Source organism: Narcine bancroftii, chromosome 7 (genome assembly GCF_036971445.1).
Source record: "Narcine bancroftii isolate sNarBan1 chromosome 7, sNarBan1.hap1, whole genome shotgun sequence".
In the NCBI taxonomy this organism is placed as follows: domain Eukaryota; kingdom Metazoa; phylum Chordata; class Chondrichthyes; order Torpediniformes; family Narcinidae; genus Narcine; species Narcine bancroftii.
In genome coordinates, this window is record NC_091475.1 from 213047883 (window position 1) to 213106240 (window position 58358).

Sequence of the window (58358 nt, forward strand, 5' to 3'; positions counted from 1 at the left end):
TAGATAGAGGGAGGGTGGAGATAGAGGGAGGGAGGAACAGAGGGAGGGGTGGAGATAGAGGTAGGAGGAACAGAGGGAGGGGTGGAGATAGAGGGAGGGAGGAACAGAGGGAGGGGTGGAGATAGAGGGAGGGTGGAGATAGAGGGAGGGAGGAACAGAGGGAGGGGTGGAGATAGAGGGAGGGTGGAGATAGAGGGAGGGAGGAACAGAGGGAGGGGTGGAGATAGAGGGAGGGTGGAGATAGAGGGAGGGAGGAACAGAGGGAGGGGTGGAGATAGAGGGAGGGTGGAGATAGAGGGAGGGAGGAACAGAGGGAGGGGTGGAGATAGAGGGAGGGTGGAGATAGAGGGAGGGAGGAACAGAGGGAGGGGTGGAGATAGAGGGAGGGTGGAGATAGAGGGAGGGGTGGAGATAGAGGGAGGGTGGAGATAGAGGGAGGGTGGAACAGAGGGAGGGGTGGAGATAGAGGGAGGGTGGAGATAGAGGGAGGGAGGAACAGAGGGAGGGGTGGAGATAGAGGGAGGGTGGAGATAGAGGGAGGAACAGAGGGAGGGGTGGAGATAGAGGGAGGGTGGAGATAGAGGGAGGGAGGAACAGAGGGAGGGGTGGAGATAGAGGGAGGGTGGAGATAGAGGGAGGGAGGAACAGAGGGAGGGGTGGAGATAGAGGGAGGGTGGAGATAGAGGGAGGAACAGAGGGAGGGGTGGAGATAGAGGGAGGGTGGAGATAGAGGGAGGGAGGAACAGAGGGAGGGGTGGAGATAGAGGGAGGGTGGAGATAGAGGGAGGGAGGAACAGAGGGAGGGGTGGAGATAGAGGGAGGGTGGAGATAGAGGGAGGGAGGAACAGAGGGAGGGGTGGAGATAGAGGTAGGGAGGAACAGAGGGAGGGAGGAACAGAGGGAGGGGTGGAGATAGAGGGAGGGTGGAGATAGAGGGAGGGAGGAACAGAGGGAGGGGTGGAGATAGAGGGAGGGTGGAGATAGAGGGAGGGAGGAACAGAGGGAGGGGTGGAGATAGAGGGAGGGTGGAGATAGAGGGAGGGAGGAACAGAGGGAGGGGTGGAGATAGAGGGAGGGAGGAACAGAGGGAGGGTGGAGATAGAGGGAGGGAGGAACAGAGGGAGGGGTGGAGATAGAGGGAGGGTGGAACAGAGGGAGGGGTGGAGATAGAGGGAGGGTGGAGATAGAGGGAGGGAGGAACAGAGGGAGGGGTGGAGATAGAGGGAGGGAGGAACAGAGGGAGGGAGGAACAGAGGGAGGGGTGGAGATAGAGGGAGGGTGGAGATAGAGGGAGGGAGGAACAGAGGGAGGGGTGGAGATAGAGGGAGGGTGGAGATAGAGGGAGGGAGGAACAGAGGGAGGGGTGGAGATAGAGGGAGGGTGGAGATAGAGGGAGGGAGGAACAGAGGGAGGGGTGGAGATAGAGGGTGGAGATAGAGGGAGGGAGGAACAGAGGGAGGGGTGGAGATAGAGGGAGGGTGGAGATAGAGGGAGGGAGGAACAGAGGGAGGGGTGGAGATAGAGGGAGGGAGGAACAGAGGGAGGGGTGGAGATAGAGGGAGGGGTGGAGATAGAGGGAGGGTGGAGATAGAGGGAGGGAGGAACAGAGGGAGGGGTGGAGATAGAGGGAGGGTGGAGATAGAGGGAGGGAGGAACAGAGGGAGGGGTGGAGATAGAGGGAGGGTGGAGATAGAGGGAGGGTGGAGATAGAGGGAGGGAGGAACAGAGGGAGGGGTGGAGATAGAGGGAGGGTGGAGATAGAGGGAGGGAGGAACAGAGGGAGGGGTGGAGATAGAGGGAGGGTGGAGATAGAGGGAGGGAGGAACAGAGGGAGGGGTGGAGATAGAGGGAGGGTAGAGATAGAGGGAGGGAGGAACAGAGGGAGGGGTGGAGATAGAGGGAGGGAGGAACAGAGGGAGGGGTGGAGATAGAGGGAGGGAGGAACAGAGGGAGGGAGGAACAGAGGGAGGGGTGGAGATAGAGGGAGGGTGGAGATAGAGGGAGGGAGGAACAGAGGGAGGGGTGGAGATAGAGGGAGGGTGGAGATAGAGGGAGGGAGGAACAGAGGGAGGGGTGGAGATAGAGGGAGGGAGGAACAGAGGGAGGGGTGGAGATAGAGGGAGGGTGGAGATAGAGGGAGGGAGGAACAGAGGGAGGGGTGGAGATAGAGGGAGGGTGGAGATAGAGGGAGGGAGGAACAGAGGGAGGGGTGGAGATAGAGGGAGGGTGGAACAGAGGGAGGGGTGGAGATAGAGGGAGGGTGGAGATAGAGGGAGGGAGGAACATAGGGAGGGGTGGAGATAGAGGGAGGGAGGAAAAGAGGGAGGGGTGGAGATAGAGGGAGGGTGGAGATAGAGGGAGGAACAGAGGGAGGGGTGGAGATAGAGGGAGGGTGGAGATAGAGGGAGGGAGGAACAGAGGGAGGGAGGAACAGAGGGAGGGGTGGAGATAGAGGGAGGGTGGAGATAGAGGGAGGGAGGAACAGAGGGAGGGGTGGAGATAGAGGGAGGGTGGAGATAGAGGGAGGAACAGAGGGAGGGGTGGAGATAGAGGGAGGGTGGAGATAGAGGGAGGGAGGAACAGAGGGAGGGGTGGAGATAGAGGGAGGGTGGAGATAGAGGGAGGGAGGAACAGAGGGAGGGGTGGAGATAGAGGGAGGGAGGAACAGAGGGAGGGAGGAACAGAGGGAGGGGTGTAGATAGAGGGAGGGTGGAGATAGAGGGAGGGAGGAACAGAGGGAGGGGTGGAGATAGAGGGAGGGTGGAGATAGAGGGAGGGAGGAACAGAGGGAGGGGTGGAGATAGAGGGAGGGTGGAGATAGAGGGAGGGAGGAACAGAGGGAGGGGTGGAGATAGAGGTAGGGAGGAACAGAGGGAGGGATGAACAGAGGGAGGGGTGGAGATAGAGGGAGGGTGGAGATAGGGGGAGGGAGGAACAGAGGGAGGGGTGGAGATAGAGGTAGGGAGGAACAGAGGGAGGGAGGAACAGAGGGAGGGGTGGAGATAGAGGGAGGGTGGAGATAGAGGGAGGGAGGAACAGAGGGAGGGGTGGAGATAGAGGGAGGGTGGAGATAGAGGGAGGGAGGAACAGAGGGAGGGGTGGAGATAGAGGGAGGGTGGAGATAGAGGGAGGGAGGAACAGAGGGAGGGGTGGAGATAGAGGGAGGGAGGAACAGAGGGAGGGGTGGAGATAGAGGGAGGGAGGAACAGAGGGAAGGGTGGAGATAGAGGGAGGGTGGAACAGAGGGAGGGGTGGAGATAGAGGGAGGGTGGAGATAGAGGGAGGGAGGAACAGAGGGAGGGGTGGAGATAGAGGGAGGGAGGAACAGAGGGAGGGAGGAACAGAGGGAGGGGTGGAGATAGAGGGAGGGTGGAGATAGAGGGAGGGAGGAACAGAGGGAGGGGTGGAGATAGAGGGAGGGTGGAGATAGAGGGAGGGAGGAACAGAGGGAGGGGTGGAGATAGAGGGAGGGTGGAGATAGAGGGAGGGAGGAACAGAGGGAGGGGTGGAGATAGAGGGAGGGTGGAGATAGAGGGAGGGAGGAACAGAGGGAGGGGTGGAGATAGAGGGAGGGTGGAGATAGAGGGAGGGAGGAACAGAGGGAGGGGTGGAGATAGAGGGAGGGAGGAACAGAGGGAGGGGTGGAGATAGAGGGAGGGGTGGAGATAGAGGGAGGGTGGAGATAGAGGGAGGGAGGAACAGAGGGAGGGGTGGAGATAGAGGGAGGGTGGAGATAGAGGGAGGGAGGAACAGAGGGAGGGGTGGAGATAGAGGGAGGGTGGAGATAGAGGGAGGGTGGAGATAGAGGGATGGAGGAACAGAGGGAGGGGTGGAGATAGAGGGAGGGTGGAGATAGAGGGAGGGAGGAACAGAGGGAGGGGTGGAGATAGAGGGAGGGTGGAGATAGAGGGAGGGAGGAACAGAGGGAGGGGTGGAGATAGAGGGAGGGAGGAACAGAGGGAGGGGTGGAGATAGAGGGAGGGGAGAACAGAGGGAGGGAGGAACAGAGGGAGGGGTGGAGATAGAGGGAGGGTGGAGATATAGGGAGGGAGGAACAGAGGGAGGGGTGGAGATAGAGGGAGGGTGGAGATAGAGGGAGGGAGGAACAGAGGGAGGGGTGGAGATAGAGGGAGGGAGGAACAGAGGGAGGGGTGGAGATAGAGGGAGGGTGGAGATAGAGGGAGGGAGGAACAGAGGGAGGGGTGGAGATAGAGGGAGGGTGGAGATAGAGGGAGGGAGGAACAGAGGGAGGGGTGGAGATAGAGGGAGGGTGGAACAGAGGGAGGGGTGGAGATAGAGGGAGGGTGGAGATAGAGGGAGGGAGGAACAGAGGGAGGGGTGGAGCATAGAGGGAGGGAGGAACAGAGGGAGGGGTGGAGATAGAGGGAGGGTGGAGATAGAGGGAGGGAGGAACAGAGGGAGGGGTGGAGATAGAGGGAGGGAGGAACAGAGGGAGGGGTGGAGATAGAGGGAGGGTGGAGATAGAGGGAGGGAGGAACAGAGGGAGGGGTGGAGATAGAGGGAGGGAGGAACAGAGGGAGTGGTGGAGATAGAGGGAGGGAGGGTGGAGATAGAGGGAAGGGTGGATAGAGGGAGGGAGGGTGGAGATAGAGGGAGGGTGGAGATAGAGGGAGGGAGGAACAGAGGGAGGGGAGGAACAGAGGGAGGGAGGAACAGAGGGAGGGAGGAACAGAGGGAGGGAGGAACAGAGGGAGGGGTGGAGATAGAGGGAGGGAGGAACAGAGGGAGGGGTGGAGATAGAGGGAGGGAGGAACAGAGGGAGGGGTGGAGATAGAGGGAGGGAGGAACAGAGGGAGGGGTGGAGATAGAGGGAGGGAGGAACAGAGGGAGGGGTGGAGATAGAGGGAGGGAGGAACAGAGGGAGGGAGGAACAGAGGGAGGGAGGAACAGAGGGAGGGGTGGAGATAGAGGGAGGGAGGAACAGAGGGAGGGGTGGAGATAGAGGGAGGGTGGAGATAGAGGGAGGGAGGAACAGAGGGAGGGGTGGAGATAGAGGGAGGGTGGAGATAGAGGGAGGGAGGAACAGAGGGAGGGGTGGAGATAGAGGGAGGGTGGAGATAGAGGGAGGGAGGAACAGAGGGAGGGGTGGAGATAGAGGGAGGGTGGAGATAGAGGGGAGGGAGGAACAGAGGGAGGGGTGGAGATAGAGGGAGGGTGGAGATAGGGAGGGAGGAACAGAGGGAGGGGTGGAGATAGAGGGAGGGTGGAGATAGAGGGAGGGAGGAACAGAGGGAGGGGTGGAGATAGAGGGAGGGAGGAACAGAGGGAGGGGTGGAGATAGAGGGAGGGAGGAACAGAGGGAGGGAGGAACAGAGGGAGGGGTGGAGATAGAGGGAGGGAGGAACAGAGGGAGGGAGGAACAGAGGGAGGGGTGGAGATAGAGGGAGGGTGGAGATAGAGGGAGGGAGGAACAGAGGGAGGGGTGGAGATAGAGGTAGGGAGGAACAGAGGGAGGGGTGGAGATAGAGGGAGGGAGGAACAGAGGGAGGGGTGGAGATAGAGGGAGGGTGGAGATAGAGGGAGGGAGGAACAGAGGGAGGGGTGGAGATAGAGGGAGGGTGGAGATAGAGGGAGGGAGGAACAGAGGGAGGGGTGGAGATAGAGGGAGGGAGGAACAGAGAGAGGGGTGGAGATAGAGGGAGGGAGGAACAGAGGGAGGGGTGGAGATAGAGGGAGGGGAGGAACAGAGGAGGGAGGAACAGAGGGAGGGTGGAGATAGAGGGAGGGTGGAGATAGAGGGAGGGAGGAACAGAGGGAGGGGTGGAGATAGAGGGAGGAGGAACAGAGGGAGGGGTGGAGATAGAGGGAGGGAGGAACAGAGGGAGGGGTGGAGATAGAGGGAGGGAGGAACAGAGGGAGGGGTGGAGATAGAGGGAGGAACAGAGGGAGGGGTGGAGATAGAGGGAGGGAGGAACAGAGGGAGGGAGGAACAGAGGGAGGGGTGGAGATAGAGGGAGGGAGGAACAGAGGGAGGGAGGAACAGAGGGAGGGGTGGAGATAGAGGGAGGGTGGAGATAGAGGGAGGGAAGAACAGAGGGAGGGGTGGAGATAGAGGGAGGGAGGAACAGAGGGAGGGGTGGAGATAGAGGGAGGGAGGAACAGAGGGAGGGAGGAACAGAGGGAGGGGTGGAGATAGAGGAAGGAACAGAGGGAGGGAGGAACAGAGGGAGGGGTGGAGATAGAGGGAGGGTGGAGATAGAGGGAGGGAGGAACAGAGGGAGGGGTGGAGATAGAGGGAGGGAGGAACAGAGGGAGGGGTGGAGATAGAGGGAGGGAGGAACAGAGGGAGGGGTGGAGATAGAGGGAGGGAGGAACAGAGGGAGGGGTGGAGATAGAGGGAGGGAGGAACAGAGGGAGGGGTGGAGATAGAGGGAGGGAGGAACAGAGGGAGGGAGGAACAGAGGGAGGGGTGGAGATAGAGGGAGGGAGGAACAGAGGGAGGGGAGGAACAGAGGGAGGGGTGGAGATAGAGGGAGGGAGGAACAGAGGGAGGGAGGAACAGAGGGAGGGGTGGAGATAGAGGGAGGGTGGAGATAGAGGGAGGGAGGAACAGAGGGAGGGGTGGAGATAGAGGGAGGGAGGAACAGAGGGAGGGGTGGAGATAGAGGGAGGGTGGAGATAGAGGGAGGGAGGAACAGAGGGAGGGGTGGAGATAGAGGGAGGGAGGAACAGAGGGAGGGGTGGAGATAGAGGGAGGGTGGAGATAGAGGGAGGGAGGAACAGAGGGAGGGGTGGAGATAGAGGGAGGGAGGAACAGAGGGAGGGGTGGAGATAGAGGGAGGGAGGAACAGAGGGAGGGGTGGAGATAGAGGGAGGGAGGAACAGAGGGAGGGAGGAACAGAGGGAGGGGTGGAGATAGAGGGAGGGAGGAACAGAGGGAGGGGTGGAGATAGAGGGAGGAACAGAGGGAGGGGTGGAGATAGAGGGAGGGAGGAACAGAGGGAGGGAGGAACAGAGGGAGGGGTGGAGATAGAGGGAGGAGGAACAGAGGGAGGGAGGAACAGAGGGAGGGGTGGAGATAGAGGGAGGGTGGAGATAGAGGGAGGGAGGAACAGAGGGAGGGGTGGAGATAGAGGGAGGGAGGAACAGAGGGAGGGGTGGAGATAGAGGGAGGGTGGAGATAGAGGGAGGGAGGAACAGAGGGAGGGGTGGAGATAGAGGGAGGGAGGAACAGAGGGAGGGGTGGAGATAGAGGGAGGGAGGAACAGAGGGAGGGGTGGAGATAGAGGGAGGGAGGAACAGAGGGAGGGGTGGAGATAGAGGGAGGGAGGAACAGAGGGAGGGGTGGAGATAGAGGGAGGGAGGAACAGAGGGAGGGAGGAACAGAGGGAGGGGTGGAGATAGAGGGAGGGAGGAACAGAGGGAGGGGAGGAACAGAGGGAGGGGTGGAGATAGAGGGAGGGTGGAGATAGAGGGAGGGAGGAACAGAGGGAGGGGTGGAGATAGAGGGAGGGAGGAACAGAGGGAGGGGTGGAGATAGAGGGAGGGAGGAACAGAGGGAGGGGTGGAGATAGAGGGAGGGAGGAACAGAGGGAGGGGTGGAGATAGAGGGAGGGAGGAACAGAGGGAGGGGTGGAGATAGAGGGAGGGAGGAACAGAGGGAGGGGTGGAGATAGAGGGAGGTAGGAACAGAGGGAGGGGAGGAACAGAGGGAGGGGTGGAGATAGAGGGAGGGAGGAACAGAGGGAGGGGTGGAGATAGAGGGAGGAACAGAGGGAGGGGTGGAGATAGAGGGAGGGAGGAACAGAGGGAGGGAGGAACAGAGGGAGGGGTGGAGATAGAGGGAGGGAGGAACAGAGGGAGGGAGGAACAGAGGGAGGGGTGGAGATAGAGGGAGGGTGGAGATAGAGGGAGGGAGGAACAGAGGGAGGGGTGGAGATAGAGGGAGGGAGGAACAGAGGGAGGGGTGGAGATAGAGGGAGGGTGGAGATAGAGGGAGGGAGGAACAGAGGGAGGGGTGGAGATAGAGGGAGGGAGGAACAGAGGGAGGGGTGGAGATAGAGGGAGGGAGGAACAGAGGGAGGGGTGGAGATAGAGGGAGGGAGGAACAGAGGGAGGGGTGGAGATAGAGGGAGGGAGGAACAGAGGGAGGGAGGAACAGAGGGAGGGGTGGAGATAGAGGGAGGGAGGAACAGAGGGAGGGGAGGAACAGAGGGAGGGGTGGAGATAGAGGGAGGGAGGAACAGAGGGAGGGAGGAACAGAGGGAGGGGTGGAGATAGAGGGAGGGTGGAGATAGAGGGAGGGAGGAACAGAGGGAGGGGTGGAGATAGAGGGAGGGAGGAACAGAGGGAGGGGTGGAGATAGAGGGAGGGTGGAGATAGAGGGAGGGAGGAACAGAGGGAGGGGTGGAGATAGAGGGAGGGAGGAACAGAGGGAGGGGTGGAGATAGAGGGAGGGTGGAGATAGAGGGAGGGAGGAACAGAGGGAGGGGTGGAGATAGAGGGAGGGAGGAACAGAGGGAGGGGTGGAGATAGAGGGAGGGAGGAACAGAGGGAGGGGTGGAGATAGAGGGAGGGAGGAACAGAGGGAGGGGTGGAGATAGAGGGAGGGAGGAACAGAGGGAGGGGTGGAGATAGAGGGAGGGAGGAACAGAGGGAGGGAGGAACAGAGGGAGGGGTGGAGATAGAGGGAGGGAGGAACAGAGGGAGGGGTGGAGATAGAGGGAGGAACAGAGGGAGGGGTGGAGATAGAGGGAGGGAGGAACAGAGGGAGGGAGGAACAGAGGGAGGGGTGGAGATAGAGGGAGGGAGGAACAGAGGGAGGGAGGAACAGAGGGAGGGGTGGAGATAGAGGGAGGGTGGAGATAGAGGGAGGGAGGAACAGAGGGAGGGGTGGAGATAGAGGGAGGGAGGAACAGAGGGAGGGGTGGAGATAGAGGGAGGGTGGAGATAGAGGGAGGGAGGAACAGAGGGAGGGGTGGAGATAGAGGGAGGGAGGAACAGAGGGAGGGGTGGAGATAGAGGGAGGGAGGAACAGAGGGAGGGGTGGAGATAGAGGGAGGGAGGAACAGAGGGAGGGGTGGAGATAGAGGGAGGGAGGAACAGAGGGAGGGGTGGAGATAGAGGGAGGGAGGAACAGAGGGAGGGAGGAACAGAGGGAGGGGTGGAGATAGAGGGAGGGAGGAACAGAGGGAGGGAGGAACAGAGGGAGGGGTGGAGATAGAGGGAGGGTGGAGATAGAGGGAGGGAGGAACAGAGGGAGGGGTGGAGATAGAGGGAGGGAGGAACAGAGGGAGGGGTGGAGATAGAGGGAGGGAGGAACAGAGGGAGGGGTGGAGATAGAGGGAGGGAGGAACAGAGGGAGGGGTGGAGATAGAGGGAGGGAGGAACAGAGGGAGGGGTGGAGATAGAGGGAGGGAGGAACAGAGGGAGGGGTGGAGATAGAGGGAGGTAGGAACAGAGGGAGGGAGGAACAGAGGGAGGGGTGGAGATAGAGGGAGGGAGGAACAGAGGGAGGGGTGGAGATAGAGGGAGGAACAGAGGGAGGGGTGGAGATAGAGGGAGGGAGGAACAGAGGGAGGGAGGAACAGAGGGAGGGGTGGAGATAGAGGGAGGGAGGAACAGAGGGAGGGAGGAACAGAGGGAGGGGTGGAGATAGAGGGAGGGTGGAGATAGAGGGAGGGAGGAACAGAGGGAGGGGTGGAGATAGAGGGAGGGAGGAACAGAGGGAGGGGTGGAGATAGAGGGAGGGTGGAGATAGAGGGAGGGAGGAACAGAGGGAGGGGTGGAGATAGAGGGAGGGAGGAACAGAGGGAGGGGTGGAGATAGAGGGAGGGAGGAACAGAGGGAGGGGTGGAGATAGAGGGAGGGAGGAACAGAGGGAGGGGTGGAGATAGAGGGAGGGAGGAACAGATGGAGGGAGGAACAGAGGGAGGGGTGGAGATAGAGGGAGGGAGGAACAGAGGGAGGGAGGAACAGAGGGAGGGGTGGAGATAGAGGGAGGGAGGAACAGAGGGAGGGAGGAACAGAGGGAGGGGTGGAGATAGAGGGAGGGTGGAGATAGAGGGAGGGAGGAACAGAGGGAGGGGTGGAGATAGAGGGAGGGAGGAACAGAGGGAGGGGTGGAGATAGAGGGAGGGTGGAGATAGAGGGAGGGAGGAACAGAGGGAGGGGTGGAGATAGAGGGAGGGAGGAACAGAGGGAGGGGTGGAGATAGAGGGAGGGTGGAGATAGAGGGAGGGAGGAACAGAGGGAGGGGTGGAGATAGAGGGAGGGAGGAACAGAGGGAGGGGTGGAGATAGAGGGAGGGAGGAACAGAGGGAGGGGTGGAGATAGAGGGAGGGAGGAACAGAGGGAGGGAGGAACAGAGGGAGGGGTGGAGATAGAGGGAGGGAGGAACAGAGGGAGGGAGGAACAGAGGGAGGGGTGGAGATAGAGGGAGGGAGGAACAGAGGGAGGGGTGGAGATAGAGGGAGGGTGGAGATAGAGGGAGGGAGGAACAGAGGGAGGGGTGGAGATAGAGGGAGGGAGGAACAGAGGGAGGGGTGGAGATAGAGGGAGGGAGGAACAGAGGGAGGGGTGGAGATAGAGGGAGGGAGGAACAGAGGGAGGGGTGGAGATAGAGGGAGGGAAGAACAGAGGGAGGGGTGGAGATAGAGGGAGGGAGGAACAGAGGGAGGGAGGAACAGAGGGAGGGGTGGAGATAGAGGGAGGGAGGAACAGAGGGAGGGAGGAACAGAGGGAGGGGTGGAGATAGAGGGAGGGAGGAACAGAGGGAGGGAGGAACAGAGGAGGGGTGGAGATAGAGGGAGGGTGGAGATAGAGGGAGGGAGGAACAGAGGGAGGGGTGGAGATAGAGGGAGGGAGGAACAGAGGGAGGGGTGGAGATAGAGGGAGGGTGGAGATAGAGGGAGGGAGGAACAGAGGGAGGGGTGGAGATAGAGGGAGGGAGGAACAGAGGGAGGGGTGGAGATAGAGGGAGGGAGGAACAGAGGGAGGGGTGGAGATAGAGGGAGGGTGGAACAGAGGGAGTGGTGGAGATAGAGGGAGGGTGGAGATAGAGGGAGGGAGGAACAGAGGGAGGGGTGGAGATAGAGGGAGGGAGGAACAGAGGGAGGGGTGGAGATAGAGGGAGGGTGGAGATAGAGGGAGGGAGGAACAGAGGGAGGGGTGGAGATAGAGGGAGGGAGGAACAGAGGGAGGGGTGGAGATAGAGGGAGGGTGGAGATAGAGGGAGGGAGGAACAGAGGGAGGGGTGGAGATAGAGGGAGGGAGGAACAGAGGGAGTGGTGGAGATAGAGGGAGGGTTGAGATAGAGGGAGGGAGGAACAGAGGGAGGGGTGGAGATAGAGGGAGGGAGGGGTGGAGATAGAGGGAAGGGTGGATAGAGGGAGGGAGGGGTGGAGATAGAGGGAGGGTGGAGATAGAGGGAGGGAGGAACAGAGGGAGGGAGGAACAGAGGGAGGGAGGAACAGAGGGAGGGAGGAACAGAGGGAGGGAGGAACAGAGGGAGGGGTGGAGATAGAGGGAGGGAGGAACAGAGGGAGGGGTGGAGATAGAGGGAGGGAGGAACAGAGGGAGGGGTGGAGATAGAGGGAGGGAGGAACAGAGGGAGGGGTGGAGATAGAGGGAGGGAGGAACAGAGGGAGGGGTGGAGATAGAGGGAGGGAGGAACAGAGGGAGGGAGGAACAGAGGGAGGGAGGAACAGAGGGAGGGGTGGAGATAGAGGGAGGGAGGAACAGAGGGAGGGGTGGAGATAGAGGGAGGGAGGAACAGAGGGAGGGGTGGAGATAGAGGGAGGGAGGGGTGGAGATAGAGGGAAGGGTGGATAGAGGGAGGGAGGGGTGGAGATAGAGGGAGGGTGGAGATAGGAACAGAGGGAGGGAGGAACAGAGGGAGGGGTGGAGATAGAGGGAGGGAGGAACAGAGGGAGGGGTGGAGATAGAGGGAGGGAGGAACAGAGGGAGGGGTGGAGATAGAGGGAGGGAGGTGTGGAGATAGAGGGAGGGTGGAGATAGAGGGAGGGAGGGGTGGAGATAGAGGGAGGGTGGAGATAGAGGGAGGGGAGGAACAGAGGGAGGGGTGGAGATAGAGGGAGGGTGGAGATAGAGGGAGGGAGGAACAGAGGGAGGGGTGGAGATAGAGGGAGGGAGGAACAGAGGGAGGGGTGGAGATAGAGGGAGTGAGGAACAGAGGGAGGGGTGGAGATAGAGGGAGGGAAGGGTGGAGATAGAGGGAGGGAGGGGTGGAGATAGCGGGAGGGTGGAGATAGAGGGAGGGAAAAACAGAGGGAGGGGTGGAGATAGAGGGAGGGTGGAGATAGAGGGAGGGAGGAACAGAGGGAGGGGTGGAGATAGAGGGAGGGAGGAACAGAGGGAGGGGTGGAGATAGAGGGAGGGAGGAACAGAGGGAGGGGTGGAGATAGAGGGAGGGAGGGGTGGAGATAGAGGGAGGGTGGAGATAGAGGGAGGGAGGGGTGGAGATAGAGGGAGGGTGGAGATAGAGGGAGGGAGGAACAGAGGGAGGGGTGGAGATAGAGGGAGGGTGGAGATAGAGGGAGGGAGGAACAGAGGGAGGGGTGGAGATAGAGGGTGGGAGGAACAGAGGGAGGGGTGGAGATAGAGGGAGGGAGGAACAGAGGGAGGGAGGAACAGAGGGAGGGGTGGAGATAGAGGGAGGGAGGAACAGAGGGAGGGGTGGAGATAGAGGGAGGGAGGAACAGAGGGAGGGGTGGAGATAGAGGGAGGGGTGGAGATAGAGGGAGGGAAGAACAGAGGGAGGGGGTGGAGATAGAGGGAGGGAGGAACAGAGGGAGTGGTGGAGATAGAGGGAGGGAGGAACAGAGGGAGGGGTGGAGATAGAGGGAGGGAGGAACAGAGGGAGGGGTGGAGATAGAGGGAGGGAGGAACAGAGGGAGGGGTGGAGATAGAGGGAGGGAGGAACAGAGGGAGGGGTGGAGATAGAGGGAGGGAGGAACAGAGGGAGGGGTGGAGATAGAGGGAGGGAGGAACAGAGGGAGGGGTGGAGATAGAGGGAGGGAGGAACAGAGGGAGGGGTGGAGATAGAGGGAGGGGTGGAGATAGAGGGAGGGAGGAACAGAGGGAGCGGTGGAGATAGAGGGAGGGAGGAACAGAGGGAGGGGTGGGGATAGAGGGTGGGGTGGAGATAGAGGGAGGGGAGGAACAGGGAGGGGTGGAGATAGAGGGAGGGAGGAATAGAGGGAGGGGTGGAGATAGAGGGAGGGGTGGAGATAGAGGGAGAGAGGGGAGGGAGATAGAGGGAGGGTGGGGATAGAAAGAGGGTTGGATTTGGAGGGAGGAATAGAGGGAGGGGTTGGGTTAGAAAGAGGGTTGGAGATAGAGGGAAGGAGATTAATGAGGGAGGGATGGAGATAGAGGGAGTGTTAGAGAGAGGGAGGGGTAGAGATAGGGGGAAGAAGGGATAGAGGGAGGGGAGGAGATAGGGGGAAGGGTAGAGGGAGGAGATAGAGGGAGGAAGTGTTGGAGGGAGGGAGGGGAGGAGATAATGGTGATCATTTGGCACATTGACCTTCTTAAATCAAAATATTGAGTACAGGAGTTGGGATGTTATGGTAAAGTTGTATGAGACATTGGTGAGGCCAAATTTGGTGGATTGTGTACAGTTTTCATTACCGAACTACAGGAAATATATCAGTAAGATGTATAGAGTGCAGAGAAGATTTACTAGGATGTTGCCCGGACTTCAGGAACTGAGTTACAGGGAAAGGTTCAACAGGTTAGGACTTTATTCCCTGGGGCGTAGAAGAATGAGGGGAGATTTGATCGAGGTGTTTAAAATTATGAGGGGGACAGACAGTAAATATAGGTCGGCTTTTTCCTCTGAGGGGAGGTGAGATACAAACCAGAGGCCATGGGTTAAGGGTGAAAGGGGAAAAGTTTCGAAGGAACGTGAGGGAGAACGTCTTCACACAGAGAGTGGTGAGGGTGTGGAAGGAGCTGCCAGCTGAAGTGGTGAATATAGGCTCAATTTTAACATTTAAGAAGAATTTGGACAGGTTCATGGATGGGAGCGGTATGGAGGGCTTTAGACAGGGTGCAGGTCTGTGGGACGAGGCAGAAAAATGGATTGGCACAGACTAGAAAGGCTGAAATGCTGTAATGATCTATGGTTCTATGTATAGAGGGAGTGTGGGATAGAGGGAACAAATAAAGGAGGGAGAGGTGAGATATGTAAGGGTTTAGGAAGTGGAGGAACTGGGAGGAGAGGGGAAGGTGGTGAGAGGAGGGAGGGTGAGGAAGAAGAGAAAGGTTGGAGGAGGAGGGGAGATGGAGTGGTGAGGTGCATGTGGAAGACGAGCAGCCAGAGAGGACAGAGGGAGGGAGGGAGGAGCGATTGCAGGGATGGCGGAGGAGATGGAAGTCACATCAGTGGATACCCGAGGGATGGTCTCAGGCTTCACTCCACACCCTGGATCTGAGGATGGGCTGAGATTCCCCTGGCTCAGGTAATGGTCTGCGATAATCATTCATCAACTGCACTTATGGACAGGGATGTGGGAAGGATGTGCCCCAAGTGGCACCAGCCCAGCCCGGCATGGAAGAATGGGCCATTGGCCTGACACATGCAGTGGGACTAATGGTCCAGGTAAAATATCAGGCAGGTTAAAAAAATAATATATTGAGAAGAATACTGTTGAAGTAAATGTTAACACAGTGGCACAGATCCAGAGACCCGGGTTTGATCCTCATCTCCACTGTTGTCTGTGTGGAGTTTACATTTTCTCCCTCTGACTGTGTGGGTTTCCCCGGGGGCTTCAGCTACCAGACATGTGGGTGGGAATCAGTGTGAACGGGTGGTTCACGACCAGCACTGACTGACTCAGAGGGTCGAGGGGTCTGTTTCCGTTCTGTCTGATGGCAGGATTTGATTGCAAGGTGAGGAGGGATGGAGGCCGAGGAATGCGTGACAAATGAGCGACGGGGAAGCTGGGGGGGGGGGGGTGGGGTTTGATGGAACTAGCTGCCAGAGGAAGGGCCAATTGTAACGTTCAACGGGCATTTAGATGGGTCCATGGGGAGGAAAGGTTTGGAGGGATATTGGATGAACACAGGGGAATGGGACTAGGTCGGAATGTTGGGTTGAAGGGCCTGTTTTGTGCTGTATAATCTCTAAATCTGAGTCAGTTAGATCACGGGTAAGGTAGTGGAAGTGGTGCATAGACTTTTATTTCCGTTAAGAGGAGGAAAGATTAAAACAAGAGGACATGAGTTAAGAATTAAGGGGCAGAGGTTTAGAGGTAACATGAGGGGGAACTTCTTTACTCAGAGAGTGGTAGCCGTGTGGAATGAGCTTCCGGGAGAAATAGTGGCGGCGGAGTCAATTGTATTATTTAAGAAAAGGTTGGACAGGTATATGGATGAGAAGAAGATGGAGGGTTATGGGCATTGTGCAGGGAGGTGGGACTAGAAAGGGGTGTTTGGTTTGGTGTGGACTAGAAGGGCCTAATGGCCTGTTTCCGTGCTGTAATTGTTATGTTATGTTTTGTTATGAGTCCTGACAGCAGGAAAGTCTAAATCAAAAAACATCAGGGGTTAGTAAGAAGGTTTGAAGGTTTATGTAAATCATTCATATGAATCAGGCAAGGAAGGAGCTTGAGGGTGAGCACCAGCTTTTATTTTAATTTTCTTTAGTGAATGAAGTTAACGAGCTCATCGCTGGGTGCAGGAGGCAGCCCTGGTGTAGTCATCAATGTAGCGGAGGAAGAGTTGAGTTTATTTTTATCGAGGGTGACCTGATAGGCTGTACATCATGAGCTATAGAAGCAGAAGTAGGCCACTCGGCCCACTTGGAAAAGAAAAAAGCCGGCAGCTGGTGTGAACCCAGGGAGAGCAGGGAGTCGGGACACAGCACTCCCCAGCAGGGTCCTACCACCCAATCCAACTGCAGACAGCTCAGTACAGGCTTTAAAAGGTCTGTTAAAGGAGCTGATGGTAATTTATTTTTAAATCCTCCGACCATTGGGGTCTGGGTCCAAGATGGTGGTGTCTGTTGTTTAGCAGTGGCCTGGAGGGGTTGCAGACTCCGGGGAAGCAGAGGACCAAGTGCAGGGTGCCAGTGATGAGGAGAACACCCCTTGTTTAAAGAGAAGCACAGGAGACGACCCACAAGATGGCGACCACGGCGGCAGACCAGCGAGGGGCTTTGCAGTTGAAGGGCACACACAGGCTGTTTGTTGGCGACGAGGTGAAGAACCCACACAGGCCGCAGGCTGAAGGTGACTGCAGTTAAGGCTGTGGATTAAGGAGACTGGCTGAAGGGGAAGCAGGTATCGGAACCAGGATGCGAGAGGGTGCCAAGGGTGGAAGGGGCTCCCAAGGGGCCTCAGGGGCTGAAGGCTACCTGATCGTGTCGGAGGTATTGATTTGGAGCTCGGGTTGCCAGTGGTTTGAACAGAAGTCTGTGCAGCTGTGGAGTGTGGGAATCTCTGAAGGGACTCTCTTTTGCTTTTCTTTCTTTGATTAAGGGGCACTTCAGGATGCTGAATGGCTAATGGCAAATGTTGGTCTGTCTTATGGCAGACTAAAGTCAATTTTATGTAATATTACACTTTTAGGTCATGACAATAAGAGGCTGCACGGTTGGCTGAGCAGAACACTGTTACAGCACCAGTGATCGGGACCGGGGTTCGAATCCCGCGCTGTCTGTAAGGAGTTTATACGTTATCCCCAAGTCTATATGGGTTTCTCCAGGGCCTCAGGTTTCCTTCCACCCTTCAAAACATTTAGCAGGGGTGTAGGTCAATTGGGTGTAATTGGGTGGCACGAGCTCATGGGCCGAAAAGGGCCTGTTAACGTGCTGTATGTCTACATGAAATGAAGTTCTTTTGAGTGACGTTGAGAAACCAGCAAGAGAGCAGGTTATTTTAGATCTGGAGCCATGTCATGTGACAGGATTAATTAATGATCTCACAGTAAAGGATCCCCATAGGAAAGAGTGACCATGGGCTGGTAGAATTTCACGTTCAGTTTGAGAAACTAGTGTCCTGACCTGAAATACAAGCAATGAGAGTGATGTCACAGAGTTGGCAGGAGGACTGGGTACTTCGATTCAAGGTCACCGATGACAGGACTTAGTGGTACGGACGGTGAGAAAGGGGTCCGATAATTAGCCCCTTCCTGACAAACCCAGTGAAGGATAGTGTTGAGTTGAAAAGGAGGTAGTGTTATTGTGAAGTTTAGAACGTTGGGAATTGTTTGTAAATCAGCAAAATGCGATTTTAAAAATTGTAGGGATTAGAGGATGATAATATACTAGCAGTTGGGCACCTCGGCTCTGTCCGCCGCAATAATGTGTATCGGCCAGTGGGCACCCATTTCAATTCTCCATCCCATTCCCTTGCTGACGTGTCTGTCCGTGGTCCCATGCACTGCCACCCACAAATTAGAGGAACACCACCCCATCTTCTGACTGGGCACCCTCCAACCAGTTAGCAGTAATATTGACTTCTCTGGCTCCACCACCTCATTTCTTATCTGTCGCCTTTCCCCAGCTCTGTCTCTCTCCCTTTTATCTCTGTCTCATTTCACCAGGCAAAATCAATTCTCACTTTTCCCCTTTTCATATCCTGCTTATTCCTTGAAGAAGGGCTCAGGCCTGAAACATCAGCAATATATCTTTGTCTCCTGTGGACGCAGTGAGACTGGCTGAGTTCCTCCGGCATTTTTGTCTGTTTTTACTTTAGCCACAGTGTCTGCAGACTTTCGTGTTTCATTCCAAATACACAATATACATCCTCAATACTTCCACTGGTTTCCCAGATATTGGGACTTAGATTGAACAGTATGTGAAATAAATGGGCAGACTCTTTAAATGAGGAGAAAATTGAAAATACCCGGATGCAAAGGGCCCTAGGAGCCCTCGTGTAGGACGGCCTGAAGGTGAACTTGCAGGTTGAGTCGGTGGCGAAGAAAGCAAATGCGATGTTGGCGTTTGTTTCAAGAGGAATAGAATCCAAGAGCAGGAATGCGATGTTGAGGCTTTATAAGGCGCTGGGGAGGCCTCACGTGGAAGATTGTGAGCAGTTTTGGGCTCCTCGTTTAAGAAAAGATGTGTTGACACTGGAGAGGATTCAGAGGAGGTTCACAAAGAAAATTCCAGGAATGAAAAAGTTAACAAATGAGGAATGTTTGACAGTTCTTGGTCTGGACTCGTTGGAATTTGGGAGCATGAGGGGGATCTCACTGAAACATTTCAAATGTTGAAAGGCGTGGACAGAGTAGATGTAGAAAGGTTGATTCTCATAGTGTGAGAGTCTAGGACAAGAGGGCACAACTTCAGCACTGAAGGGCGTCCACTTGAATATAGATGGATTTGTTGTCCCGGGCGGTTGTGGAGGCCGGGTCATTGGATGTATTTAAGGCAGAGATTGATAGGTTCTTGATTAGCCAGGTGAGACGGCCGGGCAGTGGGGCTGAGGGGTAAAATGGATCAGCTCATGATTAAATGGCGGGGCAGATTCGATGGGCTGAATAAAAACAATGCTGGAGAAACTCAGCAGGTCACAGTGTACTTTAGATAACAAAAATATATAACCAACGTTTCGGTTTGGGCACCTGTCTACATTTTGTTCACACCTCAAGCCTGAAATGTTAGTTATGTATCTTTAAATCTTTATCTTTGCTATATAAAGGATACTGTTTGATCTGTTGGGTTTCTCTATTGTGATGTCTGCAGATTTTTACTCAATGGGCTGAATGGCCTATTTCTGTTTCAATGTCTTATAGTCTTATGTTCAATATAGACATATGGTCCGAAGGTCCTGTTCCCGAACTGTATGGTTCGATGTTCTATCTCAGCTATTTCAGGAACAACACCTTGCAGATCTTTAAGAATGTCTCCAAGGTCCCTCTGTCCAACCCCCCCCCCACCCCCCCACATCACTCAGTATCCTGCCATTTACTGTATATTCCTTTGTCCAGAGATTAGATTCCAATGACCATGTTCTCCCCGACTTACCACACCGTCTGGTGATAAAAGCTGCTCCTCGGGGCCAACCACTCCACCAAGTTATCTGCAAATTTAATTTAATTTATCTCTTCATTGTTCCTCCATATTAAAATCTAAATCATTCACATTTCAAAAGGCAAAGGACTGAGTTTGGAGCCCTGTGGGATTAACTGATTACAGCCTTCCACTTACAAAAACATCCATCAGATGGCACGAAGGTGGAGATGTTGCAGAGAATGTAGAAGGTTGTCACTGGTCACAACAGGATATAGACAGGATGCAGAGTTGGGTGGAGAAGTGGCAGATGGAGCTCAATCTGGATAAGTGTGGTGATGAATTTTGGAAGGTCGAACTCGAAGGCAGAGTATATGGTCAATGGTCGGAAACTTAAGAGTGTGGAGGAACAGAGGGACCTTGGGATCCAAATCCATACATCCTTCAAGGTCGCCACACAGGTTGGTAGGATAGTTAAGAAGACCTATGGGATGCTGGGATTCATTAGTTGGGGGAATTGAGTTCAAGGGTTGTGAGGTAATGTTGCAGCTCTATAAATCTCTGGTGAGACCACACTTGGAATGTTGTGTTCAGTTCAGGTCACCTCATTACAGGAAGAATGTGGAAGCTGTGGAGATTTACCAAGATGATCTGACACACTCTTCTCTTAACACACTGTTGCTCACTTGTCCTTGACTGCACTGGAGCTTTCCAAATGGAAGTTTATACTGTATCTCAGGATTTATTCTAACAATTCCCTCACTACTGAACTAATCGACTTCGTTTGGCGCAGTCAATGGGACACCTTTTAAGAAAGGAGGGAGAGAAACCAGAGAATTGTAGACCAGTTCGTCTGATGTCAGTGGTGGGGAATATGCTGGAGTCGATGATTAAAGATGCCCTTGCAGTGCATTTGGGGAGGAGTGACAGAATCAGTTCTGGATTTAAAATCCTTGACAAATCTTCTATAATTGTTTGAGGATGTAACTTAGAACATCAGGAATATGTTTTATATACAGAGAGTTGTGGAGGCCTGGAATCCATTGCCAGGGATGGTGATGGAACAATAGGAGCATTTAAGAGATTCTTAGGTAGGCATATGGATGGAAGAAAAATAGATGCTTATGGGGTAGGGAGGGTTTCGTAATCTTTTTCTTGTTTTTGGTAGGAATATATAGGTTGACATTGAGGGCTGAAGGGCCTGAACTGTGCTGTAATATTTGATGTTCTATGTAACCAGTGGGGTAGATAATGTGAACCAGTTGATTTGAGGAATTTGGAAAATCAAGAGTTTTGATAAGAACTGGTGGACAAAATTAGACCACATGGTACAGGAGGTGATGTGTCACAGACAGAAAAGTGATTGGCAGGCAGGAAGCAAAGAGTGAGGATAAATCCTTGAGAGTGGCAGGCAGTTACTGGTGGTTACCACAAGGTTCAGTGCTAGGCAGACCTAGCTAGTTACAATCTATTTGATGATCGAGTTGAAGGAATTGAATTTAAACCTCTATGTTTGCAGAAGACACTAGGCTGTGTGGGAGTGTGAGTAGTGAGGAAGTTTCCAAAAGGCTGCAGGGTGACTTGAGCAGAGTAGGGGAGTGAGCAAGAGCATGGCGGATGAAGCAGAATGTAGTTAAATGTGTGGTTCTCCACTTTGGTGGCAGTAACAGGCAGGCAGCTGACCATCTGAATGGTGACAAATTAGGAAAAGGGGTGGTGCAACGAGACCTGGAGATCACGGGGCATCAGTCAGTGACAGGTGGGAAAGACCTGGGGGTCTCGGGGCATCGGTCAGTGACAAGTGGGTTGCAGGTACAGCAGGTGGGGAAGACCTGGGGGTCACGGGGCATCAGTCAGTGATGAGTGGGTCGCAGGAACAGCAGGTCGAGAAGAAAGCAAATTGGCACATTGGCCTTTATAGTGAAAGATTTTGAATATGGAAGCAGGGAGGTCAGTCTGCAGTGGTCTAGTAATAAATAATGTAATGAGAGTTTATTGTCATATACATATGTACAACCTGAGGAAGGAGATTCTTGTCATTGAGAGGGTGCAGTGAAAGTTCACCAGACTGATCCCTGGGATAGCAGGACTAACGGATGAAGAGAAACTGGACATACTAGGATATATTAGCTGGAATTTAGAATGAGTATAAAATTCTGACAGGACTGGACTGGTTAGATTCAGGAAGAATGATCCTGATGTTGGGAAAGTCCAGAACATAGGGATCCCAGAATAAGAGGAAAGCCATTTAGGACTGAGATGAGGAGAAACGTACCCCCCTCAGAGGGTTGTGAACTTGTGCAACTGCCTGCATAGAAATTGGCTGTGACTGGTTCATTAGGATATATTCAGAAGGGAGTTGGATGTGGCGAAAGGGATTGAGTGTGGAAAACAGGAATAAGAGACTAAGGTCATACAATTAACCATCATGGTATTGAATTGAAAGAGTACTGCCCAATTATACCCAATTAACCTAGACCTTTGATACGTTTTGAACAGTGGGAGGAAACTGAAGTCCCCAGGGAAAACCCATGCTGATACGGGGAGAACTTACAAACTCCTCACAGACAGTACAGGATTCGAACCCCAGTCCCAATTGCTGTCGCCGTAAAGGCGTTGCACTAACCGAGCTGCCGTGTCCCTCTGGAGAAGATCTGAGAAATAAATAGGTTGTATTTTTGAAAATTTGGCACTCATATTTAAGAATTGAGGGAATTACCTTTACCTTAAGCCTCAAACTTCGTTAACCTCCTTGAAATATTATATTATAAATGATTAATTCGGTGGGGTGAGGGGGAACTTACAGCAACCGGGTTTCTACTCTAGTTTTCAACTTTTTTCATTTCTCTTTTTTTCTCTCTTTCGGGGTTAGTTTAATGGGGGGAGAGGGCTGGGGTTTATAACATCATGTAATAGATTGGACATTAATATCATTGCTATATTGTGTACTTGGATATTATTACAGGTATGGTAAACTTTTAAATAACATTTTTTAAAAACTAACTGAGCCACCCAATAAAGATGTTTATAAGGATGTTGCATAGACTTGAAAGGTTGAAACAGTTTAGGGCTTTATTCCCTGGAGCGTAGAAGAATTAGGGCAGATTTAATAAAAGTATACAAAATTATGAGGGATTTAGATATAGTAAATGCAAACAGGCTTTTTACACTGAGGTTAGGTGAGACAAGAAAGAGAGGATATGGGTTACGGGTGAAAGGGAAAATGAGGGGGAGCTTCACGCAGAGACTGGTGGAAGTGAAATGAGCTGCCAGGAATATGTTTTTTTTATATACAGAGAGTTGTGTGGACCTGGAATGCATTGCCAGGGGATGGTGGTGCAGGCCAATACAATAGGGACATAGAAGACTCTTAGACAGACACATGGATGCAAGAATAATAAGTTACGAGTTTGAGGTAGGGAAGGTTTAGTTTGTTGAGTAGGTTTATATAATAGGTTAGCACAACATCGTGGGCCAATGGGCTTGTACTGTAATGTTCTAATGCTATTGGGACTGAAGGGCTTGAGTTACAAGAGGCTGGATCGGCCGGGACAGTTAGGTTGGGCCATAAGTGGCTGAGGCATGAACTTGTAGAGGTTAATAAAGTCATGAGGGATATAAAATCGAGCCGCAGTCTTTTTTCCCAGGGTAGGAGTGTCTAAAATGAGGGGATATAGGTGTGAGGTGAGAGTGAGAAGATTTAGAAGGGATTTAAGGAGGTTTTTCACACAGAGAATAGTGAGTGTGTGTGTGTGTGTGTGTGTGTGTGTGTGTGTGTGGAATGAGCTGCCGGAGGAAGTGGTGGAGGTGGGACACAATGACAATGTTTCAAGGACAATTACAGGAGCAAATGAGAGAAAAGGTTAGCAGTGGTTCTCAACCTTTTTCTTTGCACTCACATCCCACTTAAAGTATTCCCTAGGCCATCAGTGCTCTGAAATTAGTAAGGGATTGCTTAAGGTGGGATGTGGGTGGAAAAAAAGGTTGCAAACCGTTGGGGGGGGATTTTTAGAGGGATATGGGCCTAATACAGACAAACAGGATTGGCTGAGGACATGGTTGAGTTGGGCCTCTTTCCGTGCTTTAGAACTCTCTAATAGCAGCACAGACAAAGGCCAGAGTGGCCCACTCCTAAACTGTGAGTTGGTATGCATTGGGAAGCTTAGGGTCTCCATTCTGGACTGAACACAGGACCTTTGCCAAGTGGAACAATGGAGGATGCCACAGGGTGAACAGTGAATGTTGGACATGATGTTGGGAGAAGTGCCTTCACCCAGAGAGGCTTCTTGGGTCAACCTTTGCTCACCGACTGGTATGTGAGGACCTGGCGTCCTCTGCTCTGCTGGATCAGTGCCAGGGGAGGGAGTCACTGAGTGAGTGAGCAGGACAGATTCAGTGACGTGCTATGCGATTTCTTGCGGGTTGTGAATTCTCACATAATGGAGCTGGGGTACAAACTGTGTTGTTAATGAGTTTCGACAAGAACACACCAGGTGATAAAATGTTTATTATTAAATGTGGCAAAACTTGCTCCTTTGGGAAACATAGCTCAGTGTCCTCAGCTCTACGAGACCACGGCACAGTGTGGAAGACGACTGCAACCAGAGGCGGGGGGTTGACTCCCAATGATCACATCACCTCCCTATCCCTCCTGGAAAGGACCAGGATAGGTGTCAAAATCCTCAGGATCAAGACTTCAGCAAAATAACAGCAACCCAGCTGTGGTAAGCATCTGTCCAGATGGGGGAGATCCCATTATCTGCAGATCATTCTCCCCAGTATCCTTGAATGAACACTTGGACATCCCCACAGAACCTGATCATAACTGCCTATGAGGTCATGGTGTCCACTCATTTTGTTCAGCCAACAAGGGCTCCACACACCTTCCTTTCTCATCCCTTCCTCTACTTATCACCTGACCTCTGTTATCTCCACCCTTCCCCTCCCATCTCCATGTGTCCATCAACCAACCCATCCTCAGTGGAATCCACCAATTATTGGCCGGCTCTTGTCCCTCCCCCGCCCACCTTCCCCTCACTTTTTTACATTGGCCATCTCCCCTCTGCTCCTTCAGTCCAGATGAAGGGCCTCAGCCCATAACAATGCCGTTCACAGATGGCCCTCTGAGTTCTTCCAGCATGTTAGTTTCTACGGCAGATTCCAGAATCCGCAGTGTCCCTTGTCTATCTTTTGGATCCCATAAGCCCAACCTTCTAAACTAGTTTGTTGTTTAGGCTTTTAAATCGTTTTCTTGATTGCTATATAAACCCCATCTACCACCTCCTCAAAAAGCTCAATCAGATTTGCAAGAAGAATGAGGGGAGATTCGATCGAGGTATTTAAAATGATGATGAGGGGGTGGACAGAGTAAATGGAGGTCGGCTTTTTTTCCACTGAGGGGAGGTGAGATACAAACCAGAGGACAGGGGTTAAGGGTGAAAGGGGAAAGGTTTAGGGGAAACGTGAGGGGGAATTTCCTCACACAGAGAGTGGTGGGATTTTTCAGGTGGTTGGTCTATGGAATGAGTTGCAAGAGGAAGAGGTATAGATGGGGACAATTTTAATGTTTGAACAGGTACAAAAGGGTTAGGGATATGGGTCGAAAGCAGGCAAAAGGGACTAGCTCAGATAAACAATGGCTGGCATGGACATGGGCTGAAGGGTCTGTTTCCATGTTGTAGAGTGGCGCAGCCGGTGGGAACTATGGCCAGCTCCCGCTCAGACTTCCTGTCTGTTTTATAATCCCTCTGCCCCCTGTCACTTTCCCATGGACCAACTGATGGCTGCGGGTGACTGCGGAAAAGGGATTCACACCAGGCTGTGTACTGCTGGAGTCTGACTCCGGACCAACTGAAAGTGTACCAGGTACCGGGAGAGGGCACTGAAGGGTTCTTGACCGTGACAGAGGTTCGGAGCTGGAGCTCGGGCTGCTGGTGGTTTGGACTAGTCACTGTGCGGCTGAGGGAGTGCTGGGGGTGAATCCAAGGACACATGAGACTTTCTTTTGCTTCTCTTTCTCTGACTGTCAGGGGCATTCCAGGCAATTTCTGCCGATGGCAAATCTGTCTGCCTTATGGCAGGCAAAGACAAATTCCGTGTAACATTGCACTGTCTTTGTTAACATGTCAATAAGTTGCATCTTGAATCATCCCTTAACTGGAATCCCTTCCCCAACCTCTTCTAGGTGATCTCTCCCTCCCCCCACCCCCCACCCCCATATCCCCAATTCCATTGGGCTAATTCTTCATTCTTTTTGTCAACTTTGTTCTGTGTTCACAGTGGGTTCAACCCCAGCAGTTGGTCAAAATACAAAGTTTGACCATCTACTCTGTGGAGTCCAACTCCAACGCAAGTCCAATTCAAGGTTGATAAATTTCTGGTTTAGATTGGTTCTGTGAAAGACACTATTTGAATGAAATTGTGGACATAACGTTAACCTGAGAAGCTGCGTTGACTTGAGAGTGGGAGAGTAGGTTCAGTAGCAAAGAATGTCACCAGGAAACTCTTGCTCAGGAACATTGACAGTTCGCCCGTGTCCCCCTCTGTTCCTCCAGGATCTTGGTGCGTTTTTACTACAATCTCAGTGCCTGCAGACCTCCGTGTCCCCCTCTGTTCCTCCAGGATCTTGGTGCGTTTTTACTACAATCTCGGTGCCTGCAGACTTCCGTGTCCCCCTCTGTTCCTCCAGGATCTTGGTGCGTTTTTACTACAATTTCGGTGCCTGCAGACTTCCGTGTCCCCCTCTGTTCCTCCAGGATCTTGGTGCGTTTTTACTACAATTTCGGTGCCTGCAGACTTCCGTGTCCCCCTCTGTTCCTCCAGGATCTTGGTGCGTTTTTACTACAATCTCGGTGCCTGCAGACTTCCGTGTCCCCCTCTGTTCCTCCAGGATCTTGGTGCGTTTTTACTACAATTTCGGTGCCTGCAGACTTCCGTGTCCCCCTCTGTTCCTCCAGGATCTTGGTGCGTTTTTACTACAATTTCGGTGCCTGCAGACTTCCGTGTCCCCCTCTGTTCCTCCAGGATCTTGGTGCGTTTTTACTACAATTTCGGTGCCTGCAGACTTCCGTGTCCCCCTCTGTTCCTCCAGGATCTTGGTGCGTTTTTACTACAATTTCGGTGCCTGCAGACTTCCGTGTCCCCCTCTGTTCCTCCAGGATCTTGGTGCGTTTTTACTACAATTTCGGTGCCTGCAGACTTCCGTGTCCCCCTCTGTTCCTCCAGGATCTTGGTGCGTTTTTACTACAATTTCGGTGCCTGCAGACTTCCGTGTCCCCCTCTGTTCCTCCAGGATCTTGGTGCGTTTTTACTACAATCTCAGTGCCTGCAGACTTCCGTGTTCCCCTCTGTTCCTCCAGGATCTTGGTGCGTTTTTACTACAATTTCGGTGCCTGCAGACTTCCGTGTTCCCCTCTGTTCCTCCAGGATCTTGGTGCGTTTTTACTACAATTTCGGTGCCTGCAGACTTCCGTGTTCCCCTCTGTTCCTCCAGGATCTTGGTGCGTTTTTACTACAATCTCGGTGCCTGCAGACTTCCGTGTTCCCCTCTGTTCCTCCAGGATCTTGGTGCGTTTTTACTACAATTTCGGTGCCTGCAGACTTCTGTGTCCCCCTCTGTTCCTCCAGGATCTTGGTGCGTTTTTACTACAATCTCAGTGCCTGCAGACCTCCGTGTCCCCCTCTGTTCCTCCAGCAGGCTCACTCTTTGTTCGAGATTCCCACACCTGCAGTTCTCATGTTTCTCAGTCATCAACATCTGCCTGATGTTGTGCCATTTAGTGGGTTAAATTTTATACAGAGAGTGGTGGGTGACTTAAAAGCCCAGCCAGGGGAGGTAGTGGAGGCAGATACGATAGTGGCACTTAGAGGCTTTTAGACAGGGACACAAAGAGACAGGGAATGGATATGGGCCATGTTTAGGCAGATGGGATTTGTTTGAATAGGCATACATGGGCCGAAGGCCTGTTCCTGTGCCACAAAAGAACATAAAAACAGGAGCAGGAGTCGGCCATCCAGCTTGTTGAGCCTACTCCGCCATTCAATGTGATCATGGCTCATCTCTGCCTACCTGCCTTTCCCCAAATCCCTTCATTCTCCCACCATGTAAATATCTATCCAACCTTGTTTTAAATAGATTTACTGAGGTCGCCTCCACAGCTTCAATGGGCAGCAAGTTCCACAGATTCACCACCCTCTGGAAAAAGCAGTCCTTATATTTTTTTTAATTTAGGCATATAGCACGGTAACAGGCCCATTCAGCCCACGAGCCCGTGTCACCCAATTACACCCAATTGACCTATATCCCGCAGTACGTCGTTTGAAGGGTGGGAGGAAACCAGAGCCCCTGGGGAAAACCCTCACGGACACAGGGAGAACGTACAAACTCCTTACAGACAGCGTGGGATTCGTATCCTGGTCCTGACCACTGGCGATGTAACAGCATTATGCTAACCACTACCCCAACCGTGTCACCTTCCTCAGCTCTGCCTAAATCTACTACCCTGGATCTTGAGGCTATGTCCCCTAGTTCTGGTCTCCCCTACCAATGGGAACAACTTAACTACTTCTATCTTATCTATGCCTTTTATAATTTGATATCTTTCTATAAGATCCCCTCTCATTCTTCTAATTTCCAATGAGTAGTCCCAAACTGGACAGTTCTATGTCCTATTTCCAGCAGTTTCTAGTTGGCTAGAAGCAGAGCCAACCACCAATCCAGCTTGACAGACAACCAATGACAGGAGGCAGGAGCTCAGCCAACATCTCTCTTGGAGAGAGAGCAAAGGCTTGATGAGCCAGTTGGCCTCACTCTTGTGACACCCGCAAACAATTGGAACAGGTGCTAGAAGTAGTAAGCAGGTCAGGGTGCCTCCATGTAGGGGGAAATGCTCTAGGTCTGTGAAAAAAAATCCCAGAAAGTCCGGAGACACGCTGAAAGTTGGGCAGCCTGTGGGGATGGAGAACCAGTCTACCACACTCTTTCTCAGATTGACATACTGTTATCACAGGAGAACCAAGTAGAGATGGAAGCAGTTTCAAACAAGTCCAGGAGGAAAGGTGTGTGACGTAAAAGCGACAGGGTGGTGAAGGAGGTGTTTGGCCTGCCGGCCTTCATCAGTCAGGGCATTGAGTATAGGAGCAGGGAGATATTTCAGCCTTAAAGACCTTGGTGAAACCTAAATTCCACACAGTTCCAGTCACCCAGCTTTAGAAATGTTGTCATTAAGGTGGAAAGGAAAAGATTCACCAGGATGTTATGGGGACTGGTGGGCTTGAGGTAAAAGGAGAAATCAGTGGTTTTCAACCTTTCCTTTCCACTCACATACCACCTTAAGTAATCCCTTACTGACCAGAGCATCTATGGCATCCTATGCCATAAGTACTCTGTGATTAGTAAGGGATTACTCAAGGTGAGATGTGAGTGGGGAATAAATGTTTGAGAACCACTGGGATAAATAGGCTGGGACTTTTCTCAAGTGTAGGAGACTGAGGGGGGACCTTATGGAGGTTTATAACATAATGAGGGGAATAGATAAGCTGAATGGCCAGTCTTTTTCTCTGGTTAGGTGAGTCTTAAACTAGAGGGCAAAGCTGTAGGTCAGTGATTCTCAACCTTCACCCCACCCCGCCCCCCTCCCCACTCACATGGCACACAAGTAATTCCTTACTAACCACAGAGCATCTGTAACATCCTATGCCATGGGTGCTCTGTGGTTAATAAGGGATTACTTGAGGTAGTATGAGAACGGGGAAAAAAATGGTTGGGAACCACTGCCAGAGGAGGCAAGGGAAAGATTTCAGGGGGATCTGAGGGACACCTTTTCACTCAAATGATGGTGAGTATGTGGAACAACCTGCCAGAGGAAATGGAGAGGTGGGGTCAATTACAATTGAAAGACTGGTCCATGGGCAAGAAAGGGTTAGGGGGATGTTGGCCAAACACAGGCAAATTGGAAGGGGAGAGTATATGGCTGGGTGGATGAGTTGGGGTGAAGTTGCAGGGCATCAAAGGTTGGCCAGTGGGGCTGAGTGGGAGAAAGGATCAGCTCATAATTCAATGGTGGGCCAGACTCCATGGGCTGAATGGCCAATTTCTGTTTCTGTGTCTTATGGTAATGCTTTGAATATACAAAGGATACTTGTACCTTGTTGAAGGGGTCAAGCCCAAAACGTCAGTTATGTATTTTTATCTTTGCAATATAAAGAACACTGTTTAACCTGCTGAGCTTCTCCAGATTTTACAGCAAGTGGTCAGTTAGGTTTGAACAGGGACAGCAAACCCATTCTCTGAACCTCTGGTGAAAGGTCACAGATCTGAATCCTTCAGCCCTGTTCTTCTCTCCACAGACGCTGCCCGATCTGCTGGGTGTTCCCAGTGCCTGAAGTCCGGAATTCCAGCGCCGGTGGTGATTCAAATTCTGTGCGGAGCGTCGGTTGCCCAGGAGTGGCCAGGGTGCTGGACCTTGCTGCCACTCCGCTGGCAGGGCTGGGGAATGCAGAGAGAGAGTGATGGGGACAGGAGATGGGGTGTCGGGGATGGGAGAGGGAGTGACAGGACCGCAGGGGGGGCAATGGGGATGGGAGAGGGGGTGACGAAGAATGGGGGTGATGGGGGCTGGAGAGAGGGTGTGACAGGGGTCAGGAGAGGGGTTGATGGGGATGGGAGAGGGGAATGACGGGGACAGGAGGGTGGCGATGGGGGGCTAAAGAGAGGGAAAGGGGGTGATGGGGAACAGGAGAGGGGGTGATGGGGCTGCAGAGAAGGGGTGACGGAGACCGGAGAGGGAGTGACACGGATGGGAGAGGGAGTGACGGGGGCCGCAGGGGAGGCGATGGGAGAGGGGCAATGGGGATGATGGCGATGGGAGAGGGGGCTGCAGGGAGGTGGTGACGGGGATGGGGAGAGGGGGTGACGGGAGAGGGAGCAATGGGGTGGAGTCTGGAGGAGGGACTAGGGTGTATGGCCCCCCAACTCGGCCTTCCCATCTGCGACATCCATCACAGGAGCGCGTGCCGCCTTTTCCTCCCTCGTGGTGTGTCAGTCAAAGGGCAGGAGGCGGGACCAGGCACACGACGTGACCTATTACATCCGCAGCGCAGGTTTTGGAGGGCTCGGCGCTGCTTTTTTTTCCTCCCCTTCCATGCGGCATGTCATTTAAGGGTCAGGAGGCAAAGCTGGGTCTGGTGACATTCCCGTTACGTCAGCACGCAGGTCCTGGCGGGCTCGGCATGGCCCGCACGCAGCGCAGCCCTCGCCGCCTCCTCGAAGACGTGGCCAACGCCATCGCGCAGTAGGGCCGAGCATTCCACGTAGGCGGCGGCCTGCATGCGGCGCGCCAGGCCAGCGCCCTGCTGGTAGGTGACGGGGGCAGCCTGGAGCTGCGTGGGGGCCATGCTGTGCCGCAGGTCATGCTTGGTGCCCACCAGCAGCACGGGCGCGGTAGGCCGCAGGCGTCGCACTTCCATGTACCAGTCAGCCCACAGGCACTCGAAGGAAGCAGGGTCGCCGATGGAGAAGCAGAACACGAAGACATCGGCCAGTGGGTAGTAGAAGCGGCGCACAGACAGCCGATGCTCATCCCGGGGCGCCGTGTCCCACACGGTGAGCAGCACGGGCCGCCCGTCCACCCGCACCTGGCCGCGAAACGAGTCGAACACAGTGGGCAGGCTGTCCCGGGGGAAGGCTTGGGTGGTCAGGCACACGGCCAGTGACGTCTTCCCCACCAGCTCGGGGCCCAGCAGCAGCACCCTGATGGTTAGCATGTCCCCGGCTGCGGAAACAAGCACAGGGCAGAGGCATGGAGCAGGACAGCGTGGAAACAGGCCCTTGAGCCCCTCTAGTCTGTCCCAAATCAAACTAAAGCACAACATAGAACACTACAGCATAGAAGCAGGCCATTCAGCCCCTCTAATCTCTGCTGGACTATTATTCTGTCCGGTCCCACTGACTAGCTACCAATGCATACCCCTCCCATTCATGTACCTGTCCAAATTCTTCATAAATGTTAAAATTAAGCTTGTATTTTGCTCAGACCTTGACAAAGGGCTCAACCCCAACACGTTGGTTCTGTATCTTTATCTTACCTCACTGACAAAAGGCAAAGGAGGAAAAACCCAACACCCAACCCCAACCCACCAATTTTCCCCTGCAACCGCTGCAACCGTGTCTTCCTGTCCCGCATCGGACTTGTCAGCCACAAACGAGCCTGCAGCTGACGTGGACTTTTTACCCCCTCCATAAATCTTCGTCCGCGAAGCCAAGCCAAAGAAATAAAGGGCTCTGTGTTGACCTGCTGAGTTTCCCCAGCTTTGTGTTTTTACTTCAGTCATGGTGTATGGAGACTTTTGTGTTTTACTACTTGACCATAGAACATTACAGCACAGAAACAGGCCCTTCAGCCCTTCTTGTCTGTGCTGAACTATTATTCTGCCATCACTGATCTATCAGTCCATCACCCTCCACACCTTCACACCTCTCCAAACCATGTACCTGTCCAAACTCCTCTTAAATGTTAAAATTGAGCCCACATTCACTACTTCAGCTGGCAGCTCATTCCACACCCCCACCACTCTCTGTGTGAAGAAGTTCCCCCTCATGTTCTCCCTAAACTTTTCCCCTTTCACCCTTAACCCACGTCCTCTGGTTTGTATCTCACTTACCCTCAGTGGAAAACACCTAACTACATTTACTCTGTCTACTCCCTCATAATTTTAAATACCTCTATCAAATCTCCCCTCATTCTTCTTTGCTCCAGGAAATAAAGTCCTAACCTGTTTAACCTTTCCCTGTATCTCAGTCCCTGAAGTCCAGGGAACATCCTATTAAATCTCTGTACTCTTTCTATCTTATTGATAACTTTCCTGTGGTTCGGTGACCAAAACTGCACACAATCCTCCAAATCTGGCCTCACTAATGCCTGAAACAATTTTAACATAACATCTCAACACCTATACTCAAACTTTGATTTATGAAGGCCAATATGCCAAAAGCTCTCTTTGCAACCCTATCCAGCTGTGATGACACTTTCAGGGAGGGAATTATGGATCTGTATTCCCAGATCCCATTGTTTTACTACCCTCTTCTACCATTTATCATGTTATGTGCTGCCTTGGTTTACCCTTCCAAAATGAAACAGCTCACACTTCCATCTGCCATTTTTCACCCCATTTTTTCAGCTGGTCAAGCTTTGAAAACCTCCTTTGCTGTCCACATCAAACTTCTGTCATCAACTAACTTGATCCAATTTACCACATTATATAGATGACAAACAACAATGGTTCCAGCACCGGCCCCTGAGGCACACCACTGGTCTCAGGCCTCCTTTGAGAAGCAATCATCTACTACGACTCTCTGTCACCTTCTCCCGTCCAGCCATTGTTGAATCCAGTTCACTACCTCACCATGAATACTGGGTGTCTGAACCTTCCTAACAAACCTCCCATGTGGAACCTTGTGAAAGGCCTTACTAAAGTCCACGTAGACAACTTCCACAGCCTTTCCTTCATCAACTTTCCTCCTAACCTCCTCGAAAAACTCTTTGCATAAAGCCTAATCAGTTTCTGTCTATCCAAATATTTGTGTGTCTAATCTCTTCGAACACTTTCCATTAATTTACCTATACTGACACTCACTGGCCTGTAATTTCCAGGGTTACATTTGGAACCTTTTTTTAAACAATGGAACAACATGAGCTACCCTCCAATCCTCCATCACCACACCCGCGGCTAAGGACATTTTAAATATTTCTGCCAGAGCCCCAGCAATTTCTACACTAGCCTCCCTCAAGGTCCAAGGGAATATCTTGTAAGGCCCTGGGGATTTATCCACCCTTATTTGTTTTAAGACAGCAAAACCTCCTCCTCTAATCTGTATCATAGGATGCCATAAGTGCTATGTGGTTAGTAAGGGATTACTTAAGGTGGTATGTAAGTTGGAAAAAAAAGTTGAGAACCACTGCCTTAGGACATTGGTAAACGTGAGGTTGCCCACTCTGTAAGGGAAATGGTAAATCAGATTATTATCTAAACCAGTGGTAATCAACCTTTATCCTTCCACACACATATCTCTTTAAGTAATCCCTTACTAACCACAAAGCTCCTCTGGCAATAAGGGATGACTTGAGTTATTACGTGAGTGGTAAAAAAAAGGTTGAGAACCACTGATATATCTGGTGAAAGATTGCAGCCTTCTGTTGTACAGAGGGACTTGGGAATGTTTGCAAATAAATTACAGAAGGTTGTTCTGCAGGTGATAAAGAAGGCCCGTGGGATTAAATAAGAAGGTCTGATGATGCTGGGGTTGAATCCAATACATAAATGTGCTGGAGAAACACAGCAGGTAATGCAGGGTCCGTAAGAAGTAAAGGCGAGCCAACGTTTCATTGGTTGCCCTTTATTTCCTGTCGATGCTGTGTGACCTCTCCAGTACATTAGTGGCAAATGGGAAGTCTTTAAAAAATTTATATGTAGGCATACAGCACATCAAAGGCCCGAGCTGCCTAATTACACCCAATTAACCTGCAAGCCTGTACGTTTTGAACGGTGGGAGGAAACCGGAGCCCCAGTGAAAGCCCACGCAGATACAGGGAAAGTGTACAAGATCCTTACAGACAGCATGGGATTCAAACCCGGATCACTGTGGCTGTAACAACATTGCTGTAACTGCTACGTTACCTCTACGCTAACCACCGCTGTCCTCCATTGCTGGAGGCATTGAATTTAAGAGTAGGGAGGGTACTGCAGCAACTGTACTTGGTACTAGCAAGGCTACATCGGAATATCGCAAGCAGCTCTGGCCTCCTCACTGGAGAAAGGAAAGACTGGCTTTGGAGGTGATGCAGGGGAGGTTCACCGGGGTGATTCTGGAGATGAGAGTGTGTGAAGAGAAATTGAGTATCTTGGGATTATACTCATTGGAGTTTAGGAAGATAAGGGGGTCCGATAGAAACACATAAAATCGTGAAAGGATTAGTTAAGGGGGTTGTTTCCACAGGTAGATGAGACTCGGGGATGTAGCCTCAAAATCCAGGGAGTAGATTTAAGACAGGGGTGAGGAGGAACTACTCTCAGGGTGTAGCAAATCTGGAATTCTTTGTTCAACTGCTTTGTTAAATATATTTTAAGGCATAGATGGACAGACTTTTGAATAAGATCGGAAATGAGGGTTATAGGAAACAGGCGGGTCAGTAGATCTGAGTCTACAGCCAGATCAGCCAATTACCTGTTCTTGCTCCTATTTCTTGCATTCTTACAGCCATTGATACCTTGTCCAAATACTTCTATAATGTAGTGAGAGTCTCTGCCTCCATCACCTCTTCAAGCAGATTGTACGAGTCTGTGGAGGGAATGTAGCCCCTCAGTTCTCCTTGGACCCTCTACCCTCTCTCCCTAAATCTGCGCCCTCTGGCCATGAGAGAAAGATTCTTACCATATATCCTATCCTCTATAACTTTTTACATACCTCTATCAGGTCTCGCCTCGACCTTCTTCACTCTAAGGGCAACAGCATATGATGGAATGACAGGGTAGACTTGATGGGCTGAATGGCCTGCTTTCCCCCCTATTTGTTATGGTCTTATGGAAACAAATGCAGTCTCTCTAGTCTCTCAACACTGAAACCTTCCATCCCAGGCAACATCCGAGGAATTTCCTCTGCACCCTCTCCAGTATAACCACATCCTTCCAATAGCATGGTGACAAGATGGCATGTAGTACTCCAGGTAAGATATAACCAATGTTTTATATGAAGTTATGACATGATGATTAAGGAAGGATGTGTGGGCATTGGAGAAGGTCCAGAGGAAGTTTATGAGAATGATTCCAGGGATGAGAGGGTTAATGTTTAGGTAGTGTCAGGGTCCACACTCACCGGGCTTTAGAAGGATGAAGGGGATCTTTGCGAAAACTGAAAAGGCTGGATTGAGTGGACGTGGAGAAGATGCTTCCAGCAGTGGGAGAGTCTGGGACCAAAGGGCACAGCCACAGTATAAAAGAACATCCCTTTAGAACAGAGGTAAGGAGAAGCTTGTTCAGCCAGAGGGTGGTGAATCAATGGAATTTGTTGCTGAGGAGGTCGTCATTGGGTAGATCTAAATCGGAGATTGATGAGGTTCTTGATGAGTAAGGGCATCAAAGGCTTTTGAGGAGAATGGGGTTGAGAGGAAAAATACATCACCGTGACTTGAATGGTGGAGCAGACTTGAATAGCCTAATTCTGCTCCTTCATCTGATTATGGCCCTACAGTCCTAATTCTTCCACTCAGTGTCATGGCTAATGAAAGCCCATATGCATTCTTCACCCAATCGTCTTGTGTCACCACCTTCAGAGGCTTGTAGACGTACCCGAGATCATCATGGACCTTGCACATTTTAGCTTTTGTCTGTAATGTTACACCCTGTATGTTTGTTATTGCATAACCTGTGCTTGTTTATGGGTTGATGTGCCTCGATGGCAGGCAAAATAAAGTTTATCATTGTATCTTGGTACTCATGACAAGAAACGGTTCAGATGAAGTCATTAGTTCCAACTTCTCTTGGTTCATCAACATCTGTAGCACCCAATTATTTACTGGATATGTCCTGCCCCTATTTGACTTCCCAAAATATATCACCTTGCACTTGTCAGGATTGAAGATAGATAGGGTCATAAAGAGGGTATTTGTCACATTTGCCTTAATAAATCAAAGTACTGAATATAGAACATTCCAGCACAGTTTAGGCCTTTTGGCCCACGAAGTTGTGCCGACCTATATAAACCTATTCAACAAAATAAACCTCCCTTCCTTGCACCTATAACCTTCTATTCTTATATTCATGTGCCTGCCAAGAGTTTTCTAAATGTCCTTATTGTACCAGCTTCCTCCACCACCCCTGACAATACATTTTAAGCATCCACTACTCTTGGTATAAAAAGAACATACTCCTAAACTTTCCTACTCTCGCTTTATACAGATGTCCTCTTCTGTTTGCTACTCTTGCCCTGGGAAAAAGATGCTGGCTGTTCCCCCCCTCCCCCCATCTATGCTTTTCATAATCTCTTAGACCTCTATTGTCACCTGTCATCCTTCTTCACTTCAAAGAGAAAAGCCCTAATTCTGTCAACTCTGCCTTGTAAATCTCCCCTACACCTTCTCCACAGCTTCCACATTCTTCCTGTAAGGAGGTGAACAGAACTGAACACAATACTCCCTAGTGTGGTCCAACCAGAGTTTTATAGAGCTGCAACATGGCTCTTGAACTCAACCCCACGACTGATGAAGGCCAGCCTACCATTAGCTTTCTTAACTACTCTGTGTGGCAACCTTGAGAGATCTATGGATATGGACTCCGAGATCCCTTCATTTTTCCACACTGTTAAGTATCCTGCCATTAACCATGTACTCTGCCTTCAAGTTTGACCTTCCAAAATGCACCAGTTCTCACCTGAATTTAACTCCCATCTGCCACTTCTCCATCCAACTCTGCATCCTGTCTCTATTCTGTTGTAACCCAGGATAACCTTCTATTGACAACACCTCCAGCCTTCAAGTCATCTGCAAATGTACTGACCCATCCCTCTACTTTGTCCAGGTTGGGAGTTGGGATGTTATGTAAAGTTGTATCAGACATTGGTGAAGCTAAATTTGAAGTATTGTGTGGAGTTTTGGTCACCCAATTACAGGAAGGATATCAATAAGATTGAACGAGTTCAGAGATGATTTACTAGGATGTTGCTGGGATCTGAGGAAATGAGTTACAGGTTAGAACTTTATTCCCTGGAGCATAGAAGAATGAGGGGAGATTTGATCGAGGGTTTTTCTACTAAGAGTAGGTGAGAAACAAACTGGAGGACATGAGTTAAGAGTGAAAGGGGAAAATTTTAAGGAAACATAAGGGGGAACTTCACATAGAGAGAGTGGTGGGAGTGTGGGACGAGCTGCCAACTGAAGTGGTTAATGTGGGCTTGATTTTAACATTTAAGAAAGATTTGGACAGATACATGGATGGGAGTGGAATGGAGGGCTATGGACTGGGTACAGGTCATTGGGACTAGGCCAGGGGTGGCCAAACCTGCTTAACATAAGAGCCACATGCAATAAACTTCAGATGTTTGAGAGCTGCAAGACATGAAAAATATTACATACATTTTAACTCGTGGGAGCATATTTTGTCCAAAAAAAAGAAATACATGTATGTCATAATATTTATTTGTGTATGTAGTTTTTAAGCGGTTAATTTGTATTAGTTTCTAATATCAAAATGTACACATAAATATGCTAAATATTTTCAAAATCGCGACTGCTTATTGTGAGTTTCCATCTTGACTGTGAGTCATTGAAAATCCGGCTGATCTGTTGTCAAGGCTGTACGAATGAGCTCAATCTGGAGTTGGTTTGTAAGGATTGCACAATGCTTTGACCACACAAACTTCATTACGGAGGAGTCACGCGATGGAGTCGTGGCCGGTAGGAGAATACCAGCCCTCTCCAGAAAAGAAGGAAAAAAGTGAGGAAAAAGCAAAGCCACAGATACACAAACCACAACAAATAAAAAATAAAGGTGTGGAGGAAATGGCACCAAAGAAAGAAAAGCCAAAAACAACGGGAAGAAAAGAAGAAGGAAAGACGTCGGAAGAGAAAGGTGAAGGCCTTACCTGTACGAAGAAGCAGGGACCTGCCGAGGAAAGAGGAGCCCACTCCCTGTGGTCAGTGGAAACCCCAAAGGGTCGCGACCCACCGAGCGCAGGACTACAAAGATGGCTCACGGAGCCAAACAGAGGTGCGCAGCTCCACAGCTTGAACAGCTGAGTAAGACCCGACAGCAGGGCTCCCAGCGGGAAGATACAGAAAATAACGGGAACGAGAGGGAGGAGAATGAAAAAAGGAAATCAGAGACTCAGGAGATGACCAGCCAAGAGGAAGAGGACCAACATCAAGACACCATAAAATAAAAATACCCAGCAAACTGAGATAAACAGCCCAACAAGAAAGTCAGAAGAGACACAGATACAAGGAAGAGAGGTAGAGGACACAGGTCCTGGAGTGGACACAGGGGAAGAGGAGGGAGAGCATCAAGCTCTGCACAGAGAAATAGAAGATAAAGGGAATGGACTGTACATAGATAGGAAATCTTTTGAAGAATATATGGAAGCAGTAAAAGAATGGGAGACACGAGAATTTAATGAAATAAAAAGAAGAATAAAAGGTACAGAAGAAAAAGTGAGTAGATTAGAGATGATCATGACAGAAATAGGGAAAAGAGTGGACAAGGTGGAAGAACGAGAAACAGCCATAGAAATGGAAGTAGACGACTTAAAAATGAAATTGGAAGAATCTGATAAAAAAGTTAAAGAAACACAGGAGTTGTTAGCTCAGAAGATGGATATAATGGAAAACTATAACAGGAGAAACAATATAAAGATAGTGGGCCTTAAGGAAGATGAAGGCAAAGATATGAAAGAATTTATAAAAGAATGGATCCCCAGGGTCCCAGGAATGCCAGAATTACAGGAAGGAATGGAAATAGAAAGGGCACACAGAACATTAGCCCTGAAACCACAGCCACAACAAAAACCAAGATCCATTCTAGTAAAATTCCTGAGATATACAAACTTCATTACAAGGTACAGAGCAGCTGGGGCAACAGGAGTTCCGATGTGCAGGTGACCAGAGCCTAGGTGAGAGCCATGATTGAGGCGTTGGGTGTATGGGCAGCCAGTGGGGTCTTGGTGAGAGCCCACGGTCAGGGTGTTGGTGTGAGGGCGGCTGGCGGGGTCTAGGCAAGAGTCCACGGTCAGGGGTCGGGAGATCTGGTGGGTAGGCGGCTGGGGCCCAGGTGAGAGACCATGATTGGGGTGTCGGAAGCTCCAGAGGGCAAGGCAGCCTGGATCACACTAACACTCTGGTAATTCCACTGCCCGCAACATAGCCACACACACCACAAGCCACATCCACTAACACTACCACTCTGAGCACCAGTGCGTACGATTCCAGTCTCAGCCAACATGTTTCTACGAGCCGCACATTTCATGCCAAAGAGCTGGATGTGGTTCGCGAGCTGCAGTTTGGCCACACATAGACTAGGGAGAATAATAGTTTGGAAGGGCTGAAGGGCTTGTTTCTGTGCTGTATTTTTCTATGGTTCTATGTTCTGCTCTCTATTTCCTCCTGAGTGCCGTTAAAGCAACTGCCTTCTTGACTGAGCAGAGAGGACCTCAGCCAAGGTAACGGCCCACCTGATGGTGCAGCAAGACCAGGATCCAAGTCTATAGCCCCTCTGAATGTGACCATGCAAGGTGGTAAAGAAGGTGTATGGCATTGAGTCTAAAAATAAGAAAGTTCTTGCAGATATATAAAACTTTGCTTTGGCCTCACTTCAAGTATTGTATGCATTTCTGGTCAGCCCATTACAGGAAGGATGTAGGGGCTTTAATAAGGGTACAGAGGAGGTTCACCAGGATGTTGCCTGGAACAGGGTATTCGAGGATTGGACAAACATAGGTTGCTTTCTCTGGAGGCTAAGGGTGAGCTGAGAGAAGTTTACAAGATGATAAGGGCCAATTTGATGCAATGTCCAGGAAAGTATACCAGCACTTGTACTTCTGTACAGAGCCTGAGGAGATTCGGCATGTCACCTGCATCCCACAACAAGTTCTACAGGTGCACCATTGAAAGCATCTGATGTGCGCATCACTACAATGGATGGGAACTGCTCCACTCAAGACCACAAAAACTGCCGAGGATTGTGAACATGGCTCAGACCATCACACACACCCCCTCCCCTCCATCAACTTGGCCTACAACTTCCACTGTCTTGGGAGAACAGCCAACATCTTAAAAGACGCATCGCACCCTGGGCACACTTATCCCCCTCCCGTCTGAAAGAAGATTTATAAGCAGTGCCAGATCCAAGTTCAGGTTTCTTTCCTGCTGTTATTAGACTCCTAAATGAACCACGTGAGTGAAAGTAGGTTTCTCTTGTGCAGTACCAACTGATATTAACTCTGCACTTGTGCACTATGTCTTGTATATTATGTCTTTGTCCATTTGATCTGCATGCAAAACAACCTTTAGCACCACATCTTGTACGTGTGACAATAAACTTGAATTTGATAGGTGGAGATGGTTAGTTTTCCATAAAAACGTTGGAGAACGAGGAGACAGAATCCTTTTCTCAAGATAGAAACATCAAATGTTAGAGGGCCTACGTTTAAGGTGAGGAGGAGAACGTTTAAGGGAGATGTGGGGAATATGTTTGACTGGTTTCTCTGCCTGGATCTGGCTGACAGGAGTAGTGGTGGACATTGAAAAGGATTCCGGGACCCATGAACATGGAGGGATATGGATCGTGTGCATGCAGTCGAGATTTAAAGTTTTAAATTGAGACACACAGCACAGTTACACAGTGGGAGTCACAGTGAGAATGCACAAACTCCTTACAGACAAGCACGGGATTTGAACCCAAGTCGCTGGTGCTGTAATACCATTGTGGTAACCACTAGCTATGCCACGCTATTTAAAGAACATAAGAGATAGGAGTAGGAGTCGGCCATCCGGCCCGTCAAGCCTGCTCTTCCATTCAGTGAGATTGTGGCAGATCTGTTGATGGGCTCATCTCCACCTACCTGCATTTTCCCCACATTCCTTAATTCCTCTATTGTGTAAAAATCTATCCAAACTTGTCTTAAATATAGTTACTGAAGTAACCTCCACTGCTTCAATGGGTAGCAAAGTCCATAGATTCACCACCCTCTGGAAAAAGAATTTTCTCCTCATCTCCGTCTTAAATCTACTCCCCTGAATCTTGAGGCCATGTTCCCTTGTACTAGTCTCCCCACCAATGGAAACAAGACCACAAGACAAAGGAACAGAGGTGGCCACTAGGCCCATCGAGTGTGTTCTGTAAATCTACACTAAGCTACTCTACACTAGTTCCAATTTCTGGCCTTTTCCCCTTATCCCTTGATGCCCTCACTAATGAGATACTTGTCTATTTCTTGTTTAAATAGTCCCAGCGATCTGGCTTCCACTGCTGTATGGGGCAGCGAGTTCCACAGATCCGTGACCCTCTGGCTAAAGAAGTTCTTCCTAATTTCTGTTTTATATGTATAACCTCTAATTTTCAGACTATGACCTCCCTTGTCCTTGATTCACCCACCAAGGGAAACATCTTACCCACATCCACCCTATCTAAACCTTTCAAAATACGAAATGCTTTTATGAGATCTCTCATTCTCCTATATTCCAATGAATACAACCTAAGAGCTGCCAAACGCTCCTCGTATGTTAGCCCTTGCATTCCGGGAATCATCCTAGTAAATCTCCTCTGCACCCTCTCCAACAACATCACATACCGACCCCTGTGAAACACCACTATTTACAGGCAGCCGTCCAGAACGAGAACCCTTAATTTCAACCCTTTGCTTCCTGCCTATCAGCCACTTTTCTATCCAGTTTAATAATTTCCTTGTAATTCCATGGGCCCTCATCTTATTTAGCACCCTAATATGCGGCACCTTATCGAAAGCCTTTTGAAAATCTAAACAGATAACATCCACAACCTCTCCTTTGTCTATCCTACTTGAGATTTCTTCAAAAAACTCTAATAGGTTGGTCAGACAGGATCTACCCTTTAAAAAACCATGCTGACTTGGACTTATCCTTCATGCATCTCTAGGTACTTCATCACCTCATCCTTGAGGATCGACTCTAATATCTTCCCAACCCCCGACGTCAGACTAATCGGCCTATAGTTTCCTTTTTTCTGTCTCCCACCTTTCTTAAACAGCGGAACCACACCTCTTTCAAAATCCACGGATGCTCCTCATCCGGCCAGGGAGATTTATCAATCTTTAATCCATTTAGTTTGCCTAGAACAATTTCTTTAGTAACCCTAACTGGGAGTAACCTCTACTCCCTGAAGCCTCTGACTGTCCAGGATATAACGAATGTCTTCCACGGTGAAGAGAGATGCAAAATATTGATTAAGTTCCTCTGCCATCTCTTTATAACCCATTACAATTTCCCCAGCATCGTTTTCTATCAGTCCTTACCTCTATTATTATGCCTTTCATAATTTTGTATGTTTCTATAAGATCCCCTCACATTCTTCTAAATTTCCCAGACGGTCCCAGACAACTCAATCTCTCCACGTAGAGTAACCCTCTCATCTCTGGAATCAACCTGGTGAACCTCTGCTGTTCTGTCTCCAAAGTACACCCTTCCTTCAGGAAAAAGACCAGATCTGCACGCAGTCATCCAGATGTGGCCTCACCAGTACCCTGTACAGTTCCAGCATAACCTCCCTGCTCCTAAATTCAATCCCTCTGGCAACGAAGGCTAGCATTCCATCTGCCTTTTTGATAGCCTGCAAACCCACCGTTCATGCACAAACTCCCCCAAATCCTTTTGCATGTCGCTCGCCATTTAAATAATAATCTGATCTTTCATTTTGACTTGGACATAGTGTTCGGTGCAGATGTGTCGGCCCAAGGGCCTGATCCATTCTAGTAGAAGATGAGCAGTGAGTTGTCTGCTTGGGGAGCTTCATAAAAGGACAGACAGTGGGTAGGCAATGGTTAACCCTCAAAGAACAAATGTAGAAACTGCACGTTATGCATTCCTGCTTGATGTAAAAATATAACCACGCCTGACAAACAAAATTGTAATATTAGAGCCAAAAACAGGACAGATAAAGTAGCCAGATTGAAAGCAAAAATAGATCATGAGAAAGATAAAGAACAGAAATAGAGAGTCGACTTGGAAGAATGTAAAAGCTTCTACAAGTCGGAATAAGCCAGGTAATTATAAGCCAATTAGTCTAATGTCAGTTGGAGGGAAAGTGTGTGAAACATTCAATGGACAGCAAGAATCTATACTTGGAAAACCAGGATTTTATTGGTGGAAGAACCAGTCTGATTAACTTGAGTTTTTCGAAGAGGTAATTCAATATCCTGATGAGACCAATGCGGTTGAAATGCTTTATATAGACTTTAGGACAGCCATTAAAAAAGCTGGTCCAAATGTTTCGAGCCCATGGGATCCAGGGCAAGTTGCCAAATTGTATATGAAACTGGTTTGGTAATAGGATACTGGAGGTGATGGCACAGGGTTGTGATTGGAAGTCTCTGTGCCACTGGGACCGGTACTGAAACCCTTGCTGTTTAATACTCTATACGTTAACAACTAAGGTGTGAGCATTGGGAGGTATGATTAGTTGATATGCAGATGACGTTAAAATCTGGGGTGGTGTGAATAGTGAGGAGGGTGCTTTGGCCACAAATGAGGACACCATTGATCAGTTACCCCTCTACAGGATGGCCTGTTTCTGCACTCTGGCTACCGATCCACTCCAATCATGGGTTTTTTACACAAATAGAAAGCTTGTACAGAATATAAAAAGCCCTTGATTAGTGAGGTCGCATGGAGGTCCTGTACAAAGAAAAAGCTGAACAATATAACAGATCCTCTGCCCCATGGGAGAGGCACAGGTAGCTTGCTGGAAACGCTGAGGAACCAAGAGATGAATGAACAGGAGGAACTGAAGGTGTCACTGTAAGATGGTGCTGGGATAGGTATCTGCTCAATGTGCAGGAGCAAACACACAACCTGCTGAAGGAACTCACCAGGTTGAGCAGCATCCGTGGGGCAGGAAGAATGGTCGGCATTTCAAGCTGGAACCTTCACGGCTGAGAGTGTGGAGGAGTGAAAAGAGGCAGGATGGTAGGGGCTGGTGAAACTTTCGCACACTCATCACACACACACAAATGCAACATTTCCTAAGAAACTGACTCACACATTTTATTGTTGAACTGATGTGATTTTGTTGGTATTGTTTTAAAACTAAACAGGGAAGTGAAACTTAACCAATGGGTATTTTAAAATACAGAAGTGCTGGAGAATCTCTGTAGGTCAGGCCACGACCGTAGGAAGCAAAGGGTTAAAGTTAACCCCTTTGCCGAGGCAGGTGTCTGAATAAAAAGGTGGGTGGGGGCGGGGGGGGAGAAGGCAGGGGGAGGAGCACAGACTAACAGGCAAGACATGACAGGTGGATAAGGGTGGGAGGGCAGAAGAGAAAAATGCTGGGAAGTGTTGGGATGAGAGGACGTTAGCTCTGAATGGCAAAGGAAGGAGTACGGAGCTGGAGGATAGGAGACAAAGGGAATGAGGAAAGAGAAAGACAGGTAGAGGTCTAACAGAAACCAGAGAGGTTGATGTTAATGCCATCTGGTTGGACTGCCAGACAGAAGATGAGGTGTTCCTAATTTTTTTAATTAGGAACATTTTCCTTCAACTTTGTTTCTTGAATGCAGATGTGCAACTTCCAGTTCATCTTTCCACTCCAAGGGGCCAAATCCGTATAGGATGGAGGTAATGTGGTGAATATGATATTGTTGCCTTCATAGGTCACGGCATAGAATATAAACATTAGGATGTTCAGTCCAACTTTAAAAAACTCTGGTTAGGCTACTCTCGGAGGACCAGTGACCCGAGTTTGAATCCGGCGCTATCTTTAAGGAGTTTGTATGTTCTCCCCGTGTCTACATGAGTTTCCTTTGGGTGCTCTGGTTTCTTCCCACCCTTCAAAACATATGGGGGGTTTGGAGGTTAATTTGGGAGCTGTAAAAAACACAACGCAGGAGAAACTCAGCAGGTCAAACAATGTATATTGCATAGATAAAGGTATATAACCATCATTTTGGGCTTGAGCCCTTCATGAAGGTATTAATTTGGATGTCATTGGGCAGCATGGGTTTAAATGGCTGGAATTGGCTTCTACTGTGATGTAAATAAAATGTAATCACTAGGAAGGATGTGGTTGTCCTGGAGAAAGCACAGAGGAGACTCACCGGATTGCCTGGATTGGCAATCCTAATTATGGGGAGAGGTTGTTTTGCCTGGACCAAAGGAGGCTGAGGGGTGATGTGATGGAAATACACAAGATTATGATGTGCCTAAAAAGGGAAGATGGTCAGAATCTTTGTCCCATGGCTGTTAACGAAACCAAGAGGGCACAGGTTTAAGATGAGAGGAAGGAGATTTAAGGTGGATCTGAGGGAATTGTTTTACACTAAGTGGTTGATGTCTGGAACTCTGCCAGAGGAGTCTGGAATCAGATACGGTCACTGGATTTTATCTTCACTGCCAATAAATGGCAATTCTGCCTGGCCGCAGGAAAAAGAATCTCAGGGTTGTCATGTATAGACTCTGACAATAAATCTGAATTTGTTGAGAAGGCAATTAGACAGAGTCTGGAATGGGCAGGGGACAGAAGGACACAGTCCTAATGGAGGCAAATGGAATTCATGTGTGGGCAGAGGTCCAGCATGGACATGATGGGCTGAAGGGCCTGTTTCTGTGCTCTACATCTCAGAGGTCACTGAGAAATCCACCTGAGCTGGTTGCAGTCCCCCTTTCCATCTTGTTTCCGTCCCTGAGACAGTTGGGCAAGTGGAGGAGGGAACCTCTCTGCCTCCCAGCCCTGGAGTGAGGGGCTCCTTGGCTGAGCTCAAGCACGAGATGGACACATGGCAAAGGTGAAAGGTCATGGGTCAGATTGGGTCCAGAATTAGTCCCAGGTTTCTGTAGATAAGATGAGCCTGTGGGGCTGGGACAGTCCGTGAGACCGGGAGGGAGACTTGCCTAGCCTCAGTGCAGATATGCAATTACCATGCAGTCAGTGACACCAATCCCACCATGCCAGGAACATTCTGACCAGAGGCTCAGGCACGGGCAGGAGAGGGGTCCGACGCAATGACTGATCTGTCCCTCTGAGTGTCAGCAATCAGTGTCCATCCGCAGCTCCCAACCCACTCACACAACCCCCCCCACCCTCAACCCTGACCTACCCTCAACAACCCACCCTAACCCTACCCCCACACTCAACACCCCTAACATTACCTACCCATAGCCCGAAACCTACCCAACACACACCGAAGCACCCTCAACCTCAGCCCCTGCCACACCCTCAACAACACACCCTAACCCTATCTATAGAACATTACAGCACAGAAACAGACCCTTTCGGCCCTCCTAGTCTGTGCTGAACAATTTTTTCCCAAGTGCCACTGACCTACACCCAGTCCATAGCCCTCCATAACCCTCCCATCCATGTACCTGTCTAAGTTCTTCTTAAAGTCCAGCCACATCCTAGTAAATCTTCTCTGTACTCTTTCTATCTTATTGATATCCTTCCTGTACAACTCACACTCCCCACACTCAGCACCTCGAACCCTATTCCACCTTCAACAAAATCCAACATACACCCAAACACTCTCATCCTCTTCCCCAGGCCCTCAACAACCCATTCTAACCTGATTCCCACAGCAGCCCCACCTTCAACAACCCCATCACTCAACTCCACCCTCACCTACCCTCGCCTTCATAACACCCCCAGTGCGATTCCACCCTCAACAACCAAACCCAAATGTTATCCAAACACCCCACTCTCAACTCGAGCCAGGCAACTCCATCCTCACCCTATGCTCATTCACAACACCCCGACCCCCACCGCAACAGCCCACCGACACACAACACCCCAACCCCCCACCCCCACACAACACCCCACCGCCACACCTCCCCACCTCCACACAACACCCCACCGCCACACCCCCCACCTCCACACACCCCACCGCCACACACCCCCACCTCCACACAACACCCCACCGCCACACACCCCCACCCCCACACAACACCCCACTGCCACACCTCCCCACCTCCACACAACACCCCACCGCCACATACCCCCACCTCCACACACCCCACCGCCACACACCCCCACCTCCACACAACACCCCACCGCCACACACCCCCACCCCCACACAACACCCCACTGCCACACCCCCCACCTCCACACAACACCCCACCGCCACACCCCCCCCACCCCCACACACCCTCACCTCTGCACAACAGCCACACACCCCCTCCCACACATACCCCTAGCCACACACACCCCCACCCCCACACACCCCCACCACCACACATCGTCACCTCCACACATCATCACCCCTGCGCAACACCCCCACCCCCACACAACTCCACCCCCACACACACGTCCACCCCAAACATCCAGCTGGGAGGGGCGGTACTAAGCAGGGAGTCTCACTGTGAGAAGGGTAGGACTGAGCGGGGGTCACATTGGGAGGGGCAGGACTGAGGCTGCGCTGGGTACATGAGATCAGGTGACTCCTGCGTGTAACTGATAGTATACACCAGTTCTGTGTCCATGGCACAGCCAGGCTATTTGGCCCTCCACACGCTGATATCCCCACACATACATCTTCCCACCTCTCTCTAAGCCCCTCCACCACCACTTTCCCTCTGTTTATCCACCTTCCCTTTATCCTAACCCCCACACTCCCTTTCCCCAGCTGCTCTTACCCTCCCTGTGGCCAGGAACCCCACCATCTTCCCTACACCACCCTGTCTGAAGCTCAAGTTCCCCCCAATACAGTAAATATTCTCCTCTCTGCTTTAACAACAGTTGACGCGGCAAGTCCCGAGTGCAGCAGAGGGCTGCGTTAAACCTCACCTGCAGTGGGATGTCCAATCTGGTGCGTGGGATCAATGTGAGCTTTGCCGTGCCCTGTGTTCTGCTGCCCATTCCCCTGACATCTTAGTGAGAGTCGGATCCCCGTGAGGGAGCTGCCGATTCACCAGCATGGACAATGAGCCTGCTCCACGCTGCCAGCGGTGTCCTGGCAGTAGGAGGGGCAATATTTTAAATTCTCTGGCATTACCCCTCCCTGGACAGGGTCTAGCAATCCTTCCCTGCTTAAAATACATTCTCACAACAAGTCACACTGCAGCTGAGATGCGGCAGGAACACACTGACTTTGTCTAGGGTGTGTCTGTTCTTTTTTTAATGTCTATCTTTGGCACTTTGTCAGCTAGCTTTCAAGATTCACAGGATGATTCAGCACAGTTTTCAGCTGCAGGGATTGGTCAGCTTGGTTTTGACAGGGAGATGAAGTTTTCAAAGAGGTGATGAGTATGGTTCAAGCGCATTAGTCTAGGTCTCACGTGGAAGGTTGGAACGGAAGGTCCAAGCCCATGGGATCCAGGACAGGTTGGCAAAGCAGGATCCTGATCTGGAACAAAACACGATCTGCTGGAGTAACTCAGCAGGTCGGGCAGTGTCAGTGGGAGAGAGAGAATGGTCGACGTTTCGGGTCGAGGGGGTGGGGAGAGAGGCAGTGTAATGAGGACAGGGAGGGAGGGGTGAGGAAAGGAACTGGTTGGGGGTGAAGGACAGAGGCAGATGATTGGCAGGTGCCAGGGGGGAGGGAGAGAGAGAGAGGGGCGAGAGAACAGAAAGGGGTCAAGCGGAGGAAGAGGAGCCACGTGGCTGGGGTGGGGTGTGGGGAGAGAGGCCTGTTGGTGCAGAAACCTGGCGACGAGAGATGGTGACCGTAGCGGAATAATGAGAGACCAAGAGGAAACGAATGAGATGGTGGGGGGTGGGGGGGGGGGTGGGAAGAGGAGGAACAATCCAGTGGAGGAAATGGGGGCTGGAGGTTTCCTGATCGCATCTGCAGTTCGCTTGCTGATGGTTTGGAGTGAAAGCTGTGTGGCTGCAGAGGCTGCGGGAGCACTGGTGGGGAATTCATGGACATTCAGTGACTGAGGGGACTCTTTTGCTTCTCTTCCTCTGGCTGTAAGGGGCACTGGGCAATTTCTGCTGACGTCAAATCATTGTCTGCCTTACATTAGACTAAAGGAAATTTTGTGTAATATCACATTTTCAGTTTTATTACATGGACAATAAGAATAATCTTGATAAAGGTCCTTTTGCATCTGGGGATTTTCAATTTTCTCCCCATTTAGAAAATACTCTGCCCGTTTATATTTTCTACCAAAGTGCACGTCTGACCACTTTCCGACATTATATTTAATTTGTCACTTCTCTGCCCATCTCCTAATCTGTCGTCCTTCTGCAGCCTCCCCTATTCCTTCAACACTACCTGCTCCTCCACCTCCCTTCTTATCATCTGCATCAGTGTGGTTGAAGGGTTTTATATCATGGAAACAGGCCCTTTGGCCCAACTCCGCCATGCTGACTGTAAGGTAAAACATCATGAGATGGGAATGTGTAAGGAGTTACCCTGTGCGGGGCTGTAACAAGATGTGAATGCATCCTTGTACTTACAAGATAAGAGAGACATTGATGGATTGAGAGGCAGGAAGCTAGCAGGGAAAGGATAGCAACAGTTTTAGTCATTGGACAAGTAATGATATGATGATGTTCTAAGCACGTATCCAAGGGTATAAAAAATCACCATTTTGCTGATAACGGCAGAATGCATTCTCCGACTAACATGGTTAGTTGCAAGTGTTACAATCCGGTAATAAAGAACAAAGAACCCTGATTTCGACTCAGTCTGGTGTTTGTCTCACTCATTCATGAACAAAGCAGACCTAACATGACCCAATCGTCCATCTAAGCCTATCCCATTTGCCTGTGTTCTGCCCATCTCACTCTTCCACCCATGTACCTGTCCAAATGTCCTTAATGTGGAAATTAAAAACAGGTCCTTCAGTCTATAACCTCTATGCCAAATACAATGGCAAACACGATGGTGAGTCTCTCCTACCTGCCCACAATCCACATCCCTTCATTTCCTGCAGATTTATGCATCTGTCGAAAAATCTCTTAAATCTATGTCGTATTTTTCTGGTTGGCATTCAGTGGTAAGCAGAGTGCCACAGGGGTCGGTGCTGGGCCAGCAACTGTTCACAATCTACAGAAACTATCTGGAAGAAGGGACAGAGAGAAGTGTATCTAAGTTTGTAGATTACACTAAATTGAGTGGAAAAGCAAATTGTGCAGAAGATACGGAGAGTCTGCAGAGAGATATAGATAGGTTCAGTGAGTGGGCAAGGGTCTGGCTGGAGTACAATGTTGGTAAAGGAGAGGTTATCCACTTTGGAAGGAAGAATGGAAGATCAGAATATTTTTTAAATGACCAGCGACTGCAGCGTGGTGCAGGGCAGAAGGACTTGGGAGGGTTTGTGCATGAATCATAAAAAGTTGGTTTGCAGGTGCAGCAGGTTATCAAGAAGACAAATGGAATGTTGCCTTCATTGCTGGAAGGATTGCATTTAGGAGCAGGGAGGTTCTGCTGCAACTGTACAAGGTCCTGGTGAGGCTGCATCTGGAGAATTGCATGCAGTTCTGGTCTCCTTTGAATTGCGGGAGCGTTGAGGAGAGAGGAGCAGCAACAGACAGGAGTCAGAGTTTTTAAAAGCAGAATGTTGATTTGTGGGAAGGAGTAATCGAAATAACTGGCAGGAACACATAAAAGGAGGGGGTAGCTAAAGGACCACCCAGTGTGTGAGGGGCACAGTGAAAGAGCAGAGATTTGAGGCTTTTGCTCGAAAGGCTTCAGGGAGCAGAGGCTGAGGAAGAGCTTGCTCCCACAGAGGTAAGGGCGGTAAGTTTCTTTAATAAATTTAATTAACTTAGGAGTAGGTAATGGAGGCAGTGGTTAGGGCAGTCCAGTGCTTTCGTTGTAGGATGTGGGAAGTCAGGCACAGCATGTTTGTTCCTAATGACTGCATTGCAAAAGGTGCATCCAGCTGCAGCTCCTGACAAACCGAATTGGGGACCTGGACCTGGAGCTGGATGAACTGCGAATCTTAAGGGAGACAGAAGTAGTGATAGGAATTTAAGGGAGGCAGTCACCCCTAAAAGTTAGGAGACAGGTAGTCAGGAGAGAGAAGGGGAAGAGGCAAAAAGAGCAGACATCCCTGAGGCTGTTTTCCTCAACAGTTATACTGTTTAGATACTGTTGGGGTGGGGGGGGGGGGAAATGGCCTACTTGGGACAAGTCATGGTGGTCACTTCTCCGGCACAGAGGCTGGCCCCCTCAGCTCAAAAGAGAAGGGGGAGAAGAGGAGAGTGATGGTGTTTGGGGACTCGTTGGTTAGACAAGTGGATAGAAGGTTCTGTGAACTAGATTGAAACTCCCAGATGGTATGTTGCCTTCCAGGTGCCAGGATCAGGGGCATCTCTGGTTGAGTTCACGGCATTCTGGACGGGGAGGGCAAGCAGACAGATGTTGTGGTCCATGTGGGGACCAATGACATAGATAGGAGTAGGGATGAGGTCCTGAAGAGAGAATAGAGGGAGTTAGGAAAGAAGTTAAAAAGAAGGACCTCAGGGATAGTAATCTCAGGATTGCTGCCTGTGCCATGCGCCAGAGAGGGGAGGAACAAGAAGATGTGGCAGCTGAATGCGTGGCTGAAGAGTTGGTGCAGAGGGCAGGGGTTCAGATTTGTGGATCATTGGGATCTCTTCTGGGGAAGGTCTGACCTGTACAAACAGGATGGGCTGCACCTGAACTGGAGGGGGATCAATATTCTGGTGGGCAGGTTTGCTGCGCTGATGGGGAGGGTTTAAACTAGTTTCGCCAGGGGTGGGTGAGGGGGTGGAATCAGAATGTGAGGGCGGATATTAGGGTAGAAGGCCAAAAGCATGATACTATGAGCTCTGAGTTGGTGATGAAGGACAGACAGGGGGCAAAATATAAATATAGCCAGTTAGAGGAGTTGAAATGTGTCTATTTCAATGCTAGGGGTATTAGGAATAAAGGGGATGAAATTAGAACATGGATCAGAACGTGGAACCACGATGTTATGGCTGTTACAGAGACTTGCCTGGAGGACGGGCAGTATCGGCTGATGCAGGTACCGGGCTTTAGGGGTTTTAAAAAGAATAGGATGGGATGTAGAAAAGGGGAAAGGGGTGTGTAGCATTACTGGTCAGGGATAGTATCATGGCTATAGAAAGGGAGGAGGTTGCAGAGCGAGGGTCGACTGAGTCTGTGTGGGTGGAAGTCAGAAAGAGGAAAGGAGCCTCACTGTGCTGGGAGTCGTCTATAGGCCTCCAAATAGCCCTCGGAACCCAGAGGAGCAGATCAGCAGGCAGATTTTGGAATGGTGGGAAATACAGGGTTGTAGTTATGGGTGATTTCAACTTCCCTCATATTGTCTGGCACCTCCTGACTGCAAGAGGGATGGACAGGGCTGAAATTGTCAGGTGTGTCCAAGAACTTGGTCAGGTGGAGGAGCATTTTGATGAGAGCTCAACTTCCTGAGCTTTAGTGTAGCTATGGAAAAGGATAGTGGGGAAGGGCTGAACTTGGGAAAGACTAATTATGAAGGGATGAGGCAGGAACCAGCAAGAATACATTGGAAACAAATGTTTAAGGATTAAAGCACAGAAGTAATATGGAGGATGTTTAGGGATCACTTGGGTTCAGGGTAAGTTTGTCCCACTGGCACAAGGAAAAGATGGTAGGAAAAGGGAACTGTGGCTGACAAAACAGGTCAGGCAACTAGTCAAGAGGAAGAAGGAAACATACATTACATATAGGAAGCAGGAAACAGGAAGGGCTCATGAGAAGTTATGGGAGCCAGGAAGGAGCTTAAGAAAGAACTTTGGAGAGCTTGAAGGGGGCATGAGAAGGCCTTGGCATGTAGGATTAAGGAGAACTGAAAGGTATTCTATGTATGTAAAGAACAGAAGAATTTAAGGAAAGACTGGATAGTTACATGGAGAGGAGAGGAATGGAGGAATATGGACCGGGTGCTGGTCAGTGGGACTAGGAGGGTGGGGACTTGTTACGGCATAGACTAGTAGGGCCGAACTGGCCTGTTCTGTGCTGGGTGGTTATATGGTTATATGGATATATGACGAGAATTAAGGTGGAGCCGATAAAGGAGGCAACATGTGCCTTGAGGCGGACAAGGTTGGGGAGGTCTTGAATGAATATTTTGCTTCAATATTCAGAAGAGAAAAGGTCCTTGATCATGGTGAGATCAGAGTTGAACAGACCTGTGGGCTGGACATTATGGAGATTAAGGAAGTGGAAGTCTTGGATCTTCTTAAAAACATCAAGATTGATGAGTCCCCGGGGCCAGACGTGATATAACCCAGGCTGCTTTGGGAAGTGAGGGAAGAGATAGCTGGGGCAGTAGCTATGATCTTTGAATCATCTTTGGCTGCAGGGGAGGTGTCGGAGGATTGGAGAATGGGAAATGTAGTCCCCTTGTTTAAAAAAGATAATAAGGAGAATCTTGGGAATTATGGACCAGTGAGTCTTAATGACAGGATATATGAGCATTTGGAGAAGAATAGAAGGACAGTCAGTGTGGCTTTCTGAAGGGAAGGTTGAGCCTCACGAGTCTAATTGAGTTTTTTGTGGAGGTAACAAAAGGAATTAATGAGGGTCGGGCAGTAGATGGGGTCTACATGGATTTTAACAAGGCATTTGACAAGGTCCCCATGAGAGACTCATCCAGAAAGTCATGAGGCTCAGGATCAGTGGAACCTTGGTCATGTGGATAAAAAATGGTTTGTAGGAAGAAAGCAGAGAGCACTAGTGGAAGGAAAGTATCTGCCTGGAGGTCATGACTAGAGGAGGGGTCACAGGGATATGTTCCGGGACCCCTGCTCTTTGTGGTCTTTATAAATGACCTGGATGAAGAGATGGAAGGATGGGTCAGTAAGTTTGTGGATGACACAAAGGTTGGAGGAGTTTTGGATGGAGCTGAAGGTTGTCAAAGGTTACAAGAGGATATAGACAGGATCCAGAGTTAGGCGGAGAAATGGCAGATGGAGCTCAACCCAGATAAGTGTGAGGTGATGCTTATTGGAACAACAAACCAGAAGGCTGAGGACAGGGTCAATGGTCAGTTACTTAAGAGTGTGGATGAACAGAGGCACCTTGGGGTCCAAATTGATACATCCCTCAAGGTTGTTGCACAGGTTAATAGGATAGTTAAGAAGGCCTATGGGATGCTGGGCTTCATTAATAGGGGATTGAGTTCAGGAGTAGAGAGGTCATATTACAACTCTACAAATCTGTGGTGAGACCCCACTTGGAGAATTGTGTTCAGTTCTGGTCACCTCATTACATGAAGGATGTGGAAGCTGTGGAGAGGGGGCAGAGGAGATCTACCAGGATGTTGCCTGGATTGGGAAACAAATCTTATGAAGCAAGGTTAGCAGAGCTGGGACTTTTCACTTTGGAACGAAGAAGGACGAGAGGAGACTTGATGGAGGATAACAAGACTATGAGAGGCATGGATAGGGTGGACGGCCAGTGCCTGTTTCCCAGGGTAGGATCAGCAAACACCAGAGGACATGTACAAAATGGAGGGAAGTTTAGGGGAGATGTCAGAGAGTTGTGGGTGCAGGGATGTTGGTGGAAGCTGAAGCATTTAAGACTCTCTTAGACAGACACATGGATGAAAGAAAAAATAGAGGGTTTTGGGACAGGGAGGCTTTAGTACTTTTTTTTGGAAGGAATATATGGGTCAGCACAACATCAAGGACTGTATTGTCCTATCTTACTTGAGGGAGTGCAGAAGAGGTTCACCAGGTTGATTCCAGAGATGAGGGGTTTGGCCTATGAGGAGAGATTGAGTCGTCAGGGACTGCACTTGCTGGAATTTAAAAGAATGAGAGGGAATCTTATAGAAATGTATAACATTATGAAAGGCATAGATAAGATAGAGGTAGGTAAGTTGTTTCCATTGGTGGGGGGGGTCCCGAACTAGGGGACAGAGCCATGACCCAGGGGAGTAGATTTAGGACAGAGATGAGGAGGAACTGCTTTTCCCAGAGGATGGTGAATCTGGAATTCATGGCCCATTGAAGCAGTGGAGGTTACTTCAGTAAATATATTTAAGACAAGGTTGGTTAGAGTTTTATATAGTAGGAGAATTAAGGGATTGGTGGGGGGGGAGGCAGGTAGGTGGAGATGAGCCATAATCTCATTGAATGACACAGCAGGCTCGGTGGGTTGGATGGCCGACTCCCACTCCTATTTCTTACGTTCTTATAACTCAGGTCCTCAAGATGCTGTGATCCTCATGGATCTGTTCAGCAGATATAACTAGATCACTAAATGTGGTGATTAGGTGTACTCCAAGTGCGGCTCACCATTTTGTATATTTGCAACATGATGTCCAAACTCAATGGCCTTACCGATGACACCAAGGTCTCACCATCCTGCTGACCTGTGTTGCCACCTCTCAGGGAACTATGTTCCCCATGGTCTCTCTGTTCTACAACAGTGCCCAAGGGAATACCATTCATCGTATGAATCCTGCCTGGTTTCACTTCCCAAAATGCCATCTTGCATTTGTTCGAATTAAATTCCACCTGCCCTTCCTTGGCACATTTTCCTAATTGATCTGCATCATGTTATAGAACATTACAGCACAGCACAAGCCCTTCAGCCCATGACGTTATGCTGACCCAAATAAACTTAGTCAACAAACTAACCTTGCCTATCTCATAACCCTGTATTTTACTTCCATCCATGTGTCTTTTAAATGTCCCGAATGTTCCAGCCTCCTCCACCACCCCAGAAATGCACTCCAGGCCCCCACCACTCTGTATATGTAAAAAAAATACATTTCTCCTGTAATAGAATATTTGTATTTGGGATATAAATTGGTAAAATTAGAGTAGGTTACATACATACACACACTTTAAAACTTTGAAATATTGAAGAATTCATATTCAGTGAATTTACAGAAACTATTGGAGAATGCTGTGCACATTCCACAAGTAGGTGTTAATTAAAATGATGTAATTAAAGCAACAAGCAGGAGACGCACTGGCTGTTAAAAGCTCTTTGTAAGAGTTTTGACAGAGTGCACAGAAGGGTCACTCCTGGGTTTTGTTTACATAAATACAACAGCTTGACCAAGAAGACTAACTCCTATTGTTTGTTGGAGAAGGTCAGGGGTTTTGCAAGTGAGAGAGTCACATGGGTTTTCTGGCAGTTGGAGGGAGAGAGAGAGAGAGAGAGAGAGAGAGAGAGAGAGAGAGAGAGAAAGAGAGAGAGAGAGAGAGAGAGAGTCAGCTGAACATTGCAAGCCAAGAAACTTGTTGGAACTAAAACAGAAAGCTCCAGAGTGGCGGATGGCTGGAAGTACTATCTGTCTGATGTTTTTCTTGGAATAAGTGGAACAGAAAGGAACTCTGTGCTAGCCTGACACAGAGGTTATCATCTGGAGAACCCTGATGGGGAAAGTTTAATCAGCGAGACATTGAGGTGACTAATGGTGGTACCTCAGTTGTGGAAATCCTGGGACAACAAATTTCTCTCTGAAAACTGACAAGAACCTTCCTGAGCAGTAACCATTTACCTTTCAAGCACCAAAGCCTGGTGAACTTTAAGATGTTAAATTCTGTTCACAGTATAAGAATTGCCTGCAACCAGTGAACTTGGAAGAAGGAGAAGTGAAAATGAACTGTGAACCAAAGAACTTTTCTTACATTTACACACACATCACATACACATGCACTTAGAATTAGAAGGGGGTTAAGTTGGGTTTAGTTAAGTTAATAGAGATAAGTTAAAGTTTGATTCTGTTTTCAAGTTTAAAGATAATTAAAAACAACTTTTGTTTAAGTAACTACTTGTCTTGGTGAATGTCTATTGCTGCTGGGTTTTGGGGTCCTCTGGTCTCATAACACTCCATTCAATTTTCCTCCCCTCCCTTTGTGCAGATTTGCTGCTCCCATACAGGCTGTCCACCCTATCTATGCCTCTCATCACAGGTTATCTTCACTGCCCACTGTACCAGCCAATCTCAAGACCCCTACAGCCCCCTGGGGGCCATAGAACATTAAAGTAAAAGCCATTTTTTTCTTTTCACTTCACCTGACATAATCGTTTTTTAAATGTAGTCAAGTATTGAAGAAACAAAAAATTGACTGCTTCTCAGGGAAGCAGGGCCATGAACTTCGAATGAAACACCAGACTGGGAGATCATTTCGTTGATCTTGGCTCCATCTCCCGTAATTGCTCAGATCTCCCAGTGGCTACCCATTTCAATTCTCTGTCCCATTCCCTTGCTGACATGTCTGTCCATGGTCCCATGCACTGCCTGACTGAAACCACCCGCACATTGGAGGAACAACACCTCATCTTCCAACTCATTCCATTTCCTCCAAATCAAAGGAGTAGCCATGGGTACCCGCATGGGCCCCAGCTACACCTTCCTGTTTGCGACTCTAGGGGGCGAAACTGTTGTCTGGACGGAGGAGGAGATTAAAGATTTTACCTTGGTGAAACAGTGTTTTATAAGTGCCCCAGTTTTGGTTTTACCCGACCTAAATAAGCCATTTGACCTATATACCAATGCGAAAGACGGTGTGGCCATGGGAGTATTAACACAAGAGAGGGCAGGCTTTAGACAACCAGTTACCTTTCTGTCAAAAGTTTTAGACCCTGTTTGTCGTGGTTGGCCAGAATGTGTGCAAGCCATCACAGCCACTGCTATTTTAGTCGAAGAAGGACGAAAGATTACGTTTGGTGCCCCGATGATAGTTCACACCCCTCACACAGTCCGCACCATTCTCTTACAACGTGCCGGAAGGTGGGTTACTGATTCCAGAATTTTAAAGTATGAACCGATTCTCATGGATAGGGATGATTTGACACGGATTATGAACAAAGAACAGAATCCAGCCGCCTTCTTGGTTTCTCCAGATTCTGATACTGTCCCCAATGTACGTTCAGAAGTGATCGATTTACAGACAAAAATTAGAGATGATTTAAGTGATGAACCTTTACGGGAGGGTGAAAGATGGTTTATTGATGGATCTTCCCGCTGGATTGACGGCATTCGTTATAGCGGGTATAGTGTAGTGGATGGGAACGAAGGAGTTGTGATTGAAGCCGGTCGTCTTCCCGGTCATTGGTCGGCAAAATCCTGTGAATTATATACCCTCTGCAGAGCTCTCCAGGGTTTAGAGAGAAAGGTGGGCACAATCTATACCGACTCAAAGTATGCTTTTGGTGTAGTGCACACCTTTGGAAAGATTTGGAAAGAGCGGGGAATGATAACTGGGAAAGGACAAAAGTTGATCCATGAAAACTTAATTGTTCAATCCTTAGATGCTCTTATGTTACCTGAGGAGATAGCTGTAGTTCATGTACGGGGCCATCAACTTATTGACAGTCCTGAAGCACAGGGGAACAGACGGGCAGATGAAGCTGCCAAACAGGCTGCACTCACAAAAAGAATAGATATGCAGCTGTTACTCCCCACCCCACATGAGGTTCAAAAGACTCCCATCTTTTCACGGGAAGAGGAGGTTTATATGAAAGACCAGGGAATGCGTCAAACTGCCGATGGGTGGTGGTGGATGGCAGAGGGACACCAAGTACTGAACAAAGCCTTGGCTCGTCAGATTATTGATCAGCTCCACCAGCAGACACACTGGGGAACACAGGCACTTGCTGATGCTTTTGTATGGTCCTTTAATTGCTTGGGAATATACACCATAGCCAAGCAAAGGACTCGGGGGTGCCCAATCTGTCAGCGAGTGAATAAGAAAGTCATGCTCCAGGTAATGCCTGGCAGTCGCGATATAGCCGTACGCCCATTTCAACGAATACAGATTGACTTCA

General features: G+C 50.2%; 1 protein-coding gene across 1 annotated transcript; it reads right to left on the bottom strand.

Annotated features, from left to right (window-relative positions):
* Positions 1 to 29089: 29089 nt before the first annotated feature.
* Positions 29090 to 47711, bottom strand: LOC138739689 (rho-related GTP-binding protein RhoG-like). Its single transcript, XM_069892244.1, has 2 exons — positions 47450 to 47711; positions 29090 to 30714 (listed from the first exon to the last, which is right to left on the bottom strand). Exon 2 carries the CDS (start codon positions 30704 to 30706, stop codon positions 30140 to 30142), a length of 567 nt encoding a protein of 188 aa, XP_069748345.1. The 5' UTR covers positions 30707 to 30714; positions 47450 to 47711; the 3' UTR covers positions 29090 to 30139.
* Between the last annotated feature and the right edge of the window lie 10647 nt (positions 47712 to 58358).

What these genes read in the sequence shown, in the direction of transcription:
- LOC138739689 (XM_069892244.1), bottom strand. Translation starts at nt 30,706, where the DNA reads ATGCTAACCATCAGGGTGCTGCTGCTGGGCCCCGAGCTGGTGGGGAAG.